Below are 72089 nucleotides of genomic sequence, written 5' to 3' on the forward strand. Positions count from 1 at the left end.
TAAAAAAATCCTATTTTTGCATAGGGAACCATTGGTTTAGGCACGATGTGATGCGTTAGCCGCGGTAAAGCGGTGCGTTGGGCGCGGTAGCCGCGTTACCAAAGCGTCACCGCACCATCGCACCATCGCACCAACGCGCGGAGTTAAACAAATTTAACTTTTTCTGCTCCAACACGTGACGTTTAGCCGCGTTAGCCAATCAGCCTTGGAGAATGACCCGACGTCATGGACATCGGCATGGTGGGAGGACAGTGTAGGCTACTGTACACAGAGGCTGAGAAACACCGAGGAGGAAAATGTATTATTGCGGGCGGCTGGTGTTGCATGAAGCCGCTCGGGAACATGGAGAAAGTGAGCCAGGAGAATGGGCTTCCTGGTTAATTCAGTGAATATGTGCGGCTGTGCTTTAGCCGATAAACCAAGTTAGCACCGGTCGGATAGCATTAGTTAACTCACCCGGCTGTGTGCGGCCACCACCTCCATATAATGAACCAAACATAACGGCTAAGTCCGGGGAACTTTCACGACGAGTCCAGCGAAGCACCGGTGTTTATGCCTATATCTATGCCAGCCACGGTCCCGTCACAGCCAGGTAGGGTAATGTAGGCTACTTGCCTTTATTTTGTACTGCCGTGCACACAATGCTGCTGTAAATGTGTTTGGTATGGTACTGCCTTGCTGTTTGTGTTCATTTCCGAGCAGCGTGAATCTGCAATGCTGTTTTAAGGCTATTAGTTCCATTCAGTTGCTGTTTATTTGTCTTTTGGCGCAATTGTCGGCTGTGTTGTTGTTGTTGTTGTTGTTTTTGTGCGGACATGATCGCTGTTGTGTCGGGTCGGGTCTGATCGCAGCCATGGTTGATTAGGGGAATAAATATATTGGGGGGAGACTATAGCTGCTTAGGTGCGTTGGGCGCGTTGAGCCATTATTTGACACAAAATGACCAAGCGCCAGATCAGGTGCGTTGGGCGCTTTGGCCTCCGCACCCAACGTGTTTGGTGTGTTCGCACCTTCAGACCTGCGTAATTATGACGCGCGTCTCGCTGAGCGCACAGCAAAAATGCTGCAAAAATGCTGTGCGCTCAGCAAGACGCGTGTCATAATTGCGCAGGTCTGAGCAAGACGGCTCCTAGTGTGCAAAAGGGGCGGGGCTACATAAGGTGAAAAGATTACTATGTTGTTATTATTTATTTGATTGATTACATTTGTATCTATTGATTCCATGTTCATATCAGAAACTGTTTGACTTCCCATCCTCAGATTCTTTTTTGCATCAGTCTGAGTTATAGGCTACCTCTTTCTACACCCAAATCAAAACCACAACCACCAAACCAGACAGCAGCTTTGTGCACTCAGTAACTACTGTGACATAGATCTACATGGAGAACAGGTTGCATAAAGCAGTTGACCGCAGTTGGTATTTCCTCGAATGCTACTCCACCTTTTTCTTTACAATCCTAAAGACATTTCAACATCGCAGCACCCCACAATTGACGTGGCAGATTGATAGTGTTGAGCAACAAACCACACCAACAGCTCTCCATGTGAAAGCATGCCATGCCTTCATAGTTGTGAAGTAATTAATCACTTTTTCGGTCACAAGTCCATGCACATCACATTACATTTAAACCATATGCACTGCAGTTAACACTCAAGACATAGGCTTTAGAGAAATTCCTATACAGCTACTCGATGGATTTCCACGAAATTTGATACAATCTTAATTTCTGTGGTCCTCTTACATAATAATCTATTGCCATCATCAGGTCAAATACTTTTTTTATGATTAATACTTACTACTTATACTAATGACATTCCCATCAGCCTCCACTGTACAATGTGTTAAGTGCTTGTCAGTTAGTATATGCTCAACTGCTAAACTAAGCTATCATTGTGAGTAGCCTATATGTTATAGTGCTGAGGAAAGCATTGGGCCTTAAAGTACATAAAGAGCCACACGCATGGCTGTAGACTTTACATGCTTGTGACATAAACATTAAATCAAATGGTTACAGTCGGGGTCAATTTCACTGAGAATTGTAACCCAACTCTTGGGCTTCACAATATTTTTTTTAGCCAAAAGGTTGAAGATGAAAGGTTGCTTATTAGTTGCTTCTGGAGCAAATGCAACATGTGAATGTGTTCAATAATATATTACTAATACAATCAAATAAGAAGACCTCTGTGGTTGGGCATGGCAAGTTGCAAGTGATGGTACATTGCAGGAAAAAGTCAGTGCAATATGTCAACAGTTCTTCTACCCATTCACGGTGATTGAAACCAGACGTGGATCTTTGTGGTCATAAACCTGTCATTTGGCCGTGCAACACAGCAAATCAAATGTGATCTATAAGATCCACTGCTGGCCTGAAAGTGGCTAAGGTTGAGGTTCCTCTTGTTTTCAAAGGTCAAGTCCATACTTGGAGCCAACATGTGTTTTTTATCAGACTAACTGCAAGATATTTTTTGGGCATGTTTATGCTTTATTGATAGTGCAGAGCGACAGAGGTGAAATGGGGCAGATAGGGGAGTGACATGCAGAGAACGACCGCGGGCGGGAATCAAACCCGGGTCTGCTGCTGAGCCCGGCCCGGGGGGCACGCCCTACCAACTGAGCTAAGGGCGCCCCTTCTTTTATTCTTAATCATGCAGGACTGACTAATTCAGCTCTGCTGTCATAAAGAGCGATACAGGAGGACATTCCTTCCCTCCGTTCACCTGTGTGTGACAGGTAAACTGTTGTACACTGTACATGCTGTACTGTACACAATGTACAGTGTACAGTGTACATACCGTTTTTATACAAACTGTCCTGTACATCATAGCCTACATATATTGAATACAACATATATTGTGCACAACTGTTAATTATCTGTTAATAATCAAAGTGGGTTTAATCCACTTCAATTTTATTTTCATATTTTAAGTGTATTTTTAGTCATGTATTCCTTATATATATATGTATATAAGGGAGAAGAGAGCAGAGAATTGATGAGGAGGGCAGCATGAGAGAAACAGAGCAGAGACTAGTAAAATAACTAGTTTTTGAAAGTTGTAGTGGTTAGAGCGTCCCCCTAAAGGCTCAGTCGTCATCTCAGCAGACCCGGTTCGAATCCAAACCCCGGTCGGTTCTCTGCATGTCCTCCCCTCTTTGCCCCATTTCAACTGTGTCTCTCCAAAATCTGTCTGATAAAGCGAAAAACGCCAAAAAAATAATCTCAAAGAAAGCACACACTTGCCTTACTCTCACTGAAGGAATATCCAAAACGATTGTGCAATGAAAAGAATTACAGAATGTTGTTAATATTTTAAAACAACTGAAAATGTAAAAACGACTTACATGACATTTCTTGAATTTTCTGGACTTATGTCTGTATCTGCTGTCAGCCCCCCACCAAAGTAGTCTAGGGTTGGTTCCAACAGTAAAACCTGGCTATTTCTACCACAGCCGAACAGTATATGTATGGTTGGGGTGCCATCAACTAAAGTTGTGCAATTTCAAATGTTGTATTCTTACACACACACACACACACACACACACACACACACACACACACACACACACACACACACACACACACACACACACACACACACACACACACACACACACACACACACACACACACACACACACACACACACACACACACACACACACACACACACACACACACACACACACACACACACACACACACAGAGTACACATTCCAGAAAAACACCGGAAGAGATGTGTGTTTTGCACAAACAAAAGCCTGGGTGGTTTTATGTCATGGCTAGACTGACTCTTATCAGACCAGTGCATCATCAACAAACATCTCAACTCTACCACCAGGGAGATGAATGAATTAGTAGCAAGAGTTTTCAACGTATTGAAAGGGTTAGTGTTAAATCACCATTGTAACTAAAGCTGAACACCTAACCGGCTCCAAGGAGGTTCTGTTCAGTGTTTCGGATTTAGTTTCGGCTGTAATAAGTATCACTCTTTCAATAAGACACTCCACTGGACTCCTTTGGAAATCCCATTGACCTCTGGGCCAGCGTTTTAAGAGGCACTCTTCAAATGGAGAGGGTGTTTAGAGACTGAATCCATCAACTGGCATTTTCTGATGGTACCATCTAGATTCTTACTGTCTTTTTATTTCACGGTATCGATGTGGCTTATCCCTTTGTGATGTCGTAAAAGGTAGAACATCTGACTGGGGTTTTGGAACACAGGTTAACAGAAAGGTGGAGGGGGAGAAAATGAGAGAGTTTTTTTTTAATCATACTTTGGGAGCCTCTAGACACAGCAAGCACCCATGTTTATGTTAAAAAAAAAATGGAAAAGTGCATTTTGCACAATTGGTGACCTTTAAATCAATACAATTTGTCTCACTTTGGTTTGGCCAAAATCTAAAGTGATTTCTACCTATATTATGTCATAGTGTCAACTATAACTAAATGCAATTCTTGACTATATAGTGTTTAAATACGCTGCATCAAGTTTAAAGTTTAGAAGCTATACAATGTGCAGCTGTCATGCTAGTGTGATGCAGTGACGTTTCATTGAGTGTTAAAACAAATATATTGTCTTACATTGTTACATTGCCCTATCTTTACACTGTTTACGTCTTGCTTAACAGTACATCATTCAATGCAAGTCTTATTTACAGAATTATGTCTGCATGTGCGATCATGCGTTCACGACACTGCCCAGTCCGCCTGTGTGTATAGGAGGAGTGGTATCATGGTCCCACAGTTTTCTATAGAGTGGAGTTACATAACGCCTTTATTAATGTGAAGTGAAGGGAGTTACATAAAGCCTTTAAAAATGTGAAGTGAAGGTGGGGTCACAATCACAGAAATACCAGAAATACCAGCAGTGAAACCTACTGAGCAAATCATGTGTAGATCTCACATGTGAACATGAGTAAACGGGGCATTTCACAGAAGGGAAATTCTCTGGAATGTAATGTATAACCTAATGACCGACGCAAATCCACACCCAGTCTGTATATGCTTTAAAACATGAGTTATGGCCTTCGGTGATGGCATCGATATAATACTTTCTGCTGTATGTCAAGGTTTCTTCTTAGCAGTAGAATCAACAACTGAAACTGAGCTCCTGCGTCAGTTGTTGGGGAGTGGGGGGGGCGACACCAGTTTGTAAACTCTGCCATACTGAGAAATACAAAGAGAGTTTTATAGCGCCGACCGGCTTAATCAACTTTGTTTATGGCTTGAATCTAACCGACATTTATTTATATGAAAATGTAAAGCACTCTAGCTTTAATCGAGAGAAGGAAACAGCCTCTGCGTGACTTATATTTGGCTTATCAGTTGTGCATGTGTTCATTTGAAATTAACATCTGATTTCAGCACATGTTCAGAGTGCAATCAGCTTACAATTTGATGCCTCTGCTCTGTATATGGTTCCAAGGGAGTCACAAACCCTTGCTCAGCCACCTCTTTGCCTTTGCTTCAGGGCCTTTGATATCCCCATGGTAACAGATACACAAGACTAACTGTTATATCGCTGCATGATTCATGCTCAAAAAGAGCTACAGGATTGTGTAAGCCTGCCTCTGTTGCTTCTAGTCTTCTCTTTGTGGTTTGTTGATAAGGTGCAGCAAGTGCAGCTGTACCTTCTTCAAGGCACATACACACACATGCACACACACATGCACACGCACAAGCACAGACATGCACAATAACACAAACACCAAGCAACCCAGTAGTCAGTGGAAAAGTACTGGCCATAGCAGAGACGGTGACTGCACACCAACCCTCATTAACAGTCCCACACACAATGGTTGCCTACTCAGTGTATTAAATGACACACAGCAGGGATACTGTGTGAGGTTGCACTCCTTATTTGACAACTAGCCTAAATACATAATCAGTGTTGTTACTACAGCCATAACAGAACTACAGTTCAATTCTGACAAACTCACGCTTAGAGCTGTGTTTTAACCTCGTGCTATCTCTACCACCTCCCCGGCTCGGGCACCAAGCGTACCAATGTTTTGGTTCAGAGCTGAACACAGTGGCCCTCATTTATCAACCTTGCGTAGACCAAAAATGTGGGTGTACGCACATTTCCACGCAGACCTCGGCATTTATCAATATGGACGTGAGCGTAGGATACGCTCAAATCCCACACCAGCTCTCAGCTCGTGTACGCAAGTTTGTACACAGCATGGACTCGCAGTGCAGGCTGTGCCGGGTAGCCGATTACTTTGTTGGACAATTATTAGAAGATAATACAAATGCAGTGTTTGCTCAGACCGAAATAAAGATATTAATCACTTAAAAATGTGCAGATTATGGTGTGCAACTGAGGAGCACTGATTCAATAGTGCACACACCAGCCACTTAGGAGCGCTGCATGGGACTGCGTAAGGGCAGTTATCTCCGTCTGGAGCAGCTGGGGGGACACTGAGGCACGGGGGCTGCATTCATTCAAAATGTTAGCCACAGTATTAAATATGTAGTAGGCCTACATTGCTCTTTATGATAAAAAATACACGGCACAACATTCAGCTTAACATTTTATTTATTTGACGCACTTTTTAGATGTTAGTTCCTCTTTTAATGTGTCATTGATCGCTTATGCGAGCGATTTATTTCCACCGTTAACCGGCACGTTTTTCCGATCTGCTGGTGGAGCAGGACGGTGGGCGCTCTCACAGCTGATCGTTGCCGGGTCGGCTTGAGCAGCTGACGGCCGGGCTGACCACTTGTGGTGTCATACAGTAAAACGCAAAATGTGTTATTTTTAGGTTTTAAACCCCTTTTGAGTAGTGCTATCTTAAAGGGCCAATACATTCTAATCATTCAAATCTCTGCAGACCTGTATTTATTTTATGGGGACCATTACCGGACAGTTGGTGCGTCTGTTTCTCCTCTACCACTTGTATGCCCGCACCCTCAGTTGGTTGCATTTCAGAACAGCAACACGCTTTTTTTAGAGGCGTTTTTTGAGTCAGACCACTTTTTCTTCATCTATTCAAAGAAATGGCGACATATAATTGTATATGCTGTTTTATAGCATTTGAGCAATAGCCATAGGGCCTATGTAAACCTAAAATGCAAAATCCTCAGCTGGAGATCGTTTGTTGTCAACACCAACGCTGTTGACCGCAGCAGTTATTTTCTTCCTAACTGCTGCCTTCTGTCGTTCTTTGATGCCGCTTGTAATGCTCCGAAATGAAACTATTAGGCCCTTCAGATAAGTTCCTCTTTTTTGCCGTAATGCGCATATCCATGTCGCAAAACCTCTGGGCGAGGCCTCTAAACTGCTGTGTCTGAAATCGCACACTTCTGTACTTACACTTACTTTTTTGAGTGCACTTTGCGCAAAACCGGAGAGTGTGCCAAAATGCAGTGCACTGTAAGTTCCTCGGTCGTGCACTCAAAACGGTCTAAAACTTGAGTGTAGAGCTAGAGCGATGGACACTCTCCACACTCAACGGCCGCCATCTTGCCTACGTAACGGAGAGGACGGGGCATTCTAATCAAAATAGAGGAGCTTGAAGCAACGATGGAGGCGGACGCGCTCTACAAAAGTTGAATTACACATTGTTTTTGTCTTTCCGCGACTAATGTGCCTGTTTTGGCTATCGGTAACGCAAACAGAAAAAAATACCACCGAAGAAGAACCGTCAAAATGCAAAGTCATTTCCGGTAGGTGCGCGACGGCAGTTTGGACAGTGCACTGTAGAAATGAGAGCACTGCGTCTATAAGTAGGCTAAAGGTGCCAACACACTGCACATCGCCGCGCGGCGAGTTTACATAGAAAGTCAATGTATTTCGAGTGCCGCCGCGCGAATCGGCGGCCGGCGGCGAGCGGTTCACGCGGCGCGGCCAGGGGCGGCGCGAATGGGGCGGAGCGGCCGCCGCAGAAGTTGAAAATATTGAACTTTTCGCCGCCGGCCCCGCCTCGATAGCCAATCAGCGTTGAGCTCCTCCCGACGTCACTCGGGTGAGTCTTCTGAGCTACAAGACACGTGAAACCTGGCTGGCGGTGCTGACGGGAAAGGAGGGATGAAGGGAAAAAAGAAGGAAAAGACAGAGAGAGAGAGAGAGAGAGAAAGAGAGAGAGAGGGAGAAAGTTCCAACACATATGCACGGCCATGGATAGGCCTACATAGGCTATGTGCGTGTGTGTGTGGGCGCATGTGTGGGTGTGTTTACGAAGCTTGGGTGGCAGGTGGCGGGGAGAAATGTGTGAGAGGTGCAGTGAGACCAATACAAGGGCCGATGGCAGAGATGATGAAGGCAGAATACTTCAGAGACGCTCCCAACAAAAACAAATCAGTGAGGATGACGACGATGATGAGAGAGATGTAAATAGCGGGAAGAAACTGGGCGTGCACATTCAATGAGTCATCGGGCGGCGGCGGACACAAATGAGCCAAAATGATCATGCGGCGCGGAACCTGCGATTCGCGCGGCCAACCGCCGCGCCGCGGTGTGCAGTGTGTTGGCACCTTAAGTGTACTGTAGGGATAATAAAGTGCACTCAATGTAAGTGCACTTACGTAAGTGCGCAATTTCAGACACAGAAAATATAGGGGCGTGGTACGATTGTTTTCAGCCGCCGCATTTATCAATAATGGCCTGGCGTACGCTGAGATTGGCGAGATACGACTGTTTGATAAATCCCACGCGATACCTGGCGTAGGGAGGTATTTGCGCCAGAATCTGCACCAGTTTCCACGCAAGTTTGATAAATGAGGGCCATTGAACCATAACATTCTGGAGTAGAAGGAGATGAGACTTTATCTATACAACTGACCTAAGTGTCTCCTAACAGGCTCCAAGGCTGACCTAGAGTCTGAGAGACAGACACACAAGATAAGCATATATGACCTATTCATCTTTACCATTAATATTACTACTAAAGACCCAAAATTCCCTCACACTTATTACATATATCTTTTATTTTAAGATATTTTTTGGCATTTTTATGCTTTATTGATAGTGCAGAGAGACAGAGGTGAAATGGGGCAGAGAGGGAAGTGACATGCAGAGAACAACCGCGGGTGATGAATGAGAGAACTGCACAAGATTACACAGATCATTATCATGTGGTTTAATTGACCTGCATGTCATCAAAGTACCTTAGATCTGCTCAAACACGGCATCAGTTCAAGGATCTGTTCAACTGAACCATTGACCCAGAGCTAAGCAAAGGATTTAACTGCACACACTGCCAGGTCCTTGATGTTTTTGTAATTAGTAAAACGTGTTATTGGGCCCATTGATCCCACAGCTGGTACATTACAGTAATCCACTACATTGTTCCAAGAGCTCAATTGGATAAAATGTAACTCAACTCGACCAAGTCAAACACATCGTCAATGTATCATGACAATTAAGTCAGTGTTGTTTACTTTACAACTGTAGGCTATTCGATCCAAAAATACGTATTCTACTTTTCGTTCTACTGGAATATGACAACTAAACTTCCCATGTAGTGCAATATAATTCTGGGAAACATTGGGACGACCCCACTCTCCCTTGACCTGGGCCACAGTATGTTGAAAAGTCTGCTCGCAGGTCAATCTGACAAACTCATATTTACATAAGGTATACTATACTGACTGTTTTGAATACTTTTGCAGATGTGTTTAGACTACCAGAGAAGAAATGGACAAGGCCATATCACTATCTGCATTGTCACAGGCAGAGAGGAAAATGGAAAGCATGTCTGTTGTACACTGGCAATGAATAAGGAGACCTTAAATTGTCTGTGTATTGGAATGCATCTTCTTAAAAAAAATAAAAACTGTTTTATCTGTATCAGTAGCTGTGTATCTGTGTATTTGAATCTAATGGCAGTGGGGGCGGGACCTGATAAGCCTTTGGCTTCTCCTGCCACCCTTCTGACGATAACACAAAGTAATATGTGTGAATATGCAAAGAGAAAATTGTGTATTGTGTGTAATTGTCCGGAAGAATAATAATAAAAAAATTAAATTTGTAGTCCCTGATTCCACAAATTAAAAAATCCAAATTTCTTTCCCCAATGCTTTTGAACAGAAAGTCTCCCTACGCAGGCACATCTGTTTGGCTTCAACTACTCAACATAAAGTTTACGCTTTTGACATCGTAAAATAAATGAAGATGACACACCCCATTCATTTGATCACACCTGTTGTTGGAATGTCTTTGAGCTTTAATCACAAGCTTTTACATGCCCAGTTGACTGAATGAACTATGAACTAGTCAGGAAAAAAACATTTACCCTGCGTTCCAAATCGAATACTTTTTACTATATAGTATGTAGAAAAAAGATTTAGAGTGTCCCGATTCTTGTGGCCGGATTTAGGATGGTTAGAAGTACCCGGATGTCCTACTTCATCCGGCCAAGATTGTTAGTGTTGAAAACAGCATCCTATTTGGGCGATTCTGACCCACAATACGGTGCGCACGTGAAGTGAGTGACGCCACATCGACAAAGCCTCCATGTGAAAACAAACGGGGATGCGACGGATATAAAAGCAAGAGGCAAGATCAAGACGCAATGCGATTCGGAACACAGGGTTAATCTAGTCACATGTTTCTGTAAGGATTCGGGGGGGGGGGGGGGGGGGGAGGGGTTGGGGACACAGGTGCGGACCAAGGGGTGTCTGAAAGTTATCCCCAGAGGGATAACCACTTAATCGCACAGGCGACTACAGGGGAGGGGGAGAAAACAAAAAGCACAAAGCTGTAAAGGGCCACACAGGCTACCTTTTAATATAGCAAACTAAAGCAAGAACAAAACCACTGCTGCCAAGCAGCTGAACGGATAGACAAACAACTTCACCCATTATCTTCTCTAACTCAGAGAGCACTCAGAGTGAACCTCTCACCATCGCACAGGGCAAACAATGAGCAGCACAGAGCACTGGGGTCTCAGGGCATATATAATCTCTTCACACCTGGGTTCAATCAGCCAATCAGTGCACACACCTGATTGCAGTGACTGAATCAGTCACCATTCTCCCAGAGGCGAAACACTCCGTCTCCTCACAGTTTCAAGTGCGTGACCAATTAAAAAAATAATTAAACTGTGTGACTGGTTTTTGCTCAGATCAGCCTGAAGTATTTTATCATTCAGATTGAAAGGTCATCAGTCGTCTAACCGGACTTCCATGAGTTCAAGTAAACTGGGAGCTACAATGTAGTTCAAAATATAAGCAGATATTTTTATCCACGGAGAAGATTTGATACCTCTGGTTAAAGTCCTCAATGACATCCACTTAAACACAGACAGTGGCAAAAGTTATTTCTTAGTTTTACTAGATCTCAGTGCTGCTTTCGACACAGTTGACCACAACATATTACTAGATCGCCTTGCAAACTGGGTTGGACTTTCTGGAACTGTGCAAAGCTGCTTTGAATCCTACTTAAAGGACAGAGAATACTATGTGTCAATAAGCAATTTCACATCCGAGCGAACAAATATTGAATGTGGGGTTCCCCAAGGTTCCATTCTTGGGCCTCTTCTGTTCAACATCTACATGCTCCCACTAGCTCAGATTATGAATAAGAACAAATTATGCTACCATCATTATGCAGACGGCACACAAATTTACATAACCATATCAACAGGTGACTATAGTCCAATTCAAACACTACTAAGTAAGTGCATTGAACAAATCAATGATTGGATGTGCCAACATTTTCTTCAATTAAACAACGACAAAACTGAAGTAATTGTCTTTGGTGCCAAAGATGAACAATTAACAGTCAGTGCAGAGCTTAAATCTGTTATGCTAGAAACCACACACCGAGCCAGAAATCTTGGTGTTGTCATCTTACCTGGAGGGGAGAGAGCAATGTGTCAGGGTCAATGGGGTCAGGTCCCATCTGCGTGCCAGCAGCATGGGAGTACCGCAAGGGTCTGTACTTGGTCCACTGTTGTTTTCTATGTATATCAATGACCTACCAAACTGCTGTCCGGGGTCCAACTGTCAAATGTATGCTGATGACACTGTTATCCATGTGTCCAGTAAAACACCAAGTTTAGCAGGTGAGCACCTGACACAAGCGTTACTCAGCATTTCAAAATGGCTTGAGCTGTCTCAGTTGACCATTAATGTAAAGAAAACCGTCTCTATGTGCTTCTCCATCCGTAATAGACCTGTCACCGATGTTTTTGAGGTACGGATCAAAAATGAATTAATTGAATCAGTAAATGAAGTAAAATATCTGGGCATCATCCTGGATAAGAATTTAAAATTTGTTACGCAGGTTAAGTATGTTGCAAAGAAGGTCAAACTAAATCTAAACTGTTTTCGTTTTATAAGAAGGGACTTGTCATGTCAAACGGCCAAATTATTTATGCACGCTATGATTTTTTCTCATTTGTCATACTGTATCACATCATGGTCACAAACTTCTTCTACCACATTAAAACCTATCTTTTCAATATACAAACAGACAATAAAAGTCATGGACCGGAAACCCATGAGATGGCATCACTGTGGCATTCTAAAAACACACAACCTTCTCACCTTTGATAACTTTATTAATTTGAGTAATCTTAAATTTTTTTTCAAGTGTGTAAATAACCATGTGTCTGACGTCTGAATTGGCCATCAGACGTCAGAGCTCTCGTCGGGCAAATACACGAGCCTCCATCAATGGTGATTGTCTTGTTCCAATGCACAAGACATCTTTCGGTCAGTCTGTTTTCTCTGCAAAGGGGGCAAAACTGTGGAACATCTTGCCCACTAGTCTAAAACTAGAGACTAATAGCAACACTTTTAACAGAGAATTTAAACAACGGCTCAAATCAAATCAACAGTGCTCACACAAATAATTTATAACTGGTTTATTGTTTGATCATGCTGCCTTTGTTTTACTCTACGTAGCCTATATATATATTTGACTCATTATATTGCTGTTCTGTACTCTATTGTATACTGCATTTTTAATATTTTAATTATCATTGTTTTATCAGTATTTGATCTTGTTTCTGTTTTGTTTATTTTGTTGTTTTTAAAAAAGCCTCCTGTGGACAGGTGTTGTAAACTAGCATTCATGCTAACACACTGTAAACAATGCATCTGGTTCGTACAATGACATTGTCATGTCCACTCCAAATAAAATCTACTATACTATAGTCTTTACACTGGCTTCCTGTCACTCAAAGAACTGATTTCAAAATATTGATGTTGGTCTATAAAGCCCTAAATGGTCTAGGGCCAAAATATATTACTGATCTGCTGATACGTTATGAGCCGTCCAGAGCCCTTAGGTCGTCTGGGACAGGTCTGCTTACAGTCCCCAGAGTTAGGACTAAACAAGGAGAAGCAGCTTTAAGTTTATGCACCAAATCTCTGGAACAAACTCCCAGAGAACTTGAGGTCTGCTGCAACTCTCAGCTCTTTTAAATCAAGTCTGAAGACTTTTCTGTTTCCATTTTAACCTGTAATTTTTATTTTATTTAAATGTTATTCATTCGATTTTAAATGTTTTATTCATTCGCTTTTCTAATGTTTATTGTGTTTTTTGATCTTGCCCCTGTAAAGCACTTTGAATGGCCCTGTGTCTGAATTGTGCTATATAAATAAACTTGCCTTGCCACTTTCATGAAGGTACACTACAACTAGCAGCTGGTTAGCTTAGCTTAGTTTAGGGAAATACTGCAAAACACTAGCTCCGCTTTGTCCAAAGGCTACACGTCCATTTTTATTAATTTAAAAAGTATTTGCTCAGAGCCACGATGTACGTATGTTAACCTTTTATTTTAGAATTCATGCTCAGATAAGGTTATGGGCTTCTGGCTGTCATACACGTGTCACATAGACCTACTGATTTTTTATCTGCTCATCGTAGGTCCAGACAGACAGGCGTTTGTTTCCCAAAATGTCTACCTATTCTTTGAAGGTGAAATCTAACCATATATTTAACGTTTTATTTTAAATCTAAGTGGGCAGGAAAACTAGGATGCCTTGTCACTGTTCTAATACTTCTGTGTCTGCCGTGTATGTTTACAGAAGTCAAAGCATAGAGAAGTATTCTAGGACACTGCCATCCCGAAATTAGGAGGGCATCTTCACTGAAAGCATTGAAAGTATGAAATTATAACAGACCTGATATTAATGTCATCAACATTGGATAGCGTGCATCCACAGAAAGGGATGTTGATCTGAAATGTTGCGCACACTTTTGTATTTAACATTTTTATTTTATTTTTGAGCCTTGAGCAGCTTGGCAACTATTAATCTAAAAAAAAGTTCATACATTTTTTGGGAGAAGCTAATATATATTTACGAAGTGGGGAAAAACGCAGAAAGTATTTCAGTGGAAAATTTGTGGCAGGCTCTACCTACTAATAATAATAATAATATTTGTCTATAAAATAATGCTTTAGAAACTCAAAGTCCCACATGACCAACAAAGGTGATTTGAACAGCAAGTGAACAGTCATTTGGTTTCATCTTTTATTCCGACAGAACATCACCCCATGGGGATTTACGTTAATCGATTACAAAGTAGGACCTTGCCAAGTACTGCAAGGGAGAACAGCCTTCACGAAAATTCTATACAAACAACACAGTTAATGACATGCATAATAGTATAAAACCAAATACATATTTGTGGATACGATATAGAACTCACTACTAGCACTCTCATATATGATGTTCAACTAACCCAACATGGAAAATAACACAATTCTCCCCCAAAAGTGATGAAAGGCACTGATGGCGATATACATACGCTCCACCAATGAGGCGTTGCGTTTCACTATATAGTGGACGGCTTGCTCATATCATAACTGGAGACATTATTGGGCAGGATCGTTTGTTTTAAATGGCTTTTACTTTCACCCATCGATGTTACATGTGTTACCTCAATGCCAACACAGATATTTTATATTTAAACATGTGAAGGTAAAATTACATTTAATGTTCTGCTGAAATGGAAGGTGAATTCATTTGACTTTAAACGTTTCTAACTTCAGATAAAACACCTGTGCGTATTTTTTCTTCTAAAACTCACAACGCACAGTGATCAACTTGGATAAAAAATAGAAAGTGTAAATATATAAATCATCATCAAACATTAGACTGTACAGTTCAAGAGTATAATACAGATGGAAATCACCATCACACGTAGTATAAAAAGATAGATGCGTTGTGTCCTGCATGCGTCTTGCTTCAGAGACAGTTTGTTCTGTGCGATCAATCTTTGGAACATGACATTCATATAGTTTGGTTTAGATAGAAGGCAGAATTATAAATAAAACGTTTGTATACTTAAAGCCAGTATTCCCAGTAGATGAGGTATATGAACACTGACTAAAATATACAGCCATTTTGACTATGGCCAGCAAAGAACCGCTGACAGCTTAGTGAAACCAGTTTACAGTGATAAAGGAAAGAGTATGGCAGAGAAAGGCTTTCTGACGGTCAGTCATTAGCAGGAATCTCTTTGCACAATAGGCAACTTAAGGGTCGGTTCTCTTATCAAATCTAATCATTAAAAATGTGTTATATAATTGTTTAGAATATTAGCTGCAAACACTTTCTCCATCTCAGAGGAAACATGTTTCAGTAAATTTCCCAAGCCACTAGCATAGCACTGCAAACCAACTCTCACAGGAAGAGATTTTTAAACTTTTTCAGTGTTCTAAATAAAACATAGTTTTAAACCTGCTGGTGTCTACTGAGCAACATTAGAGAGATGGAGGTAAAAGTTGCATGGAGAAAGTCTAACTTTAAAATCTTCACATATTACGTAATTTCACACAACTCAGATATGTACTACTATGGACAAAGAAACAAGAATCACTTGTAAAAAGAAATTGGGAGGCATTTGCAGGAGGACTGCAGACAATCAAACTGCACTAGTGTATAAGCAATGAACGGATGTACAATATAGGAAATATTTTAGAAGCACAAATTTGGGTATTGAATTTTAACAGAAGAATAACCGCTGCTGTAGAGCTCAAGACAGCGTTTCAACTAAAATAAGGAAGAGTTCAGATCACAGTGAAAAACTTATGTTGAATAATAAAGTTTCTTTGACAAACGTGCTGTGGAATAGTGCAGAGTATGTACTTGTTCCTCGTCTTCATCATTTCTTTGTTCTGGAGCGAAAGACGTTTTACTTGTCACCCTCTCATCCTGCACATAGCTACACATCATTCACAGAGGTTCACATTGACAATGAAGCTATATATGCACTCACAGTACAGTAAAGCATCGTCAGACTGATTATTTAGTAAAAGGTGACTTTGTTTGCCATAAAGTGTTGACACTGCCACACGTAGCCTTTAGGAACTACTGTATAATCTGGTCTGTCGAATAGGAATCTAAAGGGCGATATCTTAATTTTTTATCTAAAAAAAAAATATATATCTATATATCTGTGCAAAGTTTGGTCTTTATTGAGGAGTATCTAATGAATAAGAAGTATCAGGTTTTTTTATTGTGAACATTTAATGAGTTTCTTTTTCTTTTTTCCCCAATGGAAATGGCTTGACGGTTTAACTTGCCTCTGGGTTCTCTGTGTGGACTGCTTCCATTTCAGTGATGTGTGACTAAATATATATATTAAAACCAGCACAATCCCTGGCATTTTATTATGTGCCTATATGAAGGCAATCTGCACAATATGCTATGCTGGCTAATGGTCAAGCCAGAGAGCACTTTTTTTTCTTTTTTCGTTTACTGTTTTATCTGTAAAAACACAATGCGGCCACTGATGTAGGTTTGCAGAGATATCCGATCACACTCTGCTAACGCAAATGTCATTGCCACAAATTCACTGCGATGCTGCACAGAATCTGTACATATTGTTCAGCCTTTCGCCGATGTTCCCCCTCCGTGAACTCCTGCTTAGCGGGCCAACAAACATGTCCGCCCCCCTAGCCAGGGCCCCATCCTGTCTCCCTCTTAGCCAGCCTCATCAACAGCTGGTGGTGGCGCCGTTCAGTAGCTGCTTGGCAGCAGAGCATTCTTCACTTTCGGGGTTGGTCCCCTTGTCGTCAAGAGGACCAACCATTGCGGGATTGGCTTTGGGTTTCTGCTTGCGTCTGATCTTGAACACATCCCACTTGTCGGAGAGCAGACCCTTGTTGAAAATGATGGACGCCAGCCAGGAGAACAGAAGAATGGACACCAGCGAGATGACCATGATGGTCGTACGGAAGGGGAAGAACTGGGTCATATTCCCTTCGGCGTCCAGCCGGCAGCCGGGGAACTTGATGGCTGGCGGAAGGCCAATGAGGGGCTCCCCGCTCAGGATCCTCATGATGATCCCCATCAGGTAGCCCACAGAGGCTCCGTAAGCGTTGGACACCTTGAAGAAGAGCACACAGACCAACTGAGGGAACATGATGGTGTAGGACATGTCCACGCCCACCAGCCAGAAGACCAGCACACTGTTGTCCAGGAAGGTGAGGGAGGTGCCGGCCAGGCCCACCACCACCACTGAGATTCGTATCACCCACTGCATCTCACGGTCCGATGCCTGAAGGAGTGGAAAGAATGACAAGAAAGTTAGGAAGTTACTTTAACTGGACTTTTTTTCAGCGTGTACACACAATATGTACAGATGGCGGATCGTTAGGAGAAATTCACAGTTTGACAAAAACGTGATTTTGTCAACAAGCATTCTCCAGAATTGCTGACTCTACCTTTAAGACGGGATCCACTTACAAAGACCCAGTGCCCATGAGTTACAGCACTATAAGAGGCTGAGCCCAACAGTGAACCCGCTCATTGTATGGAACATTCCTTGGGGGTGAAAAATGAAATAGATCATTGTTATAAGAGAGCAAACTTTATAAACAAGACTCATTCTGAAACCGTGGGCAAACTGGACAGTATGTACAGTATTGCAAAGTCAATAGCTACTTTGTTGCTGCCTCCAGCTTGTGTTGTGAGTGTACTGTATATCAATGTGGGTTGTAAATGTATTGTGGCTACATACACTAGGATTATATGATGATGGTCACTACAGGCACTTTTTGTAGATGATTATTTTAAATGAAGGCAGATTCAAGAAGAGATCCTGACATTGCAAGTAATCCATCAAAAGGAATTAATCCGTATTGAACTTTCCTAAATTAGGGGGATGTGCGAGTAGACAGATTGAAAGAAGAGGTTCAAAATCAAACATATACTGGTGGTGTTTTGACATGCAACAAAGTAAATGCCACTGTCCTCTTTGCCACCTTTGACTCTTACAAAAAGCAGTCATTTTGTAAGATTAGCTCCATGTTCTTTAAAATCCTGTATTGACTGTGAACCAGGCCAAAATGTCTGGTTCACAGTGTGCATTATAAAGTCAAAGTTATTCATCTTCAGACAACAAAACACACGGTTAACTAGCCCATTTCAGACTTCACCATGCGTTTCCTATATCAATTTAGTTCAGTTTCTGAGGGGAAAACCCCACATACTATCATGCAAGAGAGAAAACACTTAACCTACTGTAATGAATACAAGTTTTTTGGTGACATTACTAACATTTGCAGATAACATTCAAGTACATTCAGCAAATGTACAGCCCCAGTTTTGACGTATTAATCAAGCCCCAACCACAACCGTGTTCTACCAGCATCCAATGCGGAAGTGACTGCAAAAATTGCAGTAGCACCGGGTGGCCACTTAGGGCAGGTTGCAGAACAGAGCCATTTCTCTTTGACTCCCATGTTAAATATGCCGTTTTCACAGCATTATTAAACCTATTTAAGGCCTGGTTCAAAAAAACATTCTTGTCTGTAAGTTTAATTCATATCTCCATGACAACACTGAGGGGGGTGAATTTTTTTCTAGCTGGCTAGTTTTTATTCCATTGGAGGTTAAAATATATGAATAATTAGGGCTCGGTCTCTTGAGTGACAGCTAGCCGCCCGTTAGCCCTCACTTCGCCTCGGAAGTATACCTCAGCTAGATGGGCATATCTCCCAAGACATGATAAAACTGGAATTTGCAGTTAAAAAACAGAGGGAAAAACAGCCACATCAGTAAATTTATATGCATAGTCAAGCTTCAGGTATAGCATGTACTTTAAGGCCAGAACACACCGGTCCGACTACCGACCGTCGCCCGAAAATGGAGTCTGCCGTTTCAGGCAGCTCCAGTCTGCCCGTCGCGGCCAAAAAAGTGCCAAGAACACACCGAGCCGGCTACTGACTTTCCGTACGCTCTGCGCTTGCGCGGGACGTAATGTCTCCATAACAGCAGGCGGCGCTAATCTGTATTGTGGGCCAAAAAAATACGGAAGCCGGAAATGATGGGACAGCTCTCTAGACCATAAACATAGATATAAATACGTATTTATATCTATGGACCATAAAGAGCACCATTTTTAGCAGAGAGTGTCGAGCATGGTGTCGAGCAGTCAACAAGTGTTGATGCATGCGAGTACTCGCTGAACGAAACAAACAAACACATTAAAACAATGGCTAGCGATGCGATACTGTTGTCAGCTGTTTGTGCTACCCGCCTCACTTCCGGGCTTCACTGATTCGCTAGCCCCCCACCAATCAAATTGCTCCGTCTGAAAGACTGCCCGAAAAGAAGCCCGACGACATCTACGACGGCACCGAACACACCAAACAGATTTGTGTCCCCGCCCCCTCCAGACTCTCCGACCATGTTCGATGGCCGATTATCGGGCCGGTGTGTCCTGGCCTTTACAAGTCCAGTTGCGTCACGTAAACGTAATGAGTGACTAGCAGTCAAGACTCGCTGGTGAGATAGCCTTTTCTATAGCCAATTCAAAAACGTTTTTGATTCTCAAACCTTCCTTTCGTCTTTTTTAGTTTTTATTTATGTAAGGTCTGGGACAATGATTGGATCAGACCAAAGTGCAATATAAATCCTTTGAACCTTTAAACTCTTATTTCTTTTCTCAACTTAACTGTTTCTGTCGTCACTATTATAGTAAAGTAGCAACGTTTTAAAATATATTTGGTTATGGAGCCTCACCTGCTTTCTGATGATGTTCTTGTAGATATTTGAGGAAAACATTGAGGCTGAAGAAAGAAGAGCTGAGTCCATGGAAGACATGACAGCGGCCGCTACAGCTCCAATGCCAATGATAGAGATGTAGGGTGGTGTGAGGTACTGCAGGACGATGGGAAGGATGGAGCCTGCCTGGTCCCGTTCATACGGCGTGGGCAATCCATAGGCGGTTGCATTCCAGTCTGGGAGGAGGGACGGATGAATATTTTGAAATAGACCAAAGGAATGACAGAGGGGACGAGTTATGGTGACAAGATGGGTTAAATCTGACTAAACAAAGCTTAGAGAGTCAGTGATTCTGGAGAACGCTAGTTGTCAAAATTACTTTGTGTCAAAATCAGTGAATATTTCATGACAGTCCGCTACCTGTCCATACTGTGTGCGCATAAAAACAAATCTGGTGTTGTCAAAATCAAAAGGTATGTGAACAAAAGGGGCTAGTTGTTAACAGCAACATGCCATCTTACAAAGCCTGGGGTGTGTATTCACACTGGATTTGAGTACAGACAGATGGCAATTCCTGAGGAGATATTCACTGATTTTGAGAAAAAAGTGATTTCGACAACAAGCATTCTCTAGAGTTGCTGACTCCACCTTTAATTCCCATGAAATGATGAGAAAGAAAATGGATAAAATCTGACTTTCAAATGCAGAGATCTAAGGCAGAAGCAGACACCAAGGTAAGGAAATAGGTTTTAAGCATTTTCCACAACTGTGAGTTAAGAGTGTGCACCTGTAGACGCAGCAACTGCTCCGACCAGAATGGAGGGGATACCCAGCACCAGGCAGAAGCCCGAAGAGGCGAAGCAGGTCACTTGAGCCTGGGTGTAAGACGAGGCTGACAGAATTCTTTGGTAGAACGCCTGGTAGGCCAAACCTCCCAGAGCCTGGTAGAAGCACATGATAGGAATCAAGTTTGTACAGCAACACAGGACAAGAAGGGTCAATCTTCTCAGGACTTTGCTGTTGTTATGTATCCTGTTGCTATGCTCCTCTAACAAAATAATCCTATATGTTTTTAACTGCTGTGGTGGCAGGAATGATCTAAATACTGGAAAAGTTGTGTGTTTGATGACATGTGGTGCCGTCTTTGTAGTGTGTATGAAGACCGTTCCACTCACAAGCAGCATGAAGTCGTCAAACCACTTGCCGGCCTCATCGAACTTCACCGTGCCAACCCAGGGAGCCTGGAAGGTGTGGTTGTAGGCCGTCAGTGAGATGTCCATAGTGTTCGGGTTGGTCAACATGAAGGGAACACACACCCACTGTAAACACAAACACAAGGACAAAGCTAATCTGATTATTGGCCCAGCGGGGGGAAAGTTCTCAGTCAGTCACTGGGAATTAGAAATCTGAAACCAGAGTTGGAGTTAACCCTCCAGTTTACGTGCAGCCCTTTTGGGTAAGCTTACATTTGTCTCTTGGATCCAGAATTGTCAGCATTAAGTTTCTATGATTAATGAAACAAACGTATCAAGAGGTCTATGATGTAGTTGACCAGTATTCACTATTCATTAATATAGCTGGCAGTCTGTCTGTCTGTCTGTCTGTCTGTCTGTCTGTCTGTCTGTCTGTCTGTCTGTCTGTCTGTCTGTCTGTCTGTCTGTCTGTCTGTCTGTCTGTCTGTCTGTCTGTCTGTCTGTCTGTCTGTCTGTCTGTCTGTCTGTCTGTCTGTCTGTCTGTCTGTCTTTGTCCTGAATGGGGGAGACTTATGGGGGTTCACCAAAACATCTGACATTGCCAAATGGAATGGCACCCTTCACAATTCCACAACCTGAATGTTCAAAATAGCCCCTGGGTTGAACGGGTCAACAGAAGGTTACGCACCAGACTGACAAAGATGAGGATGAGCTGGATGACATCTGTGTAAGCCACAGAGTAGAGCCCCCCCAGCAGTGTGTAGACTATGGCCACCACTGCGGAGATGATGATGGAGTAGAAGTAGGACAGGTCCAGGATCACACTCATAGTACCACCTGGAACAACACAGCAGAGCAATGGGCATTTTGAAAGACAGGCGGAGAGACAAAGATTCATAACAGCAAGATGTCTAACACATAACAGGCTTTGTTTGCTACAGATACATGCAACTGCTTACTGTGATCATTTAATTAGGTGTTTTATAAAAAGGTCAGTTTCTCTTGCTTTTTAAAATGCTTTGATCCGTCCCTCCCTCCCAGACACACATACACACATATACATGCTTCCACTCTTAGGGCCCGTGTCCACCAACCGCCTTTTTCTGAGCGCAAATCAACTTTTTTTCAATGGATCCCAATGAGAAGCGAAAAAGCGCTAAGTGGACATGGGCCCTTCTGTAGTAATGCTAAAGATTTACTAGGAAGCTGTGTATATGTCTCCATGCAGTATTTTACAAAAAAAAAACACTTTGACAAACAGAGAAAAAGCTATTTCTAGCCATTTTAGTTAAGACTTACAATTACACTGAAGCATTGTGGCTTTGATTTATGAGCTAAGCTAAGGCAAAAAGCCGGCATAGCAGTGACAATGATACAATTAGGCTAAAGCAACAGAACTACAGAAAAACATACTGTGATAGAAGCAGCCTATTGATTGTGACTCCAAAATATTCCTTCTTCACCGTTCTGGGTGGGATTATCACCCTTTTAATGATGAACAGTTTTAATGGAGTTTTTTTTTTAAATCAGGAAGAAGGTAAAGCGCAAAGTGTATTCAAGAAGTAAAACAAATGTGTACAAAATTAGAAAACTGTACAGTATAAGTTATAAATAAAAAAAAATAAAAAAAAGACATCTTGTTACTCAAACAAGGCAAGCAAAACGTCACTACCTGCACCGTCTCTTCTGCCACATTGCCGGGGTCTCCCCAGCAGCAGCAGCCTGCAGCCACACCACAACAATGCCCTTAAACAGAGAAGTGTCAGATCGGCACCATCGACCGCCACTCACCACCCCGCTGACCTCCAACCGCCCACCCCCATGGACCTTAGTCTCAGCTTTCTGTCTATATCCATCTTGATGGCACATGCTCAACTGCTCTCGTTTGACAACTGCTTTTTGTCACCTTATTGTTCAAGCTGCTTTATTATATTATACATTATTCTTTGTTTTATTATTATTATTATTATTATCTTTCCTTTATAGACGGACTAACTCTTCATTTTATTTAACAGGAATAAATAGATACTCCAGTTAGTAACCATGTGTTCGTACTTGACAGAAAAATGCATCTTGTAAGTTAAGTGTAGCGCAGTTACATAAGCTCTACATAGGCTGTAATTCATTGAGAGGTACAAAGTGACAAACTTAAACATGAGCCACCACACGCCGCAAACTTTACTTAGCAAAACTTAACTAAGCTGGTTAAGTTAAAATTATATATTTTTCCCCTTTAGGATTTAAGACCACAAGTGGTCAGTCGAGATGCATTCTGATGCCAAGTGCAAACTGAAATCCAGCTCAGCTAAATCTTGACATGGATTTGGACGCCAATTTTGATGGAACAGGACTTTAGTGTGGTTGTTTGTCATGAAACTTCTCTTATGGTGTGGTATGACACAACGTATTGTAAATATAACCTGGCTGGTCTGTGTGATATGGCACAGGAGCTGTTATTTGTTCTGTGCTGAGCTGGGCTGTTCCCCTCTGTGCTAAATTTAGGGCGGAGAAAGGTGGAATGAAATTCAGGGGCCTCTGGGACTTAATGGGCAGCACCAGGGATGGACAGAGGGAAAGAGCTGCCTTAACACCCATGTGTTGTTTTTAGATCCTTGCCCCACTTACGAAACTCAAGCATATGCATGTACACACACACACACACACACACACACACACACACACACACACACACACACACACACACACACACACACACACACACACACACACACACACACACACACACACACACACACACACACACACACACACACACACACACACACACACACACACACACACACACACACACACACACACACACACACACACACACACACACACACACACACACACACATTGCAACCTTGTTGTACTGTTCCGGCTTCTTTCCTGGCAGAAATGTGACTATGGCAGTGCACAGTTGGTATTATACAGCTGACTGACAGCACATGGAAATTCTCTTTTTTTGTTTTTACAGGTTAAACCCTTTCTGGCAGTGAGCCGCCACACAGACATTCACTCAAGCAGGCCATGCAGCTCAGTTTATGCTACACATATAAATTGTCTCCCAGCAACACAGCCACTCTGGATCAAATACTCAAAGCACTCTCTGGAGTGACAAGTGTGTGTGTGTGTGTGTGTGTGCGCGTGTAATGCCAAGCGCACATTGGGGCTGTATTCATAACTGTCCCAGGAACAACAACATAAGGTTTAATTGAGGAGTCCCCCCTGTTTCTAAATTGGTTAAATAGGTTAGGGATAAAACAACCCAGGACAATTCATGCCTCTCTACTAGTCCTTCTGTTGGCCGTCAGCACCGCATACAGTGCTGCTTTGGTGACTCAAACACTGTCAATGGATTTCACTGTATCCCGTCAAGTCTTTTTAAACATCTTTCACACAGAAATTAAATTATTAGTCAGCATGTAACATTTACCCTGTGTCAATCAGTCAGTGCCTTGGCACAAACAATGGAACAAGTCTCTAATGACTGCAATCTAGTTTGAATAATTGATCACCTTTCACAATCAACAGGCTGCTCGATGCTTAACCCCCTTTTTCAAATAACGCTGGAAAAGAAAACAGCATTAAAAACATACAAGAAAACATTGTACACATACACATTTTCTCCCACGAACATTCCCACTGCAGAGCACATGCACACTTGCATCGACTATCAATGCGCATAAACACACACACACACACACACACACACACACACACACACTTCAATTATCACTTAAAGATTCGCGAAACAATGGGCTAGTAAAATGTTTTTTTTACATTGACAAATATAGTAACTTCTATAGACATAACAGACCCTTTACATAAATAATGCTAATCTTATTTTATAGAGCCACTTTATTCTTCAAAAAAACATATTGTCATTAAAACAATTTACAAAAAACAATATTAATCCACAGTAATAAAAGTAATCCAAGTCGGCAGTTAATTATAGTGTCTGACTCATTTTGCATATATGGAAATGCGTCTACATTTGTGTTTTCATTTCACATCAGCAAGGCAGTAAAGGCAAGCTTCTACAGCATCTGGGTGTAAAAAGTGTGTGTGGCTCATTTATGTTTTCTAAGCTATTAATATTATTATTATTATTATTATTATATGATAATTATATAGGACAATGACTGTTTGAAAGGGCACGATATCCAATAGCTAACCGTAATTTACCTAAAAACATTTTTTAATATGTTTTTTTCAAATATTGTGCTGTGTATGTGGGTTTTTATTAATGTATTGTTTTTCTACAGTTGTGCTTTTTATATCATGGTTTATCTTGAAGCAGGTTACATTTACAGTGTGGTAAAAATAACAGAAACAACTGACAGTATAATACCTACTCCAATAAAATGGTTCAGTCGTAAATAGTTTGCGGAAATGTTTTTTGCATTCATTAATAAAGCCGTCGTGTGTGGTGATGATTTTATGACGCTGTTCACGTGTCGTACATTGAATTCCTTACACCTGTTTTTTCTTTCTTCAGTAATCTACAGTGCTGACACAATTGACTGGATGCCAGTAAAGCCCCAACCATCAACACCCAGCTGTCTTTCTGCTGTAGTGTTTATGGGCTGCCTGCGTGATTGCAAAGGTATGTGCGTGTGCACGTTGCAGTGCCAGAAAGGTTTGCAGTGTGAAGTAACTTACCCAGGCTGACGAGTGTACGTGCCACCCAGAGGACATCAGCTACCAGTGCGGGAAAGATCAGCGCAGTGCTCAGAACGTCCCCGTACTTCTGCTGGAAGGGGTCCATCATTGTCATATATTTGTTCTCTCTCATAGGCTTGGCAAAGAAAAAACCACCTGTAGCCAGAGGGAAGGGATACACATGAAATCATAAACTCTTCCTGGAAATGATGAAGGCATCTGTCTCTAAAAAAAAATAATTTCACAACCCACATAAGAGAAAAAGGAAGAAGAGGGTGAGTGTGGAGAATGAGACAACAAGGGAGTTTGGACAATAAGTACAGCAAGTGTTCCTTCCAGATAACACAATACAAACACCTTCAGCTAAACTCATGGGTCCACTTGACTAACAATGGACAAGTACAGAACGGGGAAAGTTATATTTCCAGGTCAGGGACTTTGGAGTTTTCCAGTTCTCCATTAATTTCCCTGCTTCAAAATGTTTACGACGGTCCACCATGTGTGATAAAGTCAGGAGAGGGCAACCTAAGCCTCTGGGTGAACTCATCCCTTTGCACCTGTTGCTTCATGTTACAATCCCTAAACTGATTTCTGATGGTCCTATTTTTACCATGAGTGACACTTTTATTTGAACATTGAGTCCGACGGGGGTTAGGGTTACGGGGGCGAAGTTACCGGTCAACAACTGATTTGGCCCCCCAATTCGAAACCTGTGGGAGCCATGTGGAAAGGCTACGACATGAACTGTCAGGTCATTCTCATAAATTCCAGTTTTATTTTAGCTTTGTTTTGTTTCTTGTGTACTCATAGCTTATTTTCTTAATCATTTTGTTTTAGTTATTTTTTTAACTTTTTTTCTGTATCCCTTGTCTGTTTATGTGAGGGAGGGGGGAGGGGAGAGGGGGTTGGGTGTTGCGTATGTATTGTATGTGTTTACTTATTCTGTTTTTTTTTGTCCATATGTAAAAAAAACATAAAACCACTAAAATAAAAGTTTAAAAAAAAACAACTCCTAGCTTGAGATTAATATGTAAAAAGTGGGTGTAGATACGTTGGAACACTTCATTTAGCAGTTTTACAAAGATGTGGTTAGTGTTCTCAGGTGCAGTGTGTAATATTGGAATATTTAGTGTCATCTAGAGGTGAAAGTTCTAGAATGGAACGCTTCCTCGGTAACCACTCCCTTTTGAATATTCACAGAAGCTACAGTGGCCTTCATGGACAAGAAGCTAGTTACTAAAGATGGCATCATCACCCATTGTCACAAGTATTTCCACAATGACAAGAGATGAGGAGAAGATATATAGATTTATTTATTTATTTATTTATTACATTGTACTTCTTCTATGTCTTCCAACAGGTGCATTTCCCCAGGACCCCCACAATAATTATGCATATGGCTGTTAAGATTGTCCATTCTGTGCTACTGTAGAAACATGGCAGTGCAAAATGGTAGTCTCCATGTGGATCGAACTGCTGCTAAGTAGGTATTAAAAGGCTATGATAAAATTATTGATTTTCAAGCGAGAATTCACTAATTTCAATACTTTTCAACATTATAATCCATTTCTACCAAGTCTGTTTTGAAAAATGCCAATCAATTCTACACATTGCACCTTTAATCCTACAGATGTGTTTTGTTGCCAAAATACTTATTCAGCCAATAACATTTCTCTAAACTAGTACCCGAGTCTCATTATCCCACATGACTTCCATTAGCTACTGAGAGGATTCATTGAATGTTGACAAATCTTTCCGCTTGAAATTAACCTTCTTGCCAAAAACTCATTTTACTGGCAATTACCGGTTTTAATTTCAGACCTTGCATACAAGACCATTACAACGCAAGTTCACTTCTGTTTTGTCATTTGTGTCAGGGTGTCAATGGTGCTTCTCACCTAAGAAGAAGGTCAGAACATAAGGCACAGGCATTAGCGCCCACACTGCGCCCAGTGTTGGGTTGTATGTTGCTTCAGCGATCCCGAGGATGAACCCTCCTCCCACCCATGTAGCTGCAGAGTAGGAAAAAAAAGAAAGATATTTGAAGGACAGACATGACGCAGACAACACACTGGCTTTTCCACATTCCAATAACTTTTAGACACATCAGCACTAGATTTCATTTTACGGGTATGAATTATACAAATAATTTAATATCATGAACACATAAGAGTCTCAAAAAGATCAATGGTAGACTGGACTGAGCTACATTTTGACCGCCCCCCTCTCCTTTACCAGTAAGAGTGAAGATTCCGACTAGCAAGTTGATGTTGCGTCCCGCCAGTAGCGTTATCTCCATGCCATCTCCCGTGCACTTCTTCTCCTCCCTCTTGGAGCGCATGGACGCCCAGATACCCGTGCCCAAGATCAGCATGTAGAACGCCGCCATCACCACCAGACCCGGCACATTGAGAGTCATCCTGGAACCTCTTTTTGGTGTGGTTCCTGTGAAGAGACAACATGAAGAATCATGAAGAAATGTGCAATTGTGTTTGCAATGGTTGTAATATAACATACAGTTCATAATGCCCAATCAAATTACATTACAATACATACTCTGATTTACTTGTAGAACTGCAGGGTGAGAGGGAGGGAGGGCAGGGGAGGCAAGTTTGCACAAATTCAAAGTGTCATCTTAGATGACTGACAAACAAAAAAGGTACATTCATCATGTGCACAAAGCAAATAAGCGCAAATTATAAGATAATGTTCAGAGAACAGGGGCATGTATTCAAATCAATGAAAAGAGGAGGGTGGGTGAGGTGGAAAAGGAACTCTACATATAAAGTGGATAAAGTAAAGGCTGAAGTGGAAAAAAATGAAATAAGAAAGGGGCAGCAGCAGCTTGGATGACCTGGCTCCGCTTGCTTGGCAATAGGGGCGGGGAGGAAGGAAAACAAGAAGGCAAAGGTGTGAGGGATGAAGAGTCGGAGAAGCGGAAGTTGTCTCACCATAATACTTGGCAGCACTGACAAAGATGGCGGACAGATGTTGTCCCCCGTCTTCAGTGGTCGGGCGGCCCGAGTTTCGACCCCAAACATCGGGAAGTGGACTCGACTAAGGGCCATGTTAATGTGTGTACATGTCTGTGTCTCTATGTGTTTGGTAACAGTAACTGTGCACTAGACAGATCGTTTTTTAAAGAAAGGATTAAAAGATGATAAAAGCCTTTGCACCTATTTTAAAAAAAGCATTCATCTCTGACTGCTGTATCACACCTACTTGCGTCCACCTCTCTGCACATTAACATGGCTGACGTTGGCTATACTGTATCAGCTGTGTTAATCCAGTCCAGGAAGAGTGAAGGACTCAAGGCATGTTTTCGGTTTTCTATCTAAAATATCACAATAAGGCAGTTTCTTAGAAAACTTTTTACTTTATTATAGAAATTGATCATGAACAAAGCCATCATTGTTAGGTGAAAAGGAAGACATGGCCCCTGCCAAACGCAAAAAACACAATTTTTATACAAAAATCTACTGCTCATAAAACTCAAAGCAGAAAGACTATATCCACTTCGGAGAATGGGCAGGGGAAAAAAGGAAATGTTTGTCCAAGGAATGGACTGTTAAAGACCAATGGGAGGCGAGAGAGAGAGTGAGAGTGTGTGTGTGTGCAGTTGTTTATGTGAGGGAATGTATTGAATGGGTAAGGAAGGGGGTGGCTGGCTCTGTGCCAAAATCAACACAAGCCTGAAAAGCTTCCACTGTAGTTTTAGGTGTTGTTTGGTTTGTGTTATTGCACAATTTTACAGTCATCACATATCAGACATTGCAAGTTCAAATTGCACCTTTATTTTACATTATTATGTCAGTATTTTGTGGCGCTATACAGCTGGGTCAATGTGACATACATGCATGTGTTGACATCAAAGTGTTGGCCTATATTCAGAAGCCCCTTTTTCTACAACAGTTTATAAGCTGTATACATTTGGACTTCACCACTGCTTTAGTTGACAATTGTTGATAGGTCGGGAACAAATATCAAGCAATGACCAGGAGAGACATACACTACACCGTGTGATAAACATTCAACTGGCAGTGCAGCTGCGGACAACCCGCCCCTTAAATCGGAGAGAACAATGTTTGAAACTATTTCAGGGACTCGTAAAATGTTTTAGTGGGCTTTATGAAACCACAGGGGTGGCAGAATTCTTTGTGGGCTGCTGGGGTTTTTGCTCTTCTCATAAAGGAATCCATGTCCCAGTCCTAGATATTCTGAGAAATTTGCCTTGTAGTTTTCCACAAATTGAAAATGTGCTGACATTACAGCTCACCCTGATGTGTAATGTAATATTTAGTTTCCCCTTAAGCCTACATAAATTAATCTTTTAGCCATTTGGAGCCAGAAGAACAAGTAGCAAGCAACACATGCCAACAGATATAAAGCACTGGCATATCAATGCCTTATAAGTTGTTCTAGGCAATGCGCCAGCAAACACCTAATTATACAGACACAGACATGAAGCACCTTATACAACACACAAAGTCAGTCCTATATGTGCTCTCCTTTTAGCTTGAGAGAAAAATAACTTCAGCTCGCCAGCTTCCCTTTAGCTTGCTTCTAAATTTACCAGCTAGTCGCTATCTTTATCTGTCTGCTGTATGGCGCTGAGCAGACCACTGTTTCTTTTTGCTGTGGGTTTTCCTCTCAAGGTCCAAGGGCACTGGCTGTCATAATGCGTAGAGAATGTGAAGCCCACTGAGGCAAATAGCTATGCATCGGCTATATAAATCAAATGGTATTTGATACAGTATTCTTGGTTAATTGAAGCTTTTTGACTTAAACATTCTCCCTGTTGCAGCTGTACATTGGGGTACACTAAACCATACAGTTAATGAGCTGAAAAAGTGGCTAAAATGCTCATCAGCACTACTTACTTGGGCGTTACCCTTTTTCTGTGTTTGCAACCATGTGGATTTGGCATGAACAGTAGTCTTCTGATTCAAGTAGACTAAATGGTTTATTAATGAAGCTGTTTATTTGTGGATTTCAGTTTATAATTGCCTTCTTGACTGTAGACTCAAGTTTTAAGGAAGTGAATTTCACATGTTTCAGTGTGCCCCTCACTCCATTTGTAACAGTGTGCTAGATATGTCACAGAGCCGAGAGGGACCTGGAGTGCCTCAATGGGGGTTACACACACACGCCCTCTAAACCTACTTTGACCACGAGGAACTTGGCTGTGATTGTGGAACACTGGCCTTCCCTCAGTGACCCTGGATGTACTAACATTACTATCTGATCCAAATGCAAAACCATACCTTTCAAATATTGATTCAGTCGCATTACATTTATCATACACTAAAACACACACACAGCACCAGAGTAACATAAAGGATAAACCCTGGCGGCTCTATACACACACTCCATGTTAACTAAAGATATTCAGAAAAGTTTAGTTAGATTGAGAGCTTTTACACATTTATTTCTTCAAAAATCTTCTCCACTAATGTCTAAAAGCTACTCTTCCAAAAGAGAAACCCTTAGAATATAGTTCAGGAGAGACCAAATAAAGTCCAAAGATAGCAGTCGGGTCATTGCCTCATTGCAATTGTTGCCAAATAAATAATAAATAAGCTAGGTCATCTCTTTAGCCAACACTTTAAAGCATCTGACCTGTGCCGTGATAACTGTTCCCAGAAAAGCTAGAAACTGGAAATAGTAAACAGGGTCCATGTTCACAGTGACCTACCTCAGAGATCCAATTACGCTTTTTGCCACAGACAACATCACAGAAAATAAATCTCACGTTAAATAATCTCCTGTCAGTACTTGGCTCGGATGGCAGAAGTCGCTGTGAATGGGAATGCCGTTTTATATGTTAGTGTCAAGTTATTTTACGATAATGTCAATAAGTTCAGCAGTTTGCTTACATAGCATGTCGTCACATTCTTTAAGGTCTTCCCACATGGCTAAAGCGCAAATACAGTGCAGGCACATTAAGTGACATTAGCGTCTTGGGCCACGTGTGAAAGACAAGTTTCATTTTATAGTGAAACACCAAAAGCAAAAGGAAAATCCCTGACAGAAAACCTCTTCACACACGCCCACCAAAAAACAAGAAAAAAAAATTCCACTCACGAGATAAGTCATCTGTAACACGCCTACAAAAATGGACTGCATGCCAGTCAAATGAAGGCACTGAATAAGTACTGTGATACATAAGGTGGAGCCAGCAATTCTGCAGAACGCTTGAAGTCAAATCATTGAATATATCCTGATGAACTGATTCCTGTTCGAACTGTGTACATGCTGAAAGAAAATCTGATGTCTATACACCGCTATAGCCTCTGTAAACAGGAATGTCAACACAGTCGCTCGGAACGACGAGCTGTAGAGCTGTGGCTGGTAACAATGCTATTGCTATTGTAGGGTTACTTACATTTTCCAAAATGAATTAGCTTCAATACCTACTTACATATTGACCAGCTTATTGTCCCGCTTGCTGCAGTTCTCAAAACCCATGCTACATGTTTTCATAGCCATACATCTTAGCCTATAACACAAATGCATTGTTGCTAGCAACGATGGCTCAGTTTGAGCCCTTGTTCGCATAACCGTTTACAAAGTCTAGGCTGTGTATAACACCAGATTTTTTTGCAGCACACTCAGTACGAAGAGGTCGCAGATCGTGAGGAGATAGTCAATGATTTTGACAAATACTTATTTTGACCTCAAGCATTGCCCAAAATCGCTGATTCCACTTTTAACCATAGTTAGTGTGATAGTGCCTCAGGTGCTGTCAGTTTTTAAATAGAAAGCAGAATTCTATACTTATATCTAATTATGAGATTTATAAAAATCTATATTTTAATTTAACGCACAAGGGGTTAATCTCTCCTCAATAATCAAGTAATCAGAATTTTCCCACTGTAGCCTACAACAAATCTTAAATAACTAAATCTAATTTTGACAGTGTATTTAATGCAAGTTTGCCACTCATGATGCCTGAAGGCTTTTTGTCATGAACCTAATGACACCTAAAGTTGGCAGTGTTTAGTTAAGAGAAAGTGGTCACAGTAATGAGTGCATGTTTGGACATGAGTGCTCTCTGTCTAAACAGCCCTGTGGTATTCTCCACAATTACAGGTGCAGAAGTGTGCGCAGCGACAACACTCTATAACTATAAATACCCGCGCCACTACCCACCTCTTGCCCCTCAGTACTTTTCCATTCAGATCAACTCTGCTGACAACTGTGTGTTTACAGACTTTATCAGCCACCATTAGTGGAGAGTTAGCCAGGCGAAGCCTGTAACTTTAGTCACAGACCTACATGTATCTGAGCACACGTAAATTCACACATGCTGAGATGCTAATAGACATCAGATGTGTAATGTGACCTCGCTGAGCTCCAGAAAAACAGAAGAAAAAAATAGCAAAGGAGAAGCAACATTTGCTGTAAGCGTCACATGAATTGCTGCAGCCTTGAACAAACAAAGTAGCTATTTAACATATTGGCTGTACTTTGGAAAAAGCTCTCCTTTAGCATCTGTCATCTGTTCACACTCACACTCTGTTCAAACTATGCTGCTGGATAAGGTCACACTACACGAGTAACATATCTTCATTACTGTGTATAGTTGACACAAGTGGTGGATGAGAGCCAGAGAACAGTGCTATGAAACAATCTGAGATTCACTCACATTACACAGAGCATGCAAAGGTCAGGGAAGCCACAAAAGGATTGGTTAAAAGTAGGCTACATCAAAAAGGTGAATGGAGATCACTGTGAAGACAAATTAAGCTTATCTCAGCCCACTTTGTTAGTTCACTCACAGCACAGCGATGAAAAGGTGTCAGGGTGAGACAGTGACATTTATCAAGACTTAAAGCAACACTTTGAATGATAAAAGTGAAAAAGGGGGGGGGGGGGGGGGGTGGACCAAGTCAGAACAAATGAGTTATTTTCAAGAGGTGAGGACTGGCAGGAAATACTTAATAAACCTTAAACATTACTTAGAAGCAAAGAATAAATAAAAAATAAAAGAAACACATTTAAATAAAACTTCACACCTACAGGGACATACACACAAAACCCTGCTGGGGTCACATTTAAAAGAAATGACAACATTTGTAGCTGCTTTCTGTACAGTCACTCTGTATATAATTTAGTTATAGAAAAGTTCTGTTTACCAGAATAAAAACTCTCCATTACAATTTTACAAACTGAATTTCATCAAAACAAGATCAAATCATTAAAAAAGTATGTATGTAAAATAAATATTCATCAGTCCTAGTCAGTCTGACACAATATGCAAATATACAAACACTGCAGTCCAATGTATTATCCTCTGCAACAATTTTTATATCAAAAGTGCAGGGGGGGGGGGAATGACTGCTTAACAAAAACCTTTGATAGAGGAAATACAGAAGAAACATACATAGCTGTGGACACAAAGGGCTACAGAAGCCAATTTGGCATCAATAGTGCCCTAGAGTTATTACTAGCATAGGCATGCGCTCACACTTAGACTGTCCCAACTTGAACCATAGTAAATAGCCTCTCACCAGCCAAAACACACAATTCTTGTGCAAAAACGTGTCAAAAACGTGTCAAAAGGAGGTACAGAAAGTAAATAACTTGACAGGAAAGAAGAACAACTTGGCACAGGATACACAAGTAAGCATATTCAATGAATGAATACATACCTAGGGGTTATCAGTACGTGTCAGTTCTTAGTGGTGAAGTGAGGAGGGAACACAGGCTTTTCTCTCAAGACAGAGAACAGGCCAGTTGATTAATTCAGTCCAGGTGGATAAAGATTCATTCGACACTCATCCACAGTGCTGGCGAGTGAAAAAGCCCACCAAGAGGTGGAGGGTAGCACAGAGAAACAACCCTGTTGTTCAATTTCTTACACTTAGGAGGCAAAAAAAAAAAAAAAATCAAATTGTTTTTTTTCAAAGAGCTTATGAAGTTGTCAGCGTTGATTCAAAACTCATGGTTCAGGTTCACTGAGGGAGGATGGAACTCTCTAGAATCAGCAGTCAGCCTCGGTCTGCTTATAAGCCTCACATTGTGGGAGGGTTCAGAAAGGATACAAAGAAGAGGGAAGTGGTTACTAGCTGCCTGATTGGTGACTGCATCAGCTCCTGTCTGCAGCCAATTAGCTGTGTTCAGAATGCGGGGGTATATCCAGGCCCTGTTTAGCTTTGTCCAAATGAGGATGAATTTACCTTTGCAGCTGCTGATCAGCTCATTCACAACTCCACCTTTTCCTTTCTAAATCAATCAACTCTCAATTTTTACATTTTCTATAACTTTTAACTAAGGAACTTCTGTTGCCCCCATGAGGGAATTCTAAGTTATTACAAGGACACTGTCGGTGCATCTACATGAGGTAAGCCTTCGGTGATCAGGTATGGATTTTATATCTTCTGCTGTATGTTTTTTTTTTCTGAGCAGTAAGATCAACATCTGAAACATTGAAACACATCTTGCGTGTTCATGGGACTCTTCATAGCCCCTGTGCCAGTGTCAGGGGATAACACCAGTTTGTAAACACTGCCATACTAAAAAAAGAAAGAAATATTTTTGTCGAGCCTATAGGCTCATTCAACTTGGAATCAACTCGTTTGGGGATGGCTTGAATGTAACTGACATTTGTTTATCTGAAAAAGTTACGCACTATACCTTTAACTTTCCTTCCAAAACCACCCTGGTCAAATTGTCCTTTTTTTGCAGCTCCTCTCAAAAGATTCTTGACCTATTTCCACCTATTCCAGAACTATCAGACATGACTCACTGCACCTCTCTGTCTCTCACCTACCTGCTGTGTTTCACAGCGACTGAACAGCCAGCATGACGGATGCCACCAGGATCCTCACACACCTAGAGAAACTAAACACCAGATGCAAGAAGAAAAACATCTCCGTCTTCAGGCTGCCCCTTTTTTTCTCACTTCAGTTTTGTTGGTGTTTGCCCATGTGTGAGCGTGGGCACACACAACTCCCTCCTTGTCCAGGACTTCCACAAAGCTTTCCTTGTTCTGTCCATATGGTTTGGTGTATCAGGCATTCAGTACATAACTTGGTAAGAGCCAGGGGCGGCTCTAGACTATTCTGAGTTGACTTGAGCGCACCATAAGTGGGCGGGTAAGCACATTTTACTTAGAGTCATGGGCAGTAAACCTCAGAGAGCTACCTGATCTTATTGTGAATGAAAAAGTAAAATAGTGAGTTATGCCTTCTGTCTTCTGCAGACACGTTGGTCAGCAAACCAGCCAGAAAGAGGAAAAAAACCTTAAGAATTGTTCTTCAGACCAAACCGTATAAGTCAAGTTATGCTGTTTTTGTTAAGGTTAGCAAAAATATGTCAATCTAAGACCCACTCTCCCTTTTTTGTACCCTGAAATTCATTTTATGCACATATTATTTTTGTCTGTACTATTGCAAGAGCAGGGGGATGGGAGCTCTTAGAGAGGAATCATAGAGGAAGAAGCCAATTGGTTTATTAAAGACCTCCTTCAGCCCAGCTGCAAACTGTTCTTCATGCTACCGCAGCATCCAGTCTCCCACCACAAGCCATCAGACTGTTGAACTCTATTAACCTCAACACTATGCCACTTTGCAACAGATAGCATCTGTTTAAAAATGTCTGTTTACGTTTTAATGATTGACATCTGTAAATACCAGCTGTAATTGTTGAGCATATGACAAATGAATATCTTTAATCTTTAATAATTTATTTTTAATAAACAATAGTGGATTATGTTTCAAAAACTTCCATGTCATGTGTCCCAGGGGGGCTCAATATCCTAATTTTGTCTAGGGCACCCAAATGGTTTGAGCCGGCCCTGGTAAGAGCTAGGCTGCAGAAGTTGCAGTGAAGTAATAGGCACAGGTGGGTTTGGTTAAAAATAGACAAAGGGAAAACAAGAGTGTTATGCTCATGTTTCCAGAGGAGCTCCCATCTCAATTTAAAATGAGCTCATTTTGAACATAAGTACAGTGCCTTGCAAAAGTATTCATACCCCTTAACCTTTCCACATTTTGTCACATTACAACCACACACGTACAAATACTTTTTCAAGCCACTGTATATCAAAGTCTGCCTTGATAAACAGTATGCTTCAGTATACAGGAGTCTTTGTGTGATCCCAGTGAAGCCGTATGTCGGATATTTGTCACACAGTCTCAAAGCCAAATTTTTTCAGATAGGGTTCAAGTATTCGCACACTGGTGGAGAAAGACCAAACCATTTCACATTCATGCCTCAGGCGTACAAGAGAGCAACATTCTTACGTAAGCTAATCATTCAGCAGCCAGGCTTCACAATAAAAGAAGATTGCACAATCCACCATAAGATCAAATACCAGCATGTTTGACAGATGATGAAAAGAGAAAAAAACTTGACTATAGTTCTTCCTCAACAAGGGTTAAAACGTTATCATAATGAAGTACCACAGGGAATATAAATACCACACGTTACCCTCATCTCCTGTCTGGCAACTACTCTCACCTTCCATCAATTAAACACTAGTAGTAGCTGGATCCATGTTTTTTTTCTACTCAACTTTCAATCAAGAGACCAGCTGTGCAGAGCTGCGGTGATGCTGTTCCTTTTAGACTCCACTTCCTCTACCGAAAAAATTAGGAAGTCTCCCGTTTTGAAATGTGTTTGTGTGAACATGCTAAATGATTAGCCAGTCCTCTTCTACACCGTAGAGGCTCACTGCTTGCAGGCTCTCAAGCTGAAATATGTTTTGCTTGCTCTCTGTTTATCTCCCTTCCTCTTGTTTGAGCTCTTCACACTTATTTCCTCTAACATCTTCAGACCTACATTTGTTTTCCTTCTCTTTCTCTCCCTCTCCCCCTTTCTTCCCCATACTCAGTTGCAGACAGGACTGGTTCCCATTAAGTCCCAGATGGGTTCCCCTTACTGGTATGTTGTTGCTAGAATCACCATCTCTTGCTTCAGAGCCTGCAACTCAGTCTGGAATTATAGTCTCAATTGAAGAAGGAAGAAGTAAAAACTACACTCAGTGGGGACAGTGGGTGTGATTTGTTAGGGAATATGAGACTGATCAAATGAATGACAGTGCTGCTTATAACTGTCTGTAAAGTGCAGTTACAATGGAGAAAAAAAAATTTCAAGTGGCAAGCTGTGTGAGGTACTTTTATGATGATTATATTATTTCCTTTGTACTGCATAATGACAATACAGGTAGTCATCATTTAAAGTATCAGAATAAATTGTTATTTATTGCCTATCAATGAGCCGGGGCTGTTACGATCCTGCCTGGGCCTCAAGCCCTTTGTGGTTTTGTCCTCCCCTTTCCCTTGTCTGATTGCAGGGTTGGAATCAGGTGTGCAGGAGCCAGGCACCAGCATCCACAGCTGCCACCAATCTTCTAATCTACTGCTCTACTTATACCCGGTTCAACCTTCCAGACACTGCCAGATTGTAAACTCTGTTACCCAGTCAGTAACTCTCCAGCCACCTAGACTCTTAGTAGTTCCGCCTGCATTTAGCTTGTTGCTGTCGGGGAAATTCTATATTCCGACACGCTGTAATAGAAAACTAAACTCACAGAGAATTTAAGAATTGAATTACAGTTATAATAAGACAAAACAACAGAGTACAGAGTGTAAAGCTTCAGACCTACACGGTCAGCCCCCGATGGGACTGACCATATCTTTTGGTCAACCAGAGTTTTTAAGGCCCCTTCAACAACGGATGGTTTATTGTGGTCAGCCACAATAAACCCTAAAATAGTTTGAGCAACTGTTTTGTCAGCACATTTCTTAGAGGAAATGCACATGTTAAACTGATGTGATATACATATGAAAAACAGATCAATTAGATAGTTACAAATAAATCTGCCCTCACAGTTGCTAACACTGTTCTTTTTTTGCCACAGTCCTCCAGCCTGACTCCTGCCACCAGCTCCAGCCCTCGTCAGCCAGGTCTCCCTCCCTGGACCCCCCTGCCTGCCTGCTCTTGCCTGCCTCAGCTCGTCTCCCCGGATTCTCCCCTTGGCACTTCTCCCTGGACCCCCATGCCTGCCAGCCCCTCCGGAGCCCGGCCCAAAACCCCAGATTCCTTCTAAATAAACCCTCTTAAACTGGTACTGTCTCTGCTTCTGTCCAGCCGTTACAGGGGCATTGATAGGCTGCAATTTGATGAAAAGACGAACTCGTCGCAAGTCTGATATTATAGAAGGAAAACCGGTTGAACAAGAATTGGTAATTTGCCAAACTATTTGAAAACATCTCAGTACACGCAGGCAAGACCGCCCACATAAATGGCTGGGCCCCTGAAAACCTCCAGTCAATGGGTCCCCCTTACATCGAGAGTGTCCTGATGTACTGCATAACGGCTTGGTTCTCCAATTGCACTGTGGCGGACAGAAAGAAACTGCAGAGGGTCATTAACACAGCGCAACGCATCACCGGCAGTCCCCTACCCTCGCTTGCAGACATCGCCAGCAAGCGGTGTCTCAGGAGAGCTAGGGCAATAACTGCAGATACAGGTGCCTCAACAGCAGGACAAATAGACTAAAAAACAGTTTATTTCCCAGGGCCATCAGGTCCTTGAACTCATGACGTGTGTGTGTGTGCGCGCGCTATGCTGGATATATTGCTATGTTTCTCCTTTTATTCTTAGCTATTTAATTAATTCACTTACTATTGTTTTCCTTTTTTTACTATTTATTATGCACTGGCCGAAGTAGCACTGCAATTTCATTGTATACCTGTTGTGCAATGACAGTAAAGATTTTATTCTATTATATTCTATTATATTCTACTCACGTTTTTTTTTGAGAAATATATTTATTGACTTTTCAATTTTTCAACACATAGACAAATACAAATATTCACATATAAAACAAATCAAAAACAAAACACAAGTAAATAATAATACTTAAAAAGAAAAGAAGATACATAAGTAATTACAACCTGCATTTTCTATACATAAGTAATGTTCTGGGGCCGTATTCACAAAACATTTTAAGGCTAAGAGTAGGTCCTAACGTGCTGATTTAGGAGTAACTCTCAAAAATAAGGGGCGTTTCACTCCTAATTTTAGGACTCCTAACTTTTTAAGATAAGTTTAATTCACAAAGCATTTTAGCGCTAAAACTAGCTCCTAAATCTATGAAAAGCTAAGAGTCCTCGAGAGGACTCCTAAGTCACTAAGAGTAGGCTAATTCACAGACAACCATTTGATGGCATTTTGGAGAGATTTAATGATAGTGAGCTTAACAAAAGGTACCTTTAATAACTGTGAGGGTTTAATGATCTTAGTGAAGTTATATTTAGAAAGTATAGACACATTTATATGTATTATATTCATATAATTCATATATATATTTATTAAGTTCCTTTTCCTGCAGTTGCTTTGGGTTTACGATGCGCTGAAAGTTACTGTTGGTGTCACGTTTGGGTTTAATTTCGTACTAGAGTAGGCCTATAGCCTATGTGGCGCTTCGCAGCATCTCCTCCGTTCCACAGGTCCGCTGTCTGTGTAGGTGCGCGTCTCGCCTTTTTCCTTCCGCATGCACTTTACGATTTCGCCGGCTGTTGTTTCCAAATTGTGAATTTCCTGGTTTGTCGCTGTCTGACTATTGCTGCATAGTCGCCGTTGAGAGAAATACAGTGAGAGTGCATGGCGTGCAGCTGTTCAATGAGGATATTTGTCCCGATTCAAATCATTGTAAAATGTAAAATGAATAGACCTATGTGGCGCTATTGTAGCCTATAGGTTAATAGTGAACGAATGTGTGGGAAACCCTGCAGTATCTTGGTTTCATGTTAAATCAGTGTCACTTGTCATTAATTGTATTAAAAACTCTTAACTTTAATACAGCGACACGATATGGATATCTCCCACAGTGTTTCTATCATAAATTCACTCTTAGCTCTCATTCCCTTTCAGCCAATCACTGTGGGCATAGAAGGTATGAACATGACGTCATCCATAGCAACAGGGTCAACCCCGCCCCCTTATTATAGCTTAGTAGTCCCTCCCATTCCTTAGTAAAAGTTGGTCTTATCAGCTTTGTGAATAGGTTTTAAGAAATTACTCCTTACTAAGAACTTTTAGTGCTCCTTAGGAGTACTCTTAGCGCTAAGATAAAATGTTTTGTGAATACGGCCCCTGGAATATTGCACTGGCATCAGAAATGGCAAATATCTAAATCTAAATATCAAGTAAACCCCTTGCTTGGTGGCTCAAGAAATCCCATAAATTGTCCCCACACTTTTTTTTTAGCATAGTGTTTTTTATTCTGAATGAAAAAGTATAACAATACAATGTATATCACACAATGTGCATGTAACACTTGCAGAATACAAATGAATGAAATTTTTGTTTTTTTACATCCCAAACCCCCCCCCCCCCCCCCATGGCGAACATACACACTACCCTAGATGACAAACAGTGACCCAAGTACAGAGCACAAACAAAACAAAAAAAAAGCAATAGAGTGCAGGAGGACATGTCAGTTAATAAATAATAATAAAAGATAACTTAAGAATAAAGTCAAAATAAAATAAATAAAAAATAATAATAACAGTGATTATTATAGTAAATTAAAAAGGACAGAGGGCTGGATGGGGAAGGTCCTGAGCTACAAGTCTGCCGAGAGATTTTTCAATTTGTCGAAGTGTTGTATAATTGGGCCCCAAGTAGAACCAAATTTGTCAGGTTGACCCCGAAGCGAAAACTTAATTTTTTCTAATTTTAAAAAGAACATAAGATCAAATTGTCCCCACACTTTAAAGAACATTTTAATTTTCCCCTTGGAGGCATATGTCAATTTTTCTAAAGCTAAACAGTTGGAGAGGCTTTTGAGCCAATGACTCACTGTCGGAGTATCTGTACTTTTCCATGTGACTGCTATGCAGTGTTTAGCCAGTAGGGAACAGAGAATAACAATTTTTTTGTTCTGACTTGACAACTTTAAATCTGGTGGAAGTACTCCAAGGATAAGCATGCGGGGGCAGACAGGTAAAACAGTGCAAATGACATCTGAAATAGTTTTAATTACCTTTTCCCAAAAACTTTTAATATTAGGACAGCTCCAGAGGCAATGAAACAATATTCCCTCTTCAAGACCACATTTAATACATACATCAGGGTTATTATTATCAAAGCGATGTAGCAGAGAGGGAGTTATGTATGTTCGCATGATCCATTTAAATTGTAAAAGTTTATATCTGGTATTGATAGTCTGGGTTTGTGCATCATGGCAAACTCTCTTCCATTCGTCCTCAGCAATCTCTACATCCAAATATCTAGACCAGGCCAATCTACTTTTATCTGATGATTCTTTAGATTCATTTACAAGAATCTTGTAAATCAAGGAGACCTGTCCACGTCCTTTAAGATGATCAATAACAGCCTTTTCGAGAGTAGACAAAGGTGGTCTAAAGGGGGACTGTTTGAGTGCTGTTAAAATATAACTCCTAATTTGTAGGTATTTGAAAAAATGTTTTGAAGGTATATTATAGATTGTTTTTAAATCATCAAAGCTATGAAGCATACCATCCTCATTATACATATCCATAACTTTACTAATCCCTCTCTCTGCCCACAATTTAAAGCCAAGGTCGCTTTTGCCTGGAGAAAATCTACTGTTTCCCCAGATTGGCGTAAAGCCTGAAATAACTGGGTCTATTTTAAAATAAGATTGAATTTTATACCACTCTTATTGTATTCTTGACAAATGGGTTATGAGTGTTTTTAAGCAGATTTTTCAATGTATCAGAATACAGATATAGCTTTAGTGGGAGAGGAGATGTATTGGCATTTTCTATTGTGACCCAGGGTATAGTGGAATTGTCTGAGAACCAGAACATTGCTGCACTAATCTGGGCCGCCCAATAATACCAGATAAAGTTTGGAACTTGGAGTCCTCCTCTTTCGAATGGCAAGTAAAGTAGGGTGAGTCTAAGCCTTGGGCGTTTGTTGTTCCAAATAAAGTTTGTTGTCATTTCTTTCAATTTGGGGAATAGATTAGAAGGGGGCTGCAAAGGGATAGATTGGAATAAATATAAAAGTTTTGGTAGGATATTCATCTTAATAATGTTGACACGGCCAATCATAGAAATGGGAAGCTCTGACCATCTTTTAAGGGATTCTGATACAGATTTTAAAATGGGATCATAGTTCGTATGAACTATGTCGTTGATATCTGGAGTTATTTTTATTCCTAAATAGGTAAAGCCATGTGTCGAGTTATGAAATGTATTCACTAATGGGGGGGTGTCCCTCTCAGTCTTCCTAAAAAACATAATATTAGATTTTGTGTTATTCACCTTATATTCTACTCATGTTTTACTCGTAGCAATGAGTGTGCGTATCCCTAAATAAACACATAGACTAAATACATGTATTTGTAGAGAGACTAACCATCTTATCAACCAGGGACGTGCAGCGACAGTTTGGGAATCAGGGGCAAGTGACAAAAAGGGGTTCACCACTTAAAGGTGAAGTAAGCGATTTATTTATGTTAATGTAACATACCCTCGGGGATGTAATGGTAAAAAGACGCACGTAGTCCGGGCATTTTGGCTGAACAGCCTGGGCGCGGTTACTCCCTGTATTACGGGAGCCAGTAGGTTCATGACGCTAATAAAGGGGGAGCGTCATGTCAATATGGCAGCTTCCTGGGTTTGTAAACAGTGCCGGGACTCGGCAGCGTGCGGGGAAGCCGATCCGTTGCACACAGAACTGTGAGTAGAGTGCGATTAAGCATGCTTCTGTTGGTATGGTCCGATGTGTGGTGTGTTTGATAAACGTGTGATTTGTGTTGTGATTGTAGCGGGCTAGGCCGGTGCGTTCGGGCTCGGGAGGCACTTGTTGACGCCAGTTCCCTGCAAACTTACTGCAAGGAAGGTATGAGATGTTTTAGGATTTATAATGTATTTTATATTCAAGGAATGACTTTTTTAGGATGTAATAATGTTGTGTTTTGTTTGTTTGTTGGCAGAGATGCTATGTCACTGTTTTCCCTGTCCATATGATACAAATTAAAGGAGTATATGATGTACACTTGACTTGCCTTTATTACTACTAGATTCTTAAAGTCCCGGGTGTTACATTAATATAAGTGTTAAATCGCTCTTTATTCGTACAGTGATCACTTATATAGTGTGTACGTTTCATAAAGCCGATCTGTCAGTCACTCGCTCTGCATGGAATCGGCAAAAAAAGTTTCGGGGATCCCGAAACTGGTATCCAATCAGAAGAGAGAATGCTACAAACCAGCACCCGTCACAGTGCCAGTGTAGGGCCCTATGATTTCCGCGATAACGAAAACGCGGACGGAATCACGGAATCGGGCAATAAAAACGGAATCTGCTTGTTAACACGGAATGTCACGGAATTCGCCATAATTTTGGTGAAATTCAATTTCCAAGGCAAAGGGAAACAACACGGTTGAAATTAAAGCAGAACTAGGGAGGAATTATGGTTTGGCGACATCTAAAGACCAAACTACTGCCGTGAAAAGTAGAGCCTGGCTGCAGTAACGGTAATGTAACACACGGCGCCAAACCCCTTTCACAAATCTGTCTATTCAATGTTTACTTTTTTTTTAAAATGTATCCATATGCGTAACTCTGGCATGTACATAACTTAACTTATTGTTAATAATATGGTCTGTTTATACATTCGGCATATGATTAAAGCATCTAAAGGCACGTAATCATGTTAAACGTTTACTGTTATAAGTTATTAATGCCACTCGCTCCCCCAGATATACAGCACAGGGAGGTCTTATATTCAGCCATTGCTAAAGGTTTGGAGTGTTGTATTATGGAACGGCCGCTTCGGTACGAAATTCCAGTCTCAACAATGTTTCCTACACGCAATTATAACTCTAGCGTCTACAGCCCGTTGTTTTCATGTAGTGTAACCTGTGTTTATGTGTTACATTATTCAGCTGTTGCCGTGATGTCGGCTAACGCTGATGCTAATGATAACTAGCTCTCTGTTGCACAATAGACTGTAGGTTGGTGTTGCAGCCCGCTGTTGGGTGAAGGGCTGTCCCACAGGTAAAAGCCATGAACTTATAAAGCCTGTCCAATATTCACTTTAGTCCAGCTTCTTGAAAAGTTTATAAGGACTTTATTATTTATGTAAAAAAAAATATTTAATGCTTCACTTGAAGCACAAAATTAATGGCTTTATTTTCTTATATAGCCTAGCTACCCAACAAATCTGTTTTTTAGTTTTTTTTAAGCACTAAAAACAGTGCAATGTTGTGATGTATTTTAAATGTAGCCTTATATCTGATTAAATAGTTAGAATATTATTTGTTCGCAATAATTAGACAATCGTTCTGATGACGAAATGAGTGTTAATTGTAAAAAAACGGAAGTCATGAGATTAAAACGGAAAAAACGGAATTTGTGAAAAAATAAAACGGAATTTGGAAAAAAATAAAACGGATTTCATAGGGCCCTACAGGTGCACGTGCAGAGCGACAGATGGGTGAATGTTTATGCGCCTACAATGGCGGAGCAGGTAAAAATCCTTCCCAATGTCTGTTTTGATGGTTTTTATCATGTTTTATCACACTTATGGATCTGAGATGATGCTATAACTCACTGCTTGAAGACCGCATTGCATCAATGTGGTGACGTAGGGACGAGGGAGGGGACCGCTAACTGCAGTAACTGACAGGAAGTTAGCTAAACAGACCATTCCGCTTACTGAACCTCTAACCTGAAAGACAACATATGTTACATGGGTGGAACCAAAAGTTATATAACCAAACAATTACCAAAAAAAACAAGCTTGAGATACTTTTATACTCAGGTGTGCCAATCAATTACACACATTTATCAATATCTACCCTTTCGTCCTCACATCCCTGTGACCACCCAGCAAACTTATTACTAGGGAACACACAACAGGAATGAATGCTGACAGGAAGAGTGAAGCTAAGGCAATGGTGCACGGGAAAGAGCATCAGCGGCTTCGTTATTCTGGCCTTTGATATGTCGAATATCCAGGTGATAAGGCTGCAGAAACAAAGCCACCACCTTTCCCAGATATGTAACAGTGCCTCTAGTGAAATCACATATAGCAAGGTTGATAGTTAACCTTGCTCAAACCAGTCAGCCTAACAATGCTGTCATTCGGGTTAAATGTTCCTCCCTGTCGCTGTACAGCTGATAGGTGTTACACTCTGCGACTGTTGTCAGGGTTAGTTGTTCTTTCCCCAGCGCTTGTCTTTCCTCCTCAGCCAGAGCCAAAAGCTCCCCCTTTCTGCCTCCTCCGCCAGCTCTTTAGTTGCCTTCTTTATGTTCCCTCCGGTCACCCCTGCGTCTTTCAGAAGGCGTGTGGTTGACAGCCCCACATAGCCTCGGCATCCAACCTCCACTGGATAGATGATGGTCTTCCAGCCAGCCTCCCGGCACTCAGCAGCCAGCTCTGAGTACTTTGCCTTCTTACGTTCGTATGCGGCCTCCATCCCCTCCTCCGCTGGTACTGTGAGCTCAATGAGGAGCACGGATTTTGCACTGGTGGACCACACCACTATGTCGGGGCGGAGAGACGTAGCAGTGATATCGACCGGGAACCGGAGCTGCCTGTCGAGGTCGACTCTCATGTCCCACTCATGATCTGGGGAAAAAGGCCGAGGTGTTTCTCTTGGCCTGATGTTTCTTCTCCCCCCATCTTCCGTGACAAAGCTGATGTAGTTGTGGTTCTCTGCGGGTGGTACCCTTTTGCTGCCCTGTCGACGTCCCTCTAGCACCTCAGCTAGCTTTCTCAGGACCTGGTCGTGGCGCCATCTGTAGCGTCCCTGGGAGAGTGCGATCTTGCATCTTGACAGAATGTGCTGGAGGCTTGCATTAGGGGTATTGCAGAGTGTACAGCATTCCTCACTCCTGAACCACTGGTGAGTGTTTCGAGGACAGGGAAGCGTGTCGTAGGTTGAGCGGATGAGGAAACTGAGCCTTGCCTGCGGGATCTTCCACAGGTCTGACCAGGTGATGTTTCTGTTGGCAACTCCCTCCCAGGTTATCCATCTTCCTTGTTGGCCCTGTGACACAGCCTTGATTTTATAGCGCTCTTCCTCGGTGCTTGTCACCTTCGCCACCACCATCTCCTTTCTCTCTCTGCGGCTGGCTTTAGACCAGAACCGTGGCGCTTCTCCCCATCCCAGCCCTGCTCTTCCCACCTGGACTCTGCCGACAATCTCTCGATGTTGCAGACGACAGACGGCTTGGTCGACCTCATTTTGTGCATTCCACTTCTGGCCTGTCCGAACCTTGGGGTTTGCGTCTCTTACAGTCTTGTCTGCGGACTCTCTCAACTCGAGAACAAGCCTGGTCTTTTCTTGCTTGTAGCCCAAGCTGATGGATTGAAGCGGCAGCTGGAGGGTGTTCCTTCCAAAGAGGCCCGTTTCAGAGAGGCATCGTGGCAGCCCCAACCACTTTCGGATGAATGAGTTGGCTTTTCCATCCATCTTACTTACGGTGGATGAGGGGATCTCGCTCATTTTCAGCAGCCACATCACCCTCCTGAATAGTGTAAATTGGTAGCACCAGACCTTGTAATTCCCTGGGAGTTGGCTTTGATCGATCTTTGCCAGGCCTTCTGATAGCTGTTTCATCACGGTTCTCCCCATCTGTTTGTCTGTAAGCTCCGCTGTGTACTGTCTCCCCAGGCTTTTTATAGGTTGCTCTGACAGGAGTGGGATTTTCTCTCCCCCTGCAAAAAAGATGGTGCTGTCGTTTCTGACTCCTCTTCTGAGAGAGATGCTCCTTGATTTTGAAGGCTTGATCTTCATACGTGCCCATGACATCAGCTCGTCCATCCTTTTCAGCAGTCTTGATGTGCATGCTGCTGTCTGAAGGAGGCTGGTGACGTCGTCCATGTATGACCTCAGTGGGGGTAGTCTCTGCCCAGATGGTAGCTTGATTCCTCCCACCATCTGTCTTGCTCCAATGAGGATTACTTCAAAGGCTGACACAAACAGGATTGGAGAGATGGCACAACCCATAGCGATTCCTACTTCTACCTGTTGCCACCCGGTGGTGAAATCTTGGAGGGTGAAGCACATCTGAAGGTCACTGAAGTAGGATGTAACCATGTTCTTGATGCAGGAGGGCATGTGAAAGAACTCCATGGCGTAGTTGATCAGCTGGTGTGGGACTGATCCATACGCATTAGCAAGATCGAGCCAGACGACGTGCAGGTCTTCCTTCTCCCGCTTGGCATTCTGGATCTGGTCCCAGATCATTGTAGAGTGCTCTACGCACCCTGGAAAGCCTGGGACTCCTGCTTTCTGGCAGTTTGTGTCAATGTAGCCATTCTCAAGCAGGTAGGTCGTCATCCTTCTGGCCAGCACTGAGAAAAATATTTTCCCTTCTACGTTCAGCAGGGCAATGTTTCTGAACTGACTGATGTCTTTGGAGTTCGCTTCCTTAGGGATGAAGACCGCTACCGCTCTTTGCCACTCGGATGGAATGAGTTGCTTTTTCCAGACAGTTCTCATGAGGTACCATAGCAGCTCTAGTGCCTTGGGGCAGTTCTTATAGAGCTTGTAGGGGATTCCATTGGGGCCTGGTGCTGATGAAGACCTTGCCTTCTTGACGACTTGCCTGACTTCACTGAGCTTGGGTGGGACGATGTTAAACTCAGCAGTTGGAGGTGTAGGCTTAGGCACGTACCCTGGTGTTCCTAATGGGACGTTCCTTACTGGATCACTGTACTGATCTCTGACGTGCTGTTCCAGTTGCTCCCTGGTGGTTTCGAGCTTCCCACTCTTCTTCTCCTCTAGCAGCTGTCTGGCATGCTTGAAGGGGTCTTTGAAGAAGCAGTCTCGTTCTTTTTGTTTCCGTTTGCTGCGCTTGCGGATACGTTCAGCTCTGCGAAGCCTGGACAGTCTTTGCCTGACCTCTTCCCACAAGGCTTTCAGACCCTCTTTCTCTGCCAGCGTTGCCTTCCTCCAGTTCTTTCTTAATTGACGGCGCCTTTGCACTAGCTGGTCAATCTCCTTTTCCCTCCTTCCCTTCTCTCTCTGGGTGGTCCTCTGGTTTGAGGTCACCAAACCTGTTCTTGCAGGCCTGGTACAGGATGTCCCCAAACTGATTGAGCTTGGATTCCACTCCTCCTCGCAGCGATTCCTCCAGTGTCTTGATCAGGTCTGTGTCCAGTGTTCGCCATGCCTCTGTCTCGTTTTCTTTTGGCCATTTGAGCTTTCCTCTTCTGGCTGGTTTCTTGGTCTCTGCAATTGGCTCTGTCCTGTGTGGAATGTAGTACACCGCACAGCCACACAATCCAGACAACTCTATTCATTAATGTTTGGAAGGTGGCTGGCGCATTACGCAATCCAAAATGCATGACAGTGTAAGCATATAAACCAGAGGTGGTAATAAAGGATAAAACCTCTTGGGCTCTTTTAGAAAGGGGGACCTGTCAATAACCTTTTAAAAGATCAAATTTGCTGACATATTTTGCTGCTTACCCGGGCTTACCAAAAGAGTGGGGTTGCCACATGCTTTGGAATTTCCCACATTTAAAGATGACTCAACAACCACGCATGATAGGGTTTCAACAAATGAACACACAGAGGTTTAATACAGGAGCAGACAACAAAGAAGGACACTGTCACATGCGGTATGTCCGGCATGTTACATGCAGCTCAATGTTCAAATGATACCTGGCTGGTCATGTCATCCCGAAGACATTGCTTTCAAATACACAAAAATGCACGTTACAAATTTAAATCTGTTTGATGAAGACTCAGGAAAATTACAGAGTAATTACCCTGTCAACTTTGAAAAAATTTAGACAAACTACAAAAGGTACCTGTCTTCTGTTTTACCTGAGGGGTTCAAATACTTTTCACAATTGATAGAACAACACCCAGACACAAGTAGCAGAACAACTCAGTAGAATAATTCAGCCAAAACAGTACAACAATATTTCAAAACCCAATTTTGTAACTATATGGCACATAAATAAGTAAAAGGAAAGTAACGCATAATTTTATTAAAGAACTAACATTTTTCTGATATGGAGACAACTGGATTCATCAAATAAAGAATTTTACCATTACTAAAACTTAAAAAAACTATTCTAGACAAGATTTGTTTTAGATCCCGAACCTCGGCCACAAGCCTACAAGGCACATGGGAGTCAAATTATAAGTTATACAAGTTCCCTGCTCATAACAATAACATACCGTATATGTTCCTATATAGCAACATATCCAACAAGCACCATCTTAATTTAGAACTGAACATACCAATAAGGTCAGTCGCTGTAGTTTGTGGGTAATCAGCAATAGACAAAAGCACACAGCGGCACCTGATATTATATGATTTATCTTGTACACAATACGTAGTTTCTTTCTACCTTGAATGAAAAGTTAAATGTTTCTGGTCTTTCATTGATACAGAGATCCTATTTGTGTGTATGAAGTAAACTTTCAGTTTTACTGTCACAAGGCCATCATTGTGTTTTCCTATCAACACGGCACAGCCGTATCAAATTCGGCAATTCAAAGAAGTCATTCAAAATTGTATCTCCATGGCAGTAGAACTTGAAACCACAACAAAAACACAATAAGTGCCCTTATGGATGCCATTCAGGCAACTTAAGAGGGATTTGTTACTTCTAATACAGCTGACAGAGTAAACCTGCAACATGCCTCTTTTTCTGAGAGCTTGAGATTCACTGGTTGTCTGCAGTTTACTGGGAGGTCACATATTATGGAGATATCAAACCAGAAGCTGTATACTCTAATGTCAAGAGAGGAGAGATACAAGTCATAGTCACCTCCACCATAAACTGGATACAAGTTTTGTTTTGCATCCTGTAAAACAAAAACATTTTACTCTAAGCCACTGCTCATACACAAGAGAATCATTTATATTTCATGTTTTTTTGTAGGCCTTCACACTTCCTTTATTGTTTTGGTTTGGCACTTACCACCATGAATGGACATTTTAACAGAGGTTGCTTTAATCTCATTTCATCAATTCCCAGTCATTTGTCAAATCATACTCAGGCCTGTTCTGCCGTTTGTACTTTATAGTCTTGAATATCACTGGACTGGAGAATAATCTGTTTTAACAAGTGAGCTGGTCCAATCAGTATAGACAAGATTGTGTCTGCCGTCTCTGCTTTTCTGTTGTTCACAGACAAGTGTGATAGTCCTTGTACAGGGTGTGACTGACGTAAATAAATATTCATATCAAAGTGTCGGAGACACATAATGATAACCAAGAATTTTGGTGTGTAAATGACCTTTAACTTGCAGCTTAAAAAAACCCTGGGGCACCAGAGATATCAAAGTCCTCTGAGTCCAGACCCAGAGGGTTAGGGACAAGGCAACTACAGGAGGAAACCTGAAAACAATCTCCAGCAAACAGTTGTGAACGATGTGTGGAATGTAAACGATGTGTGGAATGAGAAGAAGAGTACCAGTGGTCATTACGGCCTCCACACACATCCTGCGTCTACCTCTGGAGCGCGTCGCCTTACCTTACTGCTGCCTCTCCCGCTCTTTTTTCGGACACACATGTACAACGCATACAACTGCTGCTGCTGCAGCCCTGCTTCTAAAAGTCCTGTCTTTGTACATAGAGATTTCATAGATAATTCCCATTAAAAATGAAGTTCTTTCATGTAATTTATGATGCATATGATTTATATTGAGTCTAATATTGAGTCTCGACAGTAATCAGTGCGCCCCATTGCCTTTTTTTTTGCCACATTTTCGCTTGTTGGAAGTTTTATTTTGAAAGGGACACACCAGGAAATGGTGAAACTACAGCAAAAGCTGCCGGTATGATGTCAATATGACTCACAGCAGAGTATTTCTCTATCAGTTAAAGCAGAGAGACCCGAGAGAGACGCGCGGCTCTCAGAAAAAAATAGGCGAGCCCCTCTGAGGTGATGTGGTGCGTGGATGTGTGGCCGCTTTAGGTTGATTACACGGTCGGTGAAAACCAGTCAGACGCAGCCGCGCAGTAGAGGTAGGATGTGTGTGGAGGCCGTAAGACTGGTAGCCATGGGCGACCTGCCCCCAATCACCAACAAGCTGAAACAGCTTTCCACTTCATTCCTACTTCCTGGCCAATCAGTGCATTAAGTGCTTGTGGGTTTGGGAAATAATTGTCAAACGCAGCCCGCTGCACAGCTCATTCTGACGTCTTGAAGATGTAGAGGTAGGAGGTAACGTAAAAAGCCAAAGTAAATGTAACCACCATATAATGTGCAGTGCTGCTTATGTCAACCTACATTTTCAACAACATAGATGAAAGCGCAACTAATGTAACTCACTGTGCCCATCCTGATGTGTTGTTGACTGTCTGTAGAAACTGTCAAGCCTGACCTCATTTTTGTCTCTGCAGTAAAGGGTGACGCACATCGACCATCAGCACTGTCTCCAACCTTGAGAGATTCACAGCCAAGATGCTGAACCATATAACAACTGGCCACAATATTCTAGCATCCATATGAAACCATTAACAATGTGACAGCAACACACAATCATCCCTGACATCAGGCTCTCTGGGTCACTCAACCCCCAGTTGAACTGTCAAGGTCACCAATTTCCTAATCACATTTCTGTATTTTAGTAACAAAGGAATCTGTTTAAAGTCACCATGGACAGTGGAAGAACTAAAGGGAGGATTTGGCAGATGCATTATTTTCTTCTCTCCACCTGCGGACCAAACAACTGAGCTGTGAACTGTGTTTCAGTAAAACCAAACAACTTTTCCATATGCATTTTTATAGTGGGCATCCTGGGTAAATGCACCTGATGGAAGAAAAAGAAGAAGTAGCCTACTATCTAGGCTTCTAGCTTCTGTAATTTTTCGAAAGAGAGTGGTTACCAAGGGAACTGTGAAATCTAGAACTTTCAGCACTCAATGGCACTTAAGCCTGATTTATACTTGTGCGGCTTTGCGCCTCTGCGTTCTCTGCGGACACCGAACGTTCTCATGAACCGTTGGTAGTAGTTTCGCCCGTGTCGCAGATTGCACACTGCACTTTTGATGTTATCGGCGAAATCCGTTGCTAAACAAATGAAAACTGGAAGATTTTGAGTTTGATGACAATGAGGAAGAGCTCCTGTGCTGTTGAAATCCCTCCTTGTTGCTTTGATGCCCAACCAAACCTCTGCGGCGTCTGCGGCATCTGGCGCGTAGTCACAATTTTCAGTTGGTACGCGGCGGGGTCTGAGGCCACCGCACAGGCTCTCTGCGGCTCCGCGGAGGCTCTGCGCACGCGGTACCGCACAAGTATAAATCAGGCTTTAATTTTCCAATATTACACACTGAACATAGTTCGATACTGTTTGATACATTTTAAAGATTCAGTTTAGATGAGGAATATTCTCTGGATCTTATTACATAAGAAGATCGATACGGCCACACCCAGACAGTCCAGTCGAACGGTCTAGACAGGAAAAAAAAAATTCTAAACGATTAATAATATTTTTGAAACATTTATTTTCAATCAGATTTATGTCCAAACCTATTGAGACAGCCAACTTTTATATCAAATATTGATTTTTACTTTTTCAGACCAGGCTTCCAGAGGCGTGTTGTCACAGTTGACGCAAGCCTGCCATAGCTGTATCTAAGCTTGCTTTGCCGTGTAGCTGCAGCCACCAAACATAAGACGGCCCTGGCTCATGGAACTGGCAGGCACAGCTGATTCAATATCTGGGCTATGTTGCTCAGCAATATATTACAGAGAGTTGGATTCTGCTGCCAAAACCAGAGCAGAGAAAAGGCTTGACATTTGCCTCAATGATAAACAAGGAGAAGCAACTATAGTACACACAGGACCGTCCGTACAAGGCAGTCCATTTAATTATGTGTAATTTGCTACACAAGGCTGGTACTGCAGCTAATTGTAGCCAAGATCATTGATAATGAGACTGCCTAAACAAAAAAGCTAGTACAGTAGAGAAGCAAACAGGAAACCAGTTGACCCCTTTCTAAAAACTTCCTGAAAACTAACTGGATAGAAAATAAGAGGTGTTGGAATCTTGAAACTGAAGCTTTATTGGGCCCGTATCAATATCACTTGAATGATGAATTCACTCTCTCTACACCCCTAGGCTGTGTCCAGACCATAGATAGAATATAAAAGATGAACGATCTGAGCTGCTAATGCTGCTGCCATGCAGTCAGTACCAAGAGCTCAACTCCATGCCGACATGTCAACATGATCTATAAGCAAAACAGTTTGATCAATGCAGGAAAGAAGCCAAAACACAGGGATTCTTAATAACACACAGTATTAATAATAACGTATCTCTCTGTTCCAGATTTTTGGTCACGCACAGTCTGCTTGAAGGTGCTTTGAAAAGGTCAGCAGAGAAATCAAAAGATCACATTTGAATGCAGAATGCAGCAGCGAGGTATACAATTCAAGCTGTGTGTAAAACCCAAGGTATCACTTTCTCAACCTGGCACAAAACAACTCTGCCTGTGATTATGTGTAGACAGGTTTATCATGACTTTATTGATTTTATATCTCTGGTAACACTACGGGACACCGATTTCCTAGAAGTGATATAACTGGATTAAAGGCTGCTTAAGTGATTCATGGTTTATCTTCCAGTCTTTGTCCTTTTATTTGTGAATGCTTGAGGTGCCGCAACCGGTCTGAATAAATATTGAATTGAACTAATAATGGTGTGATTTGCAACACTGCATGCTGCTTCTCTCATATTCTGTACATACATGTTGCAATTCTGTGTTTCCACATTTGTTAGGTAAGCATACATTTTCGCTTTCAGTATGCAGATCGGATAAGGATTGTAAGGCAGCACCTCAATCTCAAGATGGGCTCAGAGTTGACAGGTTAGGGCGTAGGATTGTTGCGACGGTTTGTAGGCCTAAGGGGACAACACAAACCACAGACAAAAACAAACACAGTTTGATATGAGGCAGTCTTCATTCAAATATTGTTGGCTGTTTCGCAAAATGTCCAGATTTAGATTTACATGACGATCCTTCTGCTCCTTACAGGTTCCCAGAATTGATGGATCTGGTATTCATTTAGTTCCAGTTTATGTATAGTTCCATTAGACCTACATTGTTTTTAACAACCTTTGCAGTGTGAAATGAATATTTCAAGCTAATTTCACTGCTTGAACACTGCTTATATTTATTTGCCCAAAACAGTAAATGTACCAATTTTCCATTTAATTTCAGTTCACTGACTGTGACTGTGTTTTTTTCAGAACTCACCAGAGACTTTTGTGAGTTTTCCCTTGAACTCTTTTCTCTGCATGTTTCTGATACAGATTCATATTTTGAATAAATTGAATATGGTCTTTCCATTGACTTTGTATGCAACCCCAATCCCTTTAGTGTTAGTGTTTGCATTCTGTCAAAACACTTTAACAACATGTCTACTGACTGGGCGTCACCCTACTTCAACAGTTTAACCAAAGAAATGTACCTAACAAAAGCAAATTAATAAAAAAAAAATCGACTATCAGCACTGCCTCCAACCTTAAAGGCCAGGACACAACGGCCCGATAATCGGCCATCGGACATGGTCAAAGAGTCTGGAGGGGGCGGGGACACGAATCTGTTTGGTGTGTTCGGTGACGTCGGCCGTCGTAGATGTCGTCGGGCTTCTTCGGCCGATTGAACATGTTCAATCGGCGTCGGGCAGTCTTTCAGTCGGAGCAATTTGATTGGTGGAGGGCCAGCGAATCAGTGAAGCCCGGAAGTGAGGCGGGTAGCACAAACGGCTGACAACCATATCGCATCGATAGCCATTGTTTTAATGTGTTTGTTTCGTTCAGCGAGTACTCACATGCATCAACCCTTCTTGACTGCTCGACACCATGCACCATTTTTGGTGCTCTTAAATACGTAAATACGTATTTATATCTATGTTTATGGACTAGACAGCTGTCCCATCATTTCCGGCTTCCGTATTTTTTTGGGCCACAATACAGATTAGCGCCAGTGTGTCCTGGCCTTACACCGGTCCGACTACCGACCGTCGCCCGAAAATGGAGTCTGCCGTTTCAGGCAGCTCCAGTCTGCCCGTTGCGGCCAAAAAAGTGCCAAGAACACACCGAGCCGACAACTGACTTTCCGTACGCTCTGCGCTTGCGCGGGACGTAATGTCTCCATAACAGCAGGCGTTCAATCGGCTAAAAAGAAGCCCAACGACATCTACGACGGCCGACGTCACCGAACACACCAAACAGATTTGTGTCCCCGCCCCCTCCAGACTCTCCGACCATGTCTGGGCCGGTATGTCCTGGCCTCAAGAGGTACTCACACCTAATGCTGTATCAGTAATGTAAGAAGTGCATTAGGGATTAGATAGTGTGTTTCTTGTGAGGTGAATAAAACAAGAAAAGGGAGGGGCAGAGGTAACAATGACTTCAAGCAAGAGATACTCTAGGAGGGAGAAGGAGTGATTAGCATAGAGAAGAAACTTAGAAGTTGCCTCTGACCAACCAAACTAATTTTGGTGGATCAACAGGTTGGTGGCATTGTAAGCACTGGCGAAAAAATACAATAGTGAGTCAGAAGTAGGATGGAGTTGAAAATGGGTCTGTTTATGTGATTACTTCGGAAGACAAGAATTCTATATTTCTCATTCTCTCCTGGATGTATACAAATAACTAACGGACAAAGCTGGTAACCTTTGAGTGTATTACATGGCTGAGGTTTCATAAAAATTAGTAAGGCGAGCAATTACACATCACTGTGCCTCTTGGTTGGGAGATTATAGCTCAGAAACAGCAACCTGCTGTTTGGTTAGTAGGTGAAAGTTTCAGTTCAGTGTGACACACTTGCACAGTCCTGAAAAAATCACTCAACACAGGGTGTGGGTGACAGCTGTAGCCGACAGATACATTAAGTTTGAAAAACTAACCTTGACATGTGATATAATCACTTGACACTCCCTTCCTGCCTGCTGCCTGACAAAAGATAAAAGACAAGTGATCTCCATTGGCTGGTGGACATTTGAAGTTCGGGGACACATTGTACCCAAACAAACAGTACATTTGTTCATCAATGATTGATGACGGCCAGGAAGCTGCTGATTCCAGTTGAAACATGTTGCAACCAGCAGATAGTGGAATGATGCTAGTGTGGGCAGAAACAAGGGCGAGACGTTATAAGACAAAGTATAGGCAGAAACCCATGCTGTGAGACAACAAAGTGTTGACACGTGTTAATACCTGCTAACCTCTCTACATTAAACACGTAATTGTGTAATATAATGAAATGTTTCACTTTCCTGGTCACAATGCTTGGCAAGTAGTAAATCATTACAGGCTGAAGGCCAGACAGTTAGAGAAGCATTGTGTGTTGCATGGCATTAGAGGGAACAGTTTAACATTTGACAATATTTAGATTTGAGCATGTGACTCGAAGGCTATCATTACTTAAGAATGGCAGCAGGGGCATCTCTCTGTCAGTAGTCAACACGCTGAACCAGCTGGCTCTCTTTGCCATGAGTAAGAGAGAGAGAGTGAGAGACAGAGATCTCACAGCCGAGTATTTTTCCATGACGTCTCTAATGTACCAGAGAAAATACACCATACACACTCAAACACCAGGGGACTATTGTTTAGAAATGTGTGGTATCGAGGTTGAGCAACATGAAATCCTCGTGGAACGCACACACGTGAACAGAGTTGTGATAAAGAGGAAATACCTTATTTAGATTCCATGCAAAGACAAACTGTGGCATGAGCTTATCTCAGGCGATGCCACATCATACTGTTTTCTATAGAAATTGCGACAGTCAGTCGTCTAGAAAACAGGAGAAAGAAAAATTTCTCAAAAAATGCTTCTAAAAGCAATTGAAGGATTTGAATGCCAACCGCCACAAGAATGTTTTACGTATCAGAACACCTAAATGGTACGGTAAATACCAAAACAAACCAGCTCTCTTCTGAATAAGTGCACAGGAAGAGGGTAATTAAGCTAAATGAGTAATTGAGAACCTATCATAGCAGTTTTGATACTGTCCAACATACTGCTTGGTAGATATAATCCCTTTAGTTCAACCATTATTTCTTTCAGGAACAGGTTTCAGCTGTGCTGCCCCATTGCCACTTTAATTAGGCGCTGCTAAATCAACCACAAACAAATTACAACTAATTAGTAACAAATCCCCTGATGGGCCTAAATCCAAGAAGGTATACAAATGTAGTATAACTAATTTAACCTGTCGTTAGCTTGCATAGGAAGATCCAATGCACACTACAAGAGTTAAAAGGGATTCTGCAAGTACACAGTCCGCTGTCGACAGGTTAGATCAGGCAAATACCCATGGACACAGAGACGAGCAGAATTTTGGCAACATGCAATGCCTTTCAGAGCCAGGGCTCGGCCCAAGAATAAATCCACACTGACTGGAGCAAAGTGAGGGGTGGGGGATCAGAAATATGCTGAGTCAGGCCGAGGAACAAGAAACAACAGGAACATGCTAGAAGAGCCTCGTTTCCACTGAGCAGTTTTGTTTGGTGCGGCTCGGCAGGCATTTATCTGCGTTTCCACTGTCGGAAATTGGAAAGGCGTACCAAAATAAGTGAACCGTGCCAGACCTATTTTTGTTGGAGAACCAAGCTGTCCCAAAGGGTGGAACTGATTGATTGACAGAATCATCATTTCCATGTGAGGGATAAACCGCTGTGTGTAGTATCCTCTTCATTGAATTGCTCATCTTGCTACACTATGTCTGTGTCTGGCATATACCCCCCTACCAGTGGGTACCGTCGGAAGTGGAAACACAAGCCAGATCTAGGGTTACCATGCCCCGCTGAACCGTGCCGAACTGTGCTGCTCAGTGGATACGAGGCATTGTAGTCAAACGGGAACCAGCTTTAACTGGTGGCAGCGAGAGGTACCTAAAGTCCAATTAATCAGACTAAAATAATGGGAGTGAAAGAAGGGAACTGGACACTGAGTAGGAGAGCTAAGCAGTCACACACTTAATGGACAAAGAGGAAGAAAAGGGAAATTAAATAAGAGGCTTCATTGTCATTGCTGTATGACATCAGTATGACTGCTGTATGTTGAGGTGGTGGTCGGAGGGGCTGTAGGCGCTGAATGGCAGCCACGCTTCTGTCAGTCTACCACAGGGCAGCTGAGGCTACTACTGTAGTTTACCACCACCAGAATGACTGTGTGTGAATGAATGGAACCTGGATCCCTGTAAAGTTGACTAGTTTAAAACGTTGCTGAATACTCACTTTTTTGCATTGGCCTTTAACACAAGTTGAGACTTTAATAATTAATTTAATAATTATAATAATAATTTTTTTTCCATGTATCTTATATGTTGTTTTGTATTGAATTTTTCACGACACTTTGGTCAACTGATGTTGTTTTTAAATGTGCTATAGAAATACATTTGACTTTGACATTGCTAATTGACTGAAAAATAATGAGCAGCACCTTTATTCAGTTTTGGCTGCCCGGTGGCCATATGCACCATGTATAGTAGAGACCTGATATAGTATCTGTGTAATTTATTATTCATGTCATTAAAAGGGCACAACATATACTGCGCTGTTCCCAAACTGAAAACTACAGCACAATAAAAGAGAACATAAAATGTGATACGACGTAACCGTTGGCAGTTGAAGAGACAAAGTTAAGCTGCAGAAAACTTGGAATATGGGATAAAAGCTGTATGTTTTTTATTTAAACCATTATAGTGATTGGACTGTACGACTGGCAATGTCTGTCTGTTTATGGCAGGTAGAGTGCCAGCCAATACTGAAATATCTCAAGAATCAGACGGTACAAAGGGGTTTCTTAAGACATACATGTGTACAGATGTAGGGAGTACAAAGACAATACATTTACTGTATCAACATAATTGATTTCTGTAAATATATTCTTAGTCTGAATTGGATCCTCACAAAAAGTCTGACAAGTCCACGTTTGTTTTTAGTAATCATGGTCGTGTCTGCTGTGCTAAAGAGGAGAAGGTCCATCCAGTTTGTTACTGGTGTGCAGTTCAAAAGCCAGTATCTGTGATGCTATGGGGGTGTGTAAGCACCCTTGGCCTTAGTAACCTGACCTGTTTGCCTTTGGAAATGTGTGGCGCATTATGAAGCGCAAAATATAACAACGGATATACCTTGACCAAATGCGTGCCGGCGACATTTGTTTGCTGGCACTAAATTCAGACTGCATGTGATGGTTGTTGGGAGCAGGGTGACAGGTATTGGATCCAAGCCCAGACAGCCAAGGCAGCAGGTTAGCTGAAGGTATTGATCAAGATGTTAGGTAAGCAGGCAGGTAGACAGAGGCAGACAAGCAGGTAGAGCTATAGACATTAATGGAATGGAAACGAGAAGTAAGAAGGGTTACCTAACACCAAAGACAAAAAAGGAAGTGACATGGAACAAAGGAATGAGTCTTGTCTATGTAGAATGTGACTGATAAGAGAATGGAATGCAGGTGAACAAGCAGATTGGGTGACTATAGGGCTGATGCTTCAGTCTAGCAAAAAATGTGAGGGCATCTAGTGGATGGCTCGAGGATGTCAGATGTACATAGCCTGGGAGAAGTGAGAAGTGGCTGCAGAAAGAGAGTGTGTGGCTGCATGAAGCTAGCCTTGAAATCCAGACCCATATCTAGAACGATATAGGGTCTGGCCACGATCAATAGACCTTTCCAACTCAAGGGGCGGCACCTACGCGTGCATTTCAAATACCACTGCACGCAATTGGATAGCACTACAACCAATCAGAGCAATGAACAAGGTGACGTATTAAGCCCCATTTGTTTAGTGAACAGCAGGGTTAACTGGTAAATTAAACGTTTGCCGTGGTCGGTCGGCAAAACAGACCATTCCTATTTTTTGCTAATGAAAGATTTGATAGCTGTCTTCAAAATCGTTAAGTGTCGAGGCCGTCTCAAACTCAAACAACATATCCGCAGCCATCTCTGTTGTTTACTATCACGGCTTCGATGGTGCATGCACAGCACTGTCGTCATCCGGGCCCCAGAGCACCATACATAGGGCTCAGGCCCGCCCATAACAGATTGAACCAATTGAAACTTAGCTCAGGATTTTCTGACATATTTAATGAGCTTCGATGGAGAGTGCCCAGACCAACACTCAGAGCTAATTTAAATTGGCCAGCGGCAGTTCTGGATTTCCAGGCTAGCATGAAGCACCTTATAAGGAAAATTGTGATGTTTAAATATTAACAATGTAAGGCCATTCTTACCAGTGTACCTTGATGAGGAATCAAATGGATGCAACAAAAGTGAATTCATGAACTTATTTCAAATCCAAAGAAGTGGAATGAGCATTGAGTCTGAAAACTTCTGACCTGTTGACTCCTGGCGTGGCTCCGCACATGATTAAGTTGTTGATGAAGTCGCCTAAAATACGATTTGGAATCAACAGATAGTTTTATTCTGTAAATGTATCAGATAATGAAGTTTAGGTGTCTGACCTCCTGCCATGCTTGATCCGGTTTGAATTGATGCACCGTAGTAGAAACTGTTTAAACAGGGACTAGTGCCCTAACTGTTAATGTAAGCTTAGAGCCCAATGTCTCCCTCAGGAAAAACTGTGATTACTTTGATACTCACTTAACTTTTCCATTATTTGCTCAAAATGTAAAGGCATACTAAGCAATCTAGAACACCTTTTGTCAAAAGCAGCTAATATCTACCCATCATACGCTACCTGCCCGTCGTATGTGCACGCTGAAAGACAGTCGGATGTAGCTTATGGCGATCTAAAGAGCCTTGCTCAGATCCAGCAGCTGTTTATGTTTGTACTAACCGTGGCCAGAACGTCACAGATTGACGTTTCAGAGAACGGCCCAGCCACTCGCTCTGAGCGTCAACTATTGCTGCGGTTAGGAGAAACATAAACAAATATTAGCCAAGCGTTCACTAGAGATTGGCCAGTATGCCTTTGAAAAGTAAAACATATTTTGGTTTAAGAAATGTCTTGCCGTGCAAGGGCCATGCAGAAAGAAAAAATGTGTATCAGCGATTATTGTCTGGTAAATTTATTATGCAGTCCTTTAACATCTTCCTGTTCTAAAATCAATCCACCCACATCTTCACTGAGCTGCCTTTTCAGGCCAGAACACATCCATCAACGTCAGCAGCATATGGACAACCCCATGCTGACAAAAGGTCAGCTGTGATATGTAACTTAAGCCCAGTTTCAACTAAAAGTCCCAGGAACTCTCCTTCCAGGAACAGAAAGGTTCCTGTGGTAGTTTTAAACATGGCGGGTGAAACGCTGTGAGTAGGCAACTCGACAAGTCAGAAAACTTCAGCACTACAGCCCCTCCCCAAAGGTTCCAGAACCTTTGTAAAGTACTAGCCCCGAGCAGGATCGTTTTCTAGGGTGGAAACACGCATAGTTCCTGCAAAGATTCCTAGTTCCTGGTCATCGCAGCTTAAATAAGTAACTGTCTTTTATTGCAGTTTACAATAGATCACATACTCATCTTATTCAGCTAAGCCAATGGGGTCTCCCTGAAGTAATAAATAAAGCTGAGTCACAGTTATATTCTACACACTGTGTTGTTTTCCAGAATGAATCCGCCCAGTTAAAAATCACATAACTGGTACAAGGCCAGCTGTTGAATATTATCTGCCCTCAAAGGATTGCGTTACACCAATATAGGAGCTTAGATTAGCACAGTGGCAAGACTTAGGCTATTAAGTAAACGAAAACGATTACATAAATCCAGAAAGTGTATCTGTGTCAGAATATCACACCGGGGTTAAATGCATTTCCTTTTTATTAAAGGAATTGTTATCCAAAATACTTTTACTCAAAATCAGCAATACAAAATATAGGCTCTGTAAACAGGCATGTTGTTAGCTACGATGGACCCCTTTGATTAAATACCGGTTTACAGAGCTTAGGCTGTTTACCTCTGATGTTTCTATCCAAGCAGACACTTTTTTTTTTAAATGCTCTGATTTTAAAATACCTACCCCTGAAACTTCTACTGCTATCATAACACAAAGAAGGTGAATGCAAACTAAAGAGAAATGTGTCATTTTATTTTGGTAGAAAGTGGTTCTCTTGGTGGTCCATTAGCAACTATTAGCAGTCACCAGCTTCAAATAAAAGGCAGCTTTTAGCTGCGATTTTCTTGTACACACTTATTAGGATTGTAATACAAATTTAATCCAGCAGCTTTACAAATGGAAGGACAATCGGTTAAGATCCAGTCTGCAACATCGACTGTAAAGCAACTCTGGGACTGTTCTCGTCGCACTCTGCGTCACTTCCGGCTTCTTCATTGAGATTGTGTGTGACGGCCTCCGCTGGCGATACAGTAACGTTACGTTTTACTTTGAAAAGGTCCCACCTCTCGGGCAACAGGCCGTGGTTGAAAAGGAACAAAGCCAGAAAGGAGAAAAAGAAGATGGATGCCAAAGTGCAGAGCATGGAAACAGTCCTGACGGGGGACTTTTGGACGTACACGCCCTCTTCCAACATGCAACCGGGGAGGTGAAGGACAACGGGGAGACCCACAGCGCTCTCTCCCAACAAAACCCTTACAACCAGTCCAATAATGTAGCCCACAGTGGCACCATAGCCGTTTGTCTCTTTAAAAAAGAGCACAGAGACCAGTTGGGGGAATATGAGTGTGTAGGAGACGTCCGCTCCCAGAATCCAGAGAACCAGGGTGCTGTTGTTGTAGAACGTTATGGATGTCCCAACCACACCAACCACCACCACTGTGCCCCGAATCACCCACTGCATTTCATTGTCTGAAGCCTGTAGGGACATGGATTCATCCAAAAAGGATGTTATTCATTTGTATACCTTTCGTTTCCTTAACAGATATTTTTTAAGTTTGTTTGTGCTAGCCTAGGCTGGGGGCCTTTTTTTCCAGCACACACACATTATGGACAGGTAGCAGATCGTAAGAAGATAATCACTTGTTTCAGACAAAAAGTGATTTTGACATCAAGCGTTCTCCATAACGGCTGTCTCTACCTTTAACCATCCTTACCTGTTTACGCAGGATGTTCTTGTAGATGTTTGAAGAGAAAACAGAAGTGGCAGACAACAGGCCGGAGTCTGTGGAGGACATGACGGCAGCGGCCACAGCTCCGATCCCGATGATTGAGATGTACCATGGGGTGAGGTGTTGAAGGGCCAGGGGCAAGACCAGACTTTTCTCACCCCGTGCATATGGAGGGGGAGAGCCGTACTGTGTAAGGTTCCAGTCTGGACAAGAGAACGAAGAGTTAAAGACTTTCCTAGTCACACAACTAGATCCAAACGGCAATCGCACAGAAACTTGGGCACCTTTAATTAAAGGGGTTGAGTTATCAAATGTATCTTGCACGTAGGCAAGTGTGGGAATAATATTGAAGGTTATTCAATTTTCAAATTGTTTCAGTTGGTGCACACACAAACACACACACACACACAAACTTGCATATAATTTAACCCTTGCAGACAACAACTACAACTACACAAACATGTATACAAAAAACATAGTAGTCACAGTTTTTATATGGTCCCAATAATTCAACTTTTTAAATAAATGGTATGGAACAGTAGACAAGCAGCTACTGTATGCTTTTCAATGAGCAAATGATGTGAACTGCCAAGTATTACAGAACAACTCTGCAATCTTGCACGTAAGCAAGTGTGGGAATAATATTCAAGGTTATACAATATTCAAATTGTTCAATTGTTTCACTTGGTGCGCACACGCACTCACGCACACACACACACCGACACACACACACCGACACACACCGACACACACACATACAATTGAACCATTAACCCTGCAGACAAAGCACCACAACAGTGTATCATTACACTACAAATACACAAAAGAAATAGTAGTCACAGTTTTTATATTGTCCAAATATTTCAACTTTTAAAATAAATGGTATGGACAAGTAAACTAGCAGCTGAGTTTTTCAATGTGAACTGCCAAGTATTACATAACAACTCTGCAAAGGTCTGCACAGGGAGGCAAACAAAATGAATAGTATCTAATTCCTACCTGTGGAGGCAGCAACAGCCCCAACCAAGACAGGAGGGATTCCCATTATGGCAATAGCAAAGGCAGCGACATAGCATGTTAACTGGGCTGCTTGTGATGAGGAGGAAGACAGTGTCCTCTGGTGGAAGCTCTGAAATGAAACACTACCTAGACCCTGGATGAGAAGAGCACAGGGAGAGGAGGAAGATAAGAGAGGGAGGGGATATACTGATATACAGCCTTTTCTAATACAGCTCAGAAAAATTAACTGTAATGAATGTATTCCTACTACACTCACTCCTTTTCAAATGATACACTCTATCCCAGGATGCATTGGGCAAAATCCAGGGGAACACTCTCTAATTAGAACACTCTTCCATCACAGTAATGACACACTGACCATTTAGGCTTTCTACGAAGACAATATGGATGCGTATTAGGGCCACCTGAGTGAAAAAAGTTTCAGTTTTTAACTAAATTCAATGGCGAGAAGAAAAGACAATATACAATGTTGAGAATAAACTCGACAGTAAAACACTTTGGTAAAGGTTCAATCACTCATGAGCAAAACGTTAGTAAAACAAAACCAAATTGCTTAGCATCATTGCTACAACCTGAATGCTGACCGGATATGGGAGTTCAAATATTTGAGGAGCCACAATTAATATTTTATTCCCCACCTCCTCCTATTATAATAATATACCATCTGAATTTAAATCTGACTTTTCAATTTATTTCTACTTTAAATACAAGGATGTGTTGCTATGTGTGATGTATATATTTCATTCTCACACAGTGCTGTTACATAGAGTATAATTAGCACTTTGAAATAGGCACTGTGCACTTTGAATAGCTTAGCGCATTAGCACTTTAGCGCTCAAGTACTTAACACTGGATTTTAAATTCTGATATTTGTGGATGAACCTGAGCTTTCCCGCTGTGCCGTTTCCAGTGTGCCCAGCAGACCAACCCAGCTCAGTCTCCAGTGCTTCCCTTCACTTGGCCTGAGTCAACCCCCCAGCCAGCCACCATCTTCCCCTCCCTCCAGCCAGAAACTATTTGTTTTTCAATAAACTCCCTATTAATCATCCACACGTTCTCTGCATTTTGGGGTCCTAACTCAAACGTAACACAAAGTTCACCTCACATATTGTCAGGTGGCAGTGACACTGTTCCATATAGCTTCTGATGAGCCTTACATTCTTTAAAGCATTGCCTACCACCACTGCATTTTTACAGTATCTCATATCATCTAACATCAACCTGCCTAAAGGGACTAAAGATCCAAATGAGCCACATACATACATACATACATACATACATACATACATACATACATACATACATACGCTTTGTCCCTGTTTTTTAATAAATAAATTTAGATACCTACATTCTCTTTAGTCTTATTCATGCACATAAATGCTGACTAGAAACATGATTAGAAATATTCTTTTGCCAGGAGAATTGTAGCTGGTTTCTCTTAATCTCCTTCCTAAATCACATACTGTGAATAGGGTTTTTCATTGACATGACATTGAAGAATACAGGTTACTTACATCCAGAATATGAAGAGATTGACGGCGGTTTGTTCGTCCCATTGACATGCAGCTCTGGAAAGCAAAATATGATACAAAAGAAATTATGTAAAATCAACCTACTAGCAATAAGAAGTCATCGATCCACTTCCAGATGTTGTCCTGTTTCAGAGTGCCGACCCAGGGTTCTTGGAACGTGTGGTCGAAAGCAGTCTGGGCAATGTTTGTAGATTTGGGGTTGAGCAGCAGGAAGGGGACACACAACCACTGCAAGTAAATATTAAGATCATCAGACTGAAGAGCATAGACAAATAAACCAGTTAAATAAAGACATTAAAATAATAATAATTATTGTAACCCTAGGGTACACAATTTTACTTTAACTGAGATATGTTTGTAAATAATATGTTATCAAAAAAATCAAACTGTAACAGAGTACTGGGCTAATAGGTAGGTTTGTCTCGTGGAGCTGGTGGAGGATTAAAGACACGACACAGATATTTGGTAACCGGTTTTGTATTTCAAATAAACAAAGAATAATCACTTGACTCAATCAAGGAAATATAAACAAACATAAATAAAAATGAGGCCTTCAATTCAATTCAATTCAATTATCTTAGATGTTCACACTTGGTATGGGCACACTTTACTCCATACATTTAGATCCACAGTTCCCAGTTCTACTCAAACATTGATTAGACTAAACATAAAACAATGCATCCCACACACTTCATTCACTGCAGGTTAGATGTGTGTGTGGGTGCAGAATGTTCAAGGAAGTCAGTGTTTGTTTGGGCAGGGGAAATCCTACCACACTCCAGGCAGCCAGCTTGAAGCCTGCCTTTTTAGGGAATTGGACTTGAGTTTGTTCTTCTCCTTTAGCTCGCCATCATCTCGCTCCGGCAATAGGGCCTGACCAGTGTTCAGTGTTGGAAGCGTCCTCCTCAGCAGCAGATCAGCTCCCCCATGTTTTCAGTCACAGTCCAGGTAAGTATGTTTTGTTTCCAGGGTTGGTAAGTATGTTTTGTTTCCAGGGTTGGTAAGTTTGGTTGTGTCTCTCCTGTGTTGTGCTTCTCTTCCAAAAGTTCTGATTGACTGGGGTTTTAACTGTGTCCTGCTGCCTGAATGCTTAATTAGCTGATTTGGTTCACCTGGGGAATGGGGGTTGGCTCAGGGGATTTGATTGGCTCAGGGAATGTGATTGACAGTTTGCCAATTTCAACAGTGTTACATCCTCCCCTTCTGAAGGAATGCACGTCCCGTTGCATCCTCGTTGTGGTTAGTCACAGGCATATTCAACATAGGCATTGCTACAGAGGGCACCACATGATCTAAACTTGGATCCACTAAAGATGTGTTGACAGCATTGCTTAGACCTTGGAACAGTGACTGAATAACAGAAATTAGTGGATTGCCTAATTTTGTGTAGTGAAGTCGTTCAGGTTCCTTTCTCTGTCTTTTTGGGTACCTGCCAGACTCTTCCGTTTGGTCCGGAGGTAACGGGTTGTTTTCTTCATCAAGCAGCTCATTTGGGATTTCATTCGGGTCACTAGTAGATATTTCAGGTAAGTTTATTGCAGGTGTCATGTTAGGTTCATTGCTTGGTTCAGGTAAGTCTTCATTTTCAGAGTTCTGTTCAACAGCTGTGTTATTGTCTGGTTTGGGTAAAGTTACATCAGGCTGTGAGACAAGCTCTGTTTGTAGAGGTGAGTCAGGTTCTGGTCCTATGTCAGGGTCTGGTGTAGATTTAGTTTCCCCTGATTCAACTTCATGGGATATTGTGACAGGGATGGTTTCAATAGGGACAGGGACACTCTCCTCCTCGGCTGAGGATGGTATAGGAGAGGATGCTACACAAGGATGGTGGGGGCTGTCCCGGGAGGATTTTCTCACTCGGTCTCTATAGTGAACTGTGGTGAATATGGCAGGTGAATCTCGTAAGTTTCTTTGCATTGGGATGTCATTATCAGACGAGTTGGAATCAACATCATCTTGTTGAAAGGTGTCATTCTTGGGATTCGGATTATTACGAGTTTGGGGTCTTTGGGGTGGTAGGATGGCCTAGAGGAAAAGGTGGCCAACCAGTAACCATGAGGTCGCTGGTTCGATCCCCGGCACCGGACAGGAGGGTGTTAGTTGTAAAACTAGCAGAGGCTGGTATTGCGTCTACGGTGCCCACCATCTCTACCATTGTGTCCTTGAGCAAGACACTTAACCCCAAAACTGCTCCAGGGGCGCTGTACTGCGGCTGACCCTGCGCTCTGACCCCCTCCGAAGTGTGGTAACTTGAGAGGGGATATGCGAAAAGACAAATTTCAATGTGCCTCGTGTACAACTGACAAATAAAGATAACTTAACTTAACTTAACTTAACTTTGGGGTAAGTTGAGAGTGACAGGTTCCTCTGTGTCATTGTTGGACAGAAATCCACAAGGCAGAAGCAAGTCCCGATGCAGTTTGCGCAGAGGGCCATTTTTGCCTTCAGGTTTGACCGTGTATACTGGAAGATCTCCTGTACGGTTTACAACGACATAGATGTCAAACTCCCATTTATCTGCCAGCTTATGTTTTCCACGCAGTCGAACATTTCTGACAAGAACTCTATCGCCAATAGTGAGAGTGGATTCAGTAACTCGTTTATCAAAACGTGCTTTGTTTCGGCTTGCAGTTTTAGCAGCATTGCGACTTGCAATTCTGTAGCTCTCCTCTAGGTTGGCCTTAAGCTTTTGGATGTACTGAGAATGTGATGGTTCGGAATGGTCAGAGGGAAGACTAAAGGCCAAGTCTATTGGTAAACGAGGTTGTCGACCATACATTAGTTCATATGGACTAAAGCCAGTAGTGTCATTCTTGGTACAGTTATATGCATGAACCAATGGCTTAACAAAGTCTTTCCAATGAGATTTGTCTTTATGACTCAAAGTACCAAGCATCTGAAGGAGAGTTTGATTAAAGCGTTCCACAGGATTTCGTCTCGGATGATAAGGAGTGGTTCTGACTTTCTTTATTCCAGCCATTTCACAGAGTTCCTTGATTGTTTTAGATTCAAAGTCTCGTCCTTGGTCACTGTGGAGTCGTTCAGGGAATCCATAATGGACGATGAATCTATCCCAGAGTGCTTTAGCGACAGTACGAGCCTTTTGATTGGGAGTGGGAATAGCAACTGCATATTTGGTGAAATGGTCTGTGATCACCAATATATCTTTGGTATTGCTACGATCTGGCTCCAGGGACAAAAAGTCCATGCATACCAACTCCAAGGGACGGCTGATAAGGATGTTGACTAATGGAGCAGCTCTTTCTGGGGGGGTTTTACGGCGTACACAACGACTACATGTTTGTATTTTATTCTCCACTGAAGCTGCCATCTTGGGCCAGAAGAACCGAGCTCGTACAAGATCAAGTACACGGTCAACTCCCATATGTCCCATGTCATCGTGAAGACTTTGTAAGGCCAGAGCTCTCAGATCTGTTGGCAATACGAGTTGAAGCACCTTCTAGTCGTTTTCTGTACAAGATACCATTTCTCAGCGTGAGGCGATTCCACTCCCTCAGTAAAAGAGGAAGCTCAGGAAGTTCTGCTCGAACTGTGGGGGAAGGGCTCACTCCTGATTCCATTTGCTGAATGACTTCTCTGATACAGGAGTCAGCTCTTTGCTTCTCCCTCATGTCATCTTCCGTAAAATGAGAGATTACAGGAAAACCACTCTGGTGTTCAACAAGGAGTGTGCTAGGAACCGCATCAGAATGGAGTGTCAGTGATTCCACCAGTGGTAATGAATGATAACCACGACTAACATCAGCAACAAGGGAATTACAGACTATGTGTTTGTCACAAATGGCCTCTACCTCTGACTCAGACAAATGCTGTAAGGCAAATTGCCGAATTCTTTCATTCTCCTTTTGGGAAGAATAATCATTCAATAGGTCACCATATGGACGTCGGGATAGAGCATCGGCATCGACATTCTGTTTGCCTGCTCTATACTGCAGTTTGAATGTGAAGGTGGAGAGGTCAGATAGCCATCGATAGCTAACGGCATCCAGCTTAGCAGCTGTTAGCACGTAGGTGAGAGGGTTGCTATCAGTGACCACTGTGAAATAAGCACCATAGAGGTAATCATTAAATTTTTCAGTGACAGCCCATTTAAGAGCCAGAAACTCTAACTTGTGTGCTGGGTACTTCGACTCACTGCGAGTTAATCCCCTGCTGGCAAATGCAACAGCTCGTAATTTCCCTTCCTGTTGTTGGTACAATGCAGCACCCAATCCTGTGGTACAAGCATCAGTATGGAGAATGTAAGGGAGTTTAGGGTTGGCAAATCCCAGAACAGGGGCAGTAGATAGTCTTTCAATTACTGTTTCAAATGCTTGTTGACAAGCTGAGGTCCATCGAGATCCAAACGGTTCCTTTGGGTTGCGATACTGGACAGTTTTAACTTTTGTCTTTCCATGTTTGTGAAGGGGTGGATATCCAGCTGTGAGGTCAGTCAAGGGCTTAACCAGTTGGGAGTAGCCTTTTAATAAATCTCCGGTAATACCCAGAGAAGCCAAGGAAAGACCTCAGTTCTTTGAGAGTACAGGGTCGTGGCCATGTCTTGAGAGCTTGAGTTTTTCCAGGATCAGTTTCAACACCGTTGGCAGACACAATATGGCCCAAGTAGCGTACTGAGGGTTGGAAGAATTTACATTGTTCCACTGACAACTTCAAACCATAGTCTTTTAGCCGCTGGAGCACCTTAAAAAGGCGTGTTTCATGTTCCTCCAGGGTGTCAGAAAAGATGATGATGTCATCTATGAACACTAACACCTCTTTTAGATTGAAATCACCCATACACTTTTCCATCAAGCGTTGAAAGGTACTTGGGGCATTGGTAATTCCTTGAGGCATTTGGTTAAACTCCCAAAAGCCTAGGGGACAAACAAAAGCAGTTTTCTCTTTATCAGCTTCTTCCATTTCAATCTGATAATATCCTGATTTGAGATCCAACACAGAAAACCACTTAGAACCAGCTAGAGCACGGAAAGAATCTTCCACATTTGGAAGGGCATAAGCATCTTTGATGGTCTGCAAGTTAAGCTTCCTGTAATCAATGCAGAGACGGACAGAATTATTTTTCTTACGAATGACCACAATTGGTGAAGAAAAGGGTGATTCTGACTCTCGAATTATCCCTGCCTCGACTAGCTCTTGCAGATGTTTGCGAACTGCGTCCACATCTTGTGGATGAATTGGTCTAGCACGCTGTTTAAAGGTTGCGTCATTGCTCATTTTGATGTGATGCTTTACTTCATCCGTCCGACCAAAATCCAAGTCGTGCTGTGCGAACACTTCTGGCATAGCATTGAGACGGTTGGTTATTTTTTCTTTCCAATCAAAGGGTAAAGCTGAATCACCAAAATCAAAACTCAATGTGGTAGGTTTTGTGGGTTCTGGAGATTTGGGAAGATCAGACTGAGTAGAATCAGGTTGAGAGACGGTCTGCTGTTTCAGGATACTCTGTACTGCACTCAATTCAGCTAGAACAGTCTTGGGTGGTAGGGTAATGTCACGTCTAGTCTCATTGTTCAGCACCACTGGAAGGCGACTGAACTGTTTGGATGGTAATGTGATAAGACAACTGGATACCAATAACCCACAGGGTAATGAGGAGTCTGATGGGGGTTCAATGAGGGCTCATTTCTCTTGGTGGGGACCTCGATTGTTGACGACACCCTGTAGTACTACACGCTGGAATCACTACAGGGGTCTGGCCTGAGAGTTTTATCAACCCCAATTTACCATCACTGGAGTACTTGTGCCTCAGTTCCATGATTTTCAAGACAGCACGATAGC

The 72089-nt window shown here is 42.1% G+C and overlaps 2 protein-coding genes across 3 annotated transcripts in view; both read right to left on the reverse strand.

Moving 5' to 3' along the window:
* Window positions 1–14406: 14406 nt before the first annotated feature.
* On the reverse strand, window positions 14407–34741 carry LOC307251908 (high affinity choline transporter 1-like). Of its 2 annotated transcripts, XM_080029361.1 has the most exons (10): window positions 34640–34698; window positions 34430–34490; window positions 28011–28220; window positions 27674–27787; window positions 25776–25931; window positions 21796–21944; window positions 21090–21233; window positions 20702–20855; window positions 19933–20150; window positions 14407–17464 (listed from the first exon to the last, which is right to left on the reverse strand). In XM_080029361.1, the coding sequence occupies exons 3-10, from the start codon at window positions 28192–28194 to the stop codon at window positions 16901–16903; spliced, it is 1683 nt and encodes a 560-aa protein (XP_079885487.1). In that variant the 5' UTR covers window positions 28195–28220; window positions 34430–34490; window positions 34640–34698; the 3' UTR covers window positions 14407–16900. The 2 variants fall into 2 exon arrangements, with proteins under 2 accessions (XP_079885487.1, XP_079885486.1); XM_080029360.1 differs by having other exon boundaries at window positions 34430–34741.
* A 28183-nt stretch (window positions 34742–62924) lies between these two features.
* LOC307251507 (high-affinity choline transporter 1-like) overlaps window positions 62925–72089 on the reverse strand; it is a gene marked incomplete at both ends in the record, with an annotated part of 15681 nt that continues 6516 nt past the window's right edge. Inside the window, 4 exons of the mRNA XM_080028875.1 lie at window positions 62925–63488; window positions 63727–63944; window positions 64741–64894; window positions 66378–66521. Coding sequence (XP_079885001.1) covers window positions 62925–63488; window positions 63727–63944; window positions 64741–64894; window positions 66378–66521 — 1080 coding nt within the window. The remainder of the gene's footprint in view (window positions 63489–63726; window positions 63945–64740; window positions 64895–66377; window positions 66522–72089) is intronic.

Source organism: Ammodytes marinus (genome assembly GCF_949987685.1).
Source record: "Ammodytes marinus genome assembly, chromosome: 6".
Taxonomy (NCBI): Eukaryota; Metazoa; Chordata; class Actinopteri; order Uranoscopiformes; family Ammodytidae; genus Ammodytes; species Ammodytes marinus.

Excerpts from the sequence above, each read along its gene's own strand:
- LOC307251908 (XM_080029360.1), bottom strand. The coding sequence starts at position 28,194 with ATGACTCTCAATGTGCCGGGTCTGGTGGTGATGGCGGCGTTCTACATG. Across the intron at positions 27,788-28,010 it reads CGGAATCTTCACTCTTACTG|CTACATGGGTGGGAGGAGGG; the intron begins GTAAAGGAGAGG and ends CCTACTCTGCAG. Across the intron at positions 25,932-27,673 it reads TGTTCTGACCTTCTTCTTAG|GTGGTTTTTTCTTTGCCAAG; the intron begins GTGAGAAGCACC and ends CTCTGGCTACAG.